General features: G+C 37.6%; 3 protein-coding genes and 1 pseudogene across 5 annotated transcripts; 2 read left to right on the forward strand and 2 right to left on the reverse strand.

The window, feature by feature from the left end:
* The first annotated feature begins 452 nt into the window (after nt 1-452).
* LOC121737169 (phospholipid phosphatase 1-like) lies at nt 453-7267 on the forward strand. Its single transcript, XM_042128762.1, has 6 exons — nt 453-764; nt 980-1134; nt 3012-3202; nt 3563-3677; nt 5995-6162; nt 6415-7267. The coding sequence occupies exons 1-6, from the start codon at nt 716-718 to the stop codon at nt 6517-6519; spliced, it is 783 nt and encodes a 260-aa protein (XP_041984696.1). The 5' UTR covers nt 453-715; the 3' UTR covers nt 6520-7267.
* Nucleotides 7268-8843: 1576 nt separating this feature from the next.
* LOC121737166 (threonine--tRNA ligase 1, cytoplasmic) lies at nt 8844-17663 on the reverse strand. Of its 3 annotated transcripts, XM_042128755.1 has the most exons (15): nt 17463-17645; nt 16887-17131; nt 15704-15875; nt 15289-15366; nt 14797-15054; nt 14532-14678; nt 13878-13987; nt 13193-13348; nt 12425-12554; nt 12261-12308; nt 11572-11694; nt 10375-10553; nt 9797-9971; nt 9326-9440; nt 8844-9202 (listed from the first exon to the last, which is right to left on the reverse strand). In XM_042128755.1, exons 1-15 carry the CDS (start codon nt 17526-17528, stop codon nt 9048-9050), a joined length of 2157 nt encoding a protein of 718 aa, XP_041984689.1. In that variant the 5' UTR covers nt 17529-17645; the 3' UTR covers nt 8844-9047. The 3 variants fall into 3 exon arrangements, with proteins under 3 accessions (XP_041984689.1, XP_041984690.1, XP_041984688.1); XM_042128756.1 differs by lacking the exon at nt 12261-12308 and having other exon boundaries at nt 12377-12554; nt 17587-17663; XM_042128754.1 differs by lacking the exon at nt 12261-12308 and having other exon boundaries at nt 12377-12554.
* A 2705-nt stretch (nt 17664-20368) lies between these two features.
* LOC121737455 (glutamate receptor U1-like) lies at nt 20369-28515 on the forward strand. Its single transcript, XM_042129133.1, has 12 exons — nt 20369-20381; nt 21427-21569; nt 22119-22266; nt 23009-23201; nt 24186-24355; nt 25873-26096; nt 26296-26395; nt 26584-26762; nt 26840-26929; nt 27074-27240; nt 27598-27795; nt 28452-28515. The coding sequence occupies exons 1-12, from the start codon at nt 20369-20371 to the stop codon at nt 28492-28494; spliced, it is 1668 nt and encodes a 555-aa protein (XP_041985067.1). The 3' UTR covers nt 28495-28515.
* A 534-nt stretch (nt 28516-29049) lies between these two features.
* LOC121737456 lies at nt 29050-47727 on the reverse strand (annotated as a pseudogene).
* Between the last annotated feature and the right edge of the window lie 13386 nt (nt 47728-61113).

The raw sequence follows: 61113 nt of genomic DNA on the forward strand, positions 1-61113 counted from the left end.
CGTTATTTAAGTTATAACGTATCGCGCCGTCACTGACCTCATTCGTTTTAAGTTATAACGTAGCGTCAAAAAATAAAAATAACGTGCTTGAAAAATGTAGCGTATTCCTTACAGCGCGCTATGAAAATATAGCCGTTACTCGTTAGGTTAGGTTAGTTAAACACCACTGCTAGTACAAACCTATATTATGATCTTATGTTTTTCGAATATACATTGGAAGTCTATGCATAGGTCATCACGATGGCCTAAAAAAAATATTTGTCAACTGTCATTTATGACATATTTGACAGTTGACATTTATTTGACCAATGACAGATTTGTCAAATGCACCATTTGTCAAATAAGTCAATTTGTCATCACATCACTCAGATCTACCTACTATAAACTAGTAATCTGTGTCTATCATTAATTTATGAAATCTCGAATAGTATTTTATAAAAATCTGTGTAAATTGATTTACCTTAATTATATTTTATTTGAAATAATATTTTTTTACAAGCTATGCACAATTAAACCTGTCACGCTATAGTAGCAAAGTTATAGAGCTATGTATGACGCAATGTAAATACTTAGATATTTTATTAGCGTATCGCGAATTATACTCTTGATTCGTGAATTTTTAGTTACGGTAAGCGAGTTAAATAATAACCACAATCCACATCGAGCGGCAGTGCTATAACTAAGTTTTGTTCTTGGAAATTCGTGCTGTTTAACTATGGACAGGATAAAAACAATTTGGGCGAAAACTAACCGGTGGCATCGAAGTAAGTATTATTTTATTTTAAGCGGCGAAAAAGGATACGAAATTATAATATAAATATTTATTTAAAAACTAACAGTAGTTGCCTCAATCATTTATATTTAAAACTAAAGCTAGGTTCACTTTTATTTTTAACACCTCTATTATTCTGTTAAAAATAATTTAAATTGTTATGTAATTGCGATATTTTTAAGTAAGTATTTATTACATCAATTTCAGCTTTACTGCTGTTTTTTATTGTGGAGTCGCGACTTCTTCCTGGAGGTCAGGTCGGCTTTGAATGCAATGATCCTGCTCTGTCATACCCGTTCACTGGTGATACCATTAATTTCAAATGGCTGTTTGTTGTCACCATCTTTCTACCACTTATAATGGTAAGTATGTTGTTAACTCTATTATAGTGTAGTGTTCTGAATCTAAACTTTTTGCTCATATAAATTGAAGAGTCCACTGCAATATTGATGAATGTCCTAAAATGTTAGTTTTGGGATAATTGGGTTTTTTAAATTTAGAACGGTATATGGAAACTTAAAATTAAAAATCTATTGTGTCTGTGATTCCCACAATCGAGGTATTAAAAAGAGTTGTAACATTTGATGCTATAACCAAATAAATTACTAATTCAAAATTAAGATGGAAAATATGACAAAGTTTCCAGTGTACATTTTCTCAGTTGATGTAAAAACCCATGTACTTTGCTGTGTGACTCAATATCACATCAGCCTGGGGATTTCATTGCTATGACAAATTAATGTAAATATATAGTTGAATGTAAAAACTTAAGGAAACATTACACAGATAAATATTATGTCCTATTATTTACCTTATAGTCTGTTTTTAATTCATTTGTCATAAAAATTATTTGAAATTGAGTAAAGTGTCGAATTAAAAAATAGGAATCTGTAGGCTTAACATGAGCTTTAACAGTGGCGGATTTACCAATAGGCTTAGTATGCTGGAGCCTAGGGCGGCAGATTTAGAGGGCCGGCAAATTTTGCTCCATTTTTTGAAAAAAAAAACCCACCAAAACATTTCTTGTAAAATGTTGCCGAGACGACCACTTATAGTTTACGGTTTACCTTGTGAAAAAGATATGAGGTCTCATGTAGAGCCAAGCTTCTGAATCTACACGGCCTAATTATTCTACCCTAACTTAAACAAATTCTACATACCAGGAAATATGGCTTTGGTGGGATATGATTGTGAACTAAACTAACATATTGAATTTCAAAGGTCAGTTATAGGGGCGGCAAAAAATTGAAAAGCCTACAGGCGGCAAATTTGTAAATCCGCCACTGAGCTTTAATCATTATCACATCATGACTACAAATCAAAGACATCATGATGACTGAAAGCTAATATTAGGATTTAGGCCAGAAATCTGTTCGATAGTCACCATGACAAATCATTTTTGATCTCAACAATCTATTAAGTATGATAGATAAACAAATTTAATACTTCTCTGTTCAAAAGTAAACCTTGTAATATAGCAATAGGCTTTAAAATTTGATGACGTAACTGACAAATTTCTGGTCTCTTTTACATAACTCAGGGCTATAATAATGTACTAAGCATACATTTTTATGATCCTAATATCCATAATATTCAATGAATTTTATGTATGATCATAACTGTGTAATGAGTGTATAAATAGAATCCTTTAAATTACAGATTCAATGTGAATTTTATAATTACTGACTTTAATGGCTAAATTCTCAAGTAGTACTTAAGTCGCAAAATTAACATATTCATTTTATTTCTTTATTAAGTACAATTTTTTTATGTCTCAAAATTGTGCTGTTTGCTAGCTCTAAAATGAGGGACCATTGCTTACAATTTATGAAAAAAATAATAGCAATTTAGTTGTAATAAGTCATAAATAACTATGGAACATGTGCACATCACAGACGGAAAAAAATACTGACGTAGCATTACACTATAAAGAGGTGAAGCATGCAAGGTACGACAATTTCGTTTATTGTACACGTGACCGACACTCACACATGCAACTAGGTACTACAACCCGCTGTCATTGTACATTGAGTGACGGCACCAATGACACGCACACATCCTACACGGGGACCATAACTATGCTTCACTCGTGATTAGACTAGGTTACGTCCGTATTTTTTTTACGTCCGTGGTGCACATCTTAATTTTAATATTTTATGTAAACCAAAAAGTTTTAAATAATAAATAAGAAAAAACTATCATTGTTTATAATTTTTAACATTTGCCTTTTACTTTTCAGATTCTTCTAGTGGAAAGACAGAAGGACAGATCGGAGTCGAACAGGGAGCAAGCTTTACAGTGGTACCGAGAGTACCTGTTCGGCTTACTCATAAACGTCACTGTGGTGCAGATGTTGAAGCTTATAGTGGGGTCCCCGAGACCGCACTTCTTTGAAACCTGCCAACCACAAGAAGCTCTGACTTGTAAAGAGTATGTTTCATTCGACTTTTATTTGATTTTATTTGATTATAATTTTATTAGTATTCATTATGTTGGATATACAGGATATAACGAGAACTAAGATCTTGAACATCCGACTAGATTTTGGGCCTAACCTATGTTTAGATTTAGACTTAAGCCTAAACGTTTCGAGGCCCAAAATAAACTTCCAAAAAAGGGATTGATGTAAAAAGCTCTTGTTTAGATATCCAGTTATCTCTGTCGTTTCATATTTATTATTTATCTAAAGAAGTAAAATCATTTATCTCAATGTTAGCTTTACTTATATCGATCTGTACAGGACTTTAATATTTTAAACAAACTTCCAAAAAGATGATAAAATATTTTCAGTTCGGAGTATGTGCCCTCATACACATGTACTCAAGCTCACTGGCTGAAACAGTCCGACAAGAGTTTTCCCTCCGGACACACCTCACTGGCTGTGCACTGCGCTCTCTTCGTCGCTGTACGTATTACAAATTACAATATATATATTTACGACTAAAGGCCATATGAAGAATCAAGGCACAATTAAAAGGTCCACTATAGTCTCTGCCAAATTTTATCAAAAACCGTCCCAGTACTTTTGGAACATATTCGATGCAAACAAACTTTAATCTTTTATGAGGCAATCTGACCAGAAGCGTAGTGCTCCTTATTGTTAAAAAATTGTTTGGGTCCCTTTTTTTTTTGTTAGCCTATAGTGTCCCACTTCTGGGCAAAGGCCTCCCCCAGGATCTTCCACTGTTCTCGCTCCTGCGCCACCGATGGGTCCCCTAGGAAGGGTAAATTACGCACGTTGGGTGCCCATGTAAACCGTGGACCCCGTCAAATACGGCAGTAGCTACGCCCCTGAATCTGACCATATTATATTATTATCTTTTCAATTAGCATTTACTTAAAGTTATTAACTGTTACATCACTGAGTAATCTCGGTATAAAAGATAATAAATACAGTATGATTCAAGTATCCCCATTTCTAATAAAGATATACAAGGTGTAACAAAACTAAGTGATAATACTTTAGGGTGTGTATAGTGTAATAGTGTATTAGGGTTGTTGAGGAAGTGATTATGAGGAAGAAGAGGAGGAAGAGGAATTTTCACGCGCAAATTTAGAGGATGCGGATGAGGAAGAGGATATTTTTTGAGGAAGAGGATGCGGATGAGGAAGAGGATGATAGGAAATTATAAATACTAGCGGACCCAACCCAAAAGTCTTTGTCCTGTCTGTACATAACTAGCTACATACTACATAGGTACATTACACAAAAATTAATTAAAAGGGCATTTTCCAGTGGACCAAACTATGAATCTAAACCATTCTCAAAACATACACAATAAAGAATCATCAAAATCGGTCCAGCAATTAAGGAGGAGTTCAGTAACTAGTCTTAAGAAAATTAGTTTCAAAATCGACGATCAGACCGAATAATCCGTGTACTTTTGAAAGTTGGTACAGTTGTTCCTAATGGTGTCAAGATGAATATATACTAAAACTCCCCGAGGGTGGGACAAGAGCCGGCGGTGGGGGAGGGGGGGACAGGTATCTTTTTCAAGGTTTTTGCTTGTGACTCGAAAACTTCTACATTAATTATCTACATTAAATTTACTATAAATTACGTCCAAACATTTTTACTGTACGATCATTACTTTAGTAAATACAGAGTATCAAAAGGGTACGCTTGCACTGTTTTTCCATACAAACGTATTCCCCAATTAATTCCCTGGACAATGCGTTTAGACAAATGATTTTTATACAATACTATGATCTGTTAAAGCTACGTTAGATTTTTTCTAAATTTACTAATAAATAAAAAATAATATGACCCTTAAAAATTGCAAAAAAAAAAATGAATGCCCCGTACCCCGCCAATCGACCGACCAAAAATAAATTTGAAAGATGTTTACGATAAAATAAAAACTAGACTCATTCTTCCTGAAGATATTAAAAAGAATAAATTTAGATAGGATCAACTTTGAAGGAGGAATCACGGGAATACGTTACCTCGATTAACTGTACCTAGAGACAGATACAGTAAATCGGCGTAACGTAGTCCCCTGATTCCTCCTTCAAAATAGAGTCTATTATATATATTTATATATATCTAATTTTATTTATTTATTATTATTTTCAGAAAGAGCTTTCCCCCCCTCCCCCACTGCCGGCTCTTGTCCCACCCTCGGAGACTTTTATTATATATTCATCTGGACACCTTAGGAACAACTGTACCAACATTCAAAACTACACGAATTATTCGGTCTGAGTTTCTTAATTTTCCCAGGCTAAACATACACAACAACGCACACAAAAAAAAAATGAGTGAATGATATAATTCTCTGGCTCTGGCGTGTGCGTTGCCATGATTGGATACGCGACGCGCATGCGCAGTGAAATTCCTCATAAATTTTGAGGAAGCGATAGCGGAAGAGGATTTTTTTATTTTTATTTATGAGGATGCGGTAACGGTTGAGGAACCCAAAATATTGCAGAACTTCCTCATTATGAGGAAGCGGAAGAGGAATCCTCAGCAACCCTATAGTGTATAGAGTTCGCTGTGAAAGTAGCAGCGCTGAAAGAGCAATTTTTTCACTTTTGTATGGGAAAACCCGTGACGCTGGGGCACTTGCCCATACAAATCACAGAAAAATTTGGTCTTTCAGTGCTGCTACTTTCACAGTGAACTCTCTACAAGGAACACATACACACCCTAAAGTACTATCACTTAGTTTTGTTACAACCTGTTTATTATTTTTTATTTAATAAACAATTCAATATTACAGTACTACCTCCACCATCGAGCCACAGCTGCCCGCTGGGTGACATACACGCAGGTGTCCAGCGTGCTGGCGGCCGCGGTGTGTGGCGTCTCCCGGATGACAGACCACAGACACCACTGGTGGGACGTGCTGGCTGGGGTAGTGTTATCGCTACCGATACTGGGGTATACGGTGAGTGTAGCACTTTGAGTTGATTGGGTGTAGGACCTATGTAATTTGGTCGGGTTATGTAAAGATAGATCACCACTTATATAACAATTCGATCAAATAACGTATCAGCCATCTACATTATTCTGTCGGGTTATGTCAAGCCGACAGTGGTCTGTTGGCTTGACATAACCCGACAGAATAATGTAGAATCTAATATACTGACCCTAAGTTTTTTTCTTGATGTAAAAATGATGCTACAATGTTTATTTACAGATGTTCTATGGATGCAGTAACTTCAAATGCCAAATACGGAAAGAAGAAAAATGCGAAGACAAACCTCAGAAAACAGAGGAATTGAAAAAAGAAGTTGCTTCATAACGTCATACACTCTTTTCACCAGTCACCACAAGATTATTTAGGGCTTATATTTAAAGTTGAGGACTACTTGAATCTCGAAATTAGTACAATGTCAATTTAAGTAGCCTCTCACTTTAAGCAGTGTTTGAGATTTTGGGATTAGGTTACGATAGCCAGGTCATCGAACATGCATAAATTCGTTTATCGTTATGTCTGTACGCACGCAAATATCACATAACTGAAAACGCTATGGCTAGTACATATATGCGAGAGAGAGAGAGAGTGAGAGGCGAAGAGCGAAATAGGTAAATGGCCGAATTTCTGCATGTTCAGTGCCTGGATATATAGCAAAAAACAATTTCTGTGACACCTACTTCACCGCTAGTCTATAAGGAAATGTGATATTATTTATTTTCCGTGTGCTCCTAGAGTTTGACCAAAAAGCGTCTATGTAAGAAATGTCAGTATTCAAATGCAATTATTTAATAGATTTTCTATTTTTATATTTTCTATATATTTTCTATACCTATTTAATTTACTTTCACCTGTTTTGGATTTTGTTGCTTGTGTCTTAGACGAAATTTACCTTCATGATCAAAACTCGATACCATAGAATATGATTCATAAATAAGCGAAATAAAATCAAATATTTTTAATACTACCATATTAAACTCATGAAAGTCAATGAAAGTATGTAAGGAAATCAACTTATTATTATGTTAGTCAAATATACAATTTTATTTTATGATGCAATAAATATAAATTTCGCTATTTCGTGTTTTATTTAATGGTAAATTCTTCCTTCAAAAACCTTCAAAAACCCCTGCTAGCAAAAATAGCGAATAACTAGAATATCTGCTTGTATACCGTAACCTCACCGTAACCATTCAAGATCCGTTGGTTTTGTGACATGTGACGTTTATAATGTGCTATCGTCTAGCACATAGAGTTAATATTACCTATCGGTAGGTAATATTAACTCTATGGTCTAGCATATAAACTTATTTACTTATTTATTCAAGTTGTCAAGTAACAGTTGTGGAAATATTTTTTTTTAAAACACTCATACAAAAAGAAAGGGTTTAATGAAACAAATACAGGTATTTTGTGGTATTTTATTCCACTCATCTTATCAAGTTATCACCGAATGAAAACATAAATTAATATTTTAAATGCGCACGGAATAAGAATGATGAATGATGTAAAAAACGCAAAATAAATAAAAAATATTATGTCAAACTGATGAATTGTTATCGTGATAAGTACCAAAACGTGGATTTTGAACGAAAAATAATGAACCAAAATAAATACTACAGCGAATTTAATAAATTTTATATTCACCAGTTTGCACATAAAAAACTTAATTTTATAACATGAAAACAAAATATATGCAGTTACACTGTTAAGTAAGCACTGGAAACAAGACTTCATACCTTTTTATACAGCTGAAGATCATTTTAAATTCAGTAAGGTCCAGACTGGTGTGACCTATAGTCCGGTTGCAGGAAAGACAAATTCGTACAATGAACTATCGCTATTTGTCTTTTTCAATCGCACACAAAAATATCAGTATTTTGTTTCCACGCGCACTTTATGTAAGCTGTAGAAAGTGCGTTTAAGCACATGTGACTATAGTTCAATGGACGCTTGTCTTGGTAACCGGATTGGCATGAATGTGTATAAAATTCGTATTCAAGTTTAGGATTCACTGAGTAAATATCTCTTTACTAACGCACGATGCAGCAGTCGAGATGTGCACACACAACATTAAAAAGAAACCAATGTTATGTATTATAAGCCTAAACTGTCCCACTGCTGGGCAAAGGCCTCCCCCAAAGGCTTATAATAATAATATATGTATTAAACTAATAATTGCTTGATAGGAAGCAGACAATTCTAAGAAATAAGACAATTAGCAGCGCAATGACCCAGTATTCACTATTCAATGTGTTGTTAACGCGACCATAATATCAGCTACATCGAATGTAACATCAAAATCATCATCGTCATCATTACTAATTTATAAATCTGATCGCACATTTGTCAGCGCCGTACGCGCCGAACGCAGCGCATGGTACACGAAATGGGGCGCGTACGGTGCGACGAATGTGCGAGGTTTCACATTCATACAACGAATTATAAAATGCGGCGTGTTCGGCGCGTGCGTGCTGATAAGATAAGAAAAGAATATGTTTATTTTGAGAATCACACAACACAACATTTAATATATATGATAAATGTGGGTCCGTACTCCGTTCAGAACACAACGCGACGCGTAGATGCGTTTTTAAATTTGTATTGAATTGACAGATTTCAATTGCGTGAGACGTCTTGCAAATCTGTCAAATCCATAACCCATAGGCAAGTATTACACGCATCAATATTATCATGACTCTAGTATCACGCGAGTCACAAGTACTACTGCGATACTGCGATTCGGCTTATTACACCATCAATATTATCATGGAATCATGATAATATTGATGAGTGTAATATGCCCCATAGTGTGCACGTCTCGTATACTCCCGTCTACTTCATCTTCTCTTCTTCTACTTCATGAGCTCGCTGTCTTCGGACAGGGTCTTCTCGTCTACCAGCTTCTGGAGATGCTGTATGAGGCCGTCTATCGTCATCTCGCCGTGCACCTTGTTGTCTCGCGTGCGCACGTTCACTGTGCCTGAGGTCTTCTCGCGGTCACCCACAACTGGAAATAAGGTATTATTTGTCATTTTATGTAAAGCCATCTATGTCCCTATTTTAAACTCTCGTGTCCCGTAGATGTCCCGCTCTCACAAAAAAAAGGTCACGTTAGGTATGATGTGCTCACCGAGGATGTAGTTGAACTGCGCGAGTTGGGCGTTGCGCACCTTCTTGTTGAGCGTGTCGCCGGCGTCCGTGTCCACCTCCGACATGAAGCCCGCCGCGAATAGCTTCTCGTTCACCTGACCACAGATGATATTTTTATTAACTTTTGGCTACAAGCAGCAAAAACTTAAGTCATTTCACCAAAGTTAATTAATACCATAAAAAGGGACAAAACTATGTTTTAGGATTATCCACACACCTAAGCACAAGCTTCGGTGCGAATACACTTAGTTTGCGGATATTATCAATTTTCATACATGTCGGTTACTAGTTGATCTACGCAACTAGTAACTGACTGACTGTAGTTACGGCGTACGTTTGTCTGTCCGCGTGTGCGTGAGAACGTGCGTGTATGCGTACATACCCATATTTTATGAGCGTCTGTGCGTGCATGAATGCGTACGTACACGCGTCTGCGTGCGTGCTTGCTCACCTGCGTGGCGTAATCGTCGAAGGCGGGGCCGACGGGCACGACGCGTACTTGCCGCGGGCTCAGCCAGAACGGCCATTTGCCGGCGTAAGACTCAGTCAATATGGCGATCATTCGCTCAACCGAGCCGAGCACCGCGCGGTGGATGATCACCGGTTGCTTCTTGTCGCCTGTCTCGCTGGAAAGTGACATGCTTAGTTAGATAACAACATTTTAATAAAGATTAAAGATATTTGATAATATTGATTATTTGATGGCAGGGCTCTAAAACTATTGGACCGCTTTTGGAGACCACTAGGAGGGATACAAGCTACTTTTTACTATGGAAAAATAGTTTCTAATACACTTCCTTGTTACCAAGAAAAGTTTCTAGAGTAGATTATTGATATTAGATTCTTGAAATATTTAAAACGTGCAACAAGATGTTTGTCCGTAGTAACTTAACTAGTTGTAGTTAAGTAAATTGCTTGTGATACAAAGTTCACCGGGTCATGTAGTAATGAATATCAACGTCAGATAACCAAATTCATTCGAAAAATCTTTCTAAGTTTTTTAAACATCTGACTAAACAGTAAACGTACCTCACGTAGGACAAATTGAACCGCTGCGGCAGCTGGAAGTCGAGCTGTATGGTGGCGCACTGGTGCGAGCGACGCAGCGCGTCCTGTATCGTGATGTCGATCTTGGGGCCGTAAAACGCGCCGTCGCCGGGGTTGAGCTGCCAGGGACGACCGAACTTGTTGAGGGAGTCTTCTAGAGCCTGAAAGTATATTGTTAATGGTCAAAAAGATGAGTTTACTCGGCCGTGAAAGTGTGTATCAGTGTTGCCAGATATATTGCTATCTTGGTCGAAAACCCCCTAAATCTAGTGGGAAATCCCCTGATCTGGCAACACTGGTGTGTACAAAATGGTCATTAAGGGTAGTTTAAGCCTCAGTTTCCAAAGAGTGCGATGGGCGAGGAAAAATAGTAAAGAGGCGCTGTGTTAAGCAAGGGGAATTGCTAGTCGCTAACGTACGTTAAAATTTGTGACCATTATTTTAGTTTTTTTGTCTTTTTTGTACTCGTAGAAATATTATTGCATTAAAATTAAACATGATTACATTTGCAAAGTAGGTAATAATTCGCACATTCACCAAATCACGCTGCTTCTCAATTCTCATTCACACTATCTTATTACGCACACACAGGTACAGCGTGTGTTGCCTTATTACCTACAATGCAACTTAGGTAATAATGCAACTCTGCATCTTTGATTAATTATTACTTTCGAATAATGTAATAAAGTTCAGTTCACGACGCGACATCTCACCGAGCGCGTGACTCGATCTCATATCCCATTTTAGTAATAGTCTGATCTATGCAATACAGGAATATTCTTGATCTCTTGATTATCTATACCAACCCTGAACAGGCACGGAACATCAATATTTTCGTACGCGAGTAAGCGAGTAAGATATACAGTGTGTAACAAAAATAAGTGATAATACTTTAGGGTGTGTACGTGTTCCTTGTAGAGAGTTCACTGTGAAAGTAGCAGCTCTGAAAGACGAAAAAAAATTTTCACTTTTGTATGGGCAAGGGTCCGAGCGTCACGAGTTTCCCCATACAAAAGTAAAAAAATTTTTTCGTCTTTCAGCGCTGCTACTTTCACAGTGAACTCTCTACAAGGAACACGTACACACCCTAAAGTATTATCACTTATTTTTGTTACACCCTGTATAAGATGGGACGAATAGTGCCTATCTTATATATCTTTAAATATTCTAAGTTTTTACCTTTTCAGCGTGATTCCAAGCTTCAAGATCACCGAGATACTTCTCCGGCCTCGTGGACAGTTTCAGCTGGAACGTGAACCCGAAGGTGCCGTACACTTTGTCCAGGAAATCTAGGCAGCCCATCTGAAAACATACAAAATGAAAATTAAAAACCTCATATTTTTTATGTAAAACTGGCACCTTATAATAAAGCTTTATAATATTATGTTACGCTTAGTCTTAACGCGTGATCTGTTATCACACTATGAGCTATCTCTTTTTTTCATGGAACCATTACTCGAGTCCCCCAGCTCCACCCATATGGTGCCGTCTCGCTCTGCCGCGTCTCACACCAATACGCCTTTAGTCTGAAAAATCTGCGCAACAGGAACAGAGCGAGATGCAATATAAGCCATTGTCGTGTGGCGGGTGAGACAGTAAATCGATTCGGCGCTGTTTCGCGATTCGCAGTGTCAATATACTAGAGGCGTTAAATACACGAAACATTTATTTCATGGAATGCGCGTGAGGCGCGCTATCTCTTTCTGTCTCGGCTCCACCTGTATAGTGCCGTCTCGCTCTCTCCACTCACACCATCTCACTCTGTATGTGCTGCGGCGCGCAGAAGATGTGGGCGTCGTCCTGCTGGAAGCGGCGCACGCGGGTGAGGCTCCACCTGTATAGTGCCGTCTCGCTCTCTCCACTCTCACCATCTCGCTCTGTATGTGCTGCGGCGCGCAGAAGATGTGGGCGTCGTCCTGCTGGAAGCGGCGCACGCGGGTGAGGCTCCACCTGTATAGTGCCGTCTCGCTCTCTTCACTCTCACCATCTCGCTCTGTATGTGCTGCGGCGCGCAGAAGATGTGGGCGTCGTCCTGCTGGAAGCGGCGCACGCGGGTGAGGCCGGTGAGGGCGCCGCTGAGCTCGTTGCGGTGCAGCACGCCGAAGTCCGCCAGCCGCAGCGGCAGCTCGCGCCACGAGCGGGTGCGCATGTCGAACATTAGACTGGAGAGGAGAAATTAACAATGCGTTAAATTTGGAACAGAAATTACAGTCCTACGACAATCATACAGCTAAAATAACTCGATCACTGCTGTTATATGTCTACCAGAATCTGATGGCAATTTTTGACAGCAGATTTTCAAAAAGTATCCTTGATCATTAGATAAATTTTTACATATGCATGTTTAACATAAAGAATCAGCCGCTATAAGAAAAAAAAGGATCAAAATGTTTTATTCCAATTACCCCGGTATTGCCAGTCAATTTATTTTCTCACTTTTTGCCATCACATTCTGGTAGACCTATACACTCTATCTTATTGTTTGCTGAATAAACTTCATATCGAGTGCATGTATGTGTACATAAATAGCGAACCAAATATCATGTTGTTTGAGTCAAAATAAAATTGAGTGAGTGAGATGATTGTATTGAAACATAGACTGCACTCAGATACATTTAATGATAATAAATAATAATCAAACTTCAATTGAATGAAGAAATGAAAAGAAAAAATATTTTATTTCTAAATCATTTAATTTACACTTTTAGAAGAGTATGACAGATAACATATGGGGCCTAGTAAATAATATTCGTGTCTGAATGCGGCAGTTAGCTGCATTCTGATAGGGATTTAAACTCACCAGTGTCCTGGGCAGTTCATGGGTTTGAGCGCAAAGGTCTCTTTTTCTACGTCGAAGCTGAACATGTTGTCGGCGTAGTGCGCCCAGTGGCCGGACGTCTGCCACAGCTTCGCGTTGTACATGTTCGGTGTCACTACTTCTTGGAATCCGCGTTCCCTGGAATTTAATTGCTGATTTTCATGGATACAATAATAGCTGTGTCAGATACTTCCAATTGATATTCAGTAGCGGTTTTTAAAAAGCTCGCTTAAACAAGAAATGGATCCACAGATACATCAGTATATTTTTTCGAGAAAAAGTTATCAATTTATCATTGATAACTCTTTCTAATTAAATATTAAAACAAAAATGTATTCATCAGAGTGTATTGACATGCTCAGGTTATCCTCATAAACTAAGCATCTCATAAGCATGGCCTTTTATAAGAATTTGACTAAAGACACTATTTGCTTCTTTGCCTTGTCGAATTATATGAGCGAGAAAATGGCGTTAGACCTTTTACAAAATTTATTTCTTTGTAATGAGCAATCGGACTTACATCATTGGCGCATGACGTGGTCTATTAAACAATTATTTCAATAGGACCACTTGCACCAATCAAAATTTTGTATTAGCCCATTAAAATATCATACCTTCTCTTTCACACACACAAACAAAGAGCGAGATAGCATGCTGTACAACGAACCTGTACTGTTCTCTAATGAAGTTGACGAGTGTGTTGTATATGTGTGCGCCGCGCGGCTGGAAGAAACACGACCCCGGCGACAGCTCGTGGAAGAAGAATAGCTCTTGTTCCTACAGGATATAACAAACTATTGAAATAATATCATACATACCTTTATTTAAATATAATAGGTCAAAGACCAAAAACGGTCAATGAGCGGAAAAATAGCTCACAACGGGTACGACAACAAAATATTTTGTAGTCCGCGAGGTAATTTAAATATAATCTTTGCTCTATATATTTTTGGTATATATATATATATATATACCAAAAATTATAATAGTAGTTTACTTAGGAAGAAAAGAGAGGCAGTTATAGGTTCGACTATAGTGCTAGAAAACACTACTATAAGTGCTTGTTCAGACACAGCGGGAACCGCGCGTTTCCCGTGTAGAAACCGAGCAGTGTGAACGCTGTAATACAACTCCTTGATAATAAGCTGCGAGCGGTTTAAACGCGCGAGTCCAAACCGTATAAACTGTGTGTGAACAAGTACTAATAGAAAAGATGTATCATTAAGGTAACTATACATAAGGAATAGTAAAGATTTCTCCAAAAATGTAAGTTTTAATTATTTTTATAAGTGTTGCTTTTATGACTCCAACTATAACTCACCCGCCCAATCTTCCTATGGTCCCGTTTGGCTGCCTCCTCCTGTATGTACTCCCACTCCTTCATCTGTTTGGGCTCGGGGAAACTCACACCGTACACTCGCTGCAGGCTCTCCGCTTCCGCCTTACCCTCCCAGTATGTGGCCGAATTCTGAAAAATTGTGATAAATGTTAGATATCTGGAATATCTAGGTGGATAATTTAAAAAAAAAATATATTTTTAAATTATATCTACCATATTCTCATCTTCACATATTTGCTAAACATACCTTAGTAACTTTGAAAGCTTTAACCTTCCCCGTATGCCTCACATGTGGTCCTCTACATAGGTCTATCAGCGGCCCACATCTATACACTGTGGTGGTCGGTGTATCTACTTTCTCCTTGAGAATTCTCACTTTGAACGGATTGTAGTCAAACATTTCTAACAACTGCTCCTTGGTCAACTCCAGCCGTTCAAATGCCTGTTTCTCCTTTGCTATTTTCTTCACAAGACCTTCGAGAACATTGAAGTCTGATGATGAGATCTGAAATTTTTGTGCTATGTTAAAAATGCACACATTTATACTCTTCTTAAATCACAGTATGGGCACTGGAGACTATTTATTAAGGCTGAAAATTTAAATATCACATAAGAATTGTTAACCATGCAACAAACATAAGTCAAGTTTCATGCTTAATTATTAACATTTGGATCAAAATATGTTATAAGAGTTAGTAACAAATCACAATATTCTGTTAATATTGCAAGGGCAACTTACCCCCTTTTCTGGATAGTACATGTCGTAATAGAACCCTTCGTCTATAGGTGGACCATAACATAAGCATCCTCCATACACCTGAAATTAATGAAAAAAAAAAAAACACCAAGGTAAAATAAATAGTCAACAGTGCTCTTGGTTGAATTTATGGGGAATATTTGCAATATTTGCTACCATATGTGCAATGTGTGCAATGCACACGGGCACCATCCTCTAGGGGCGCCAAATCGCCATCTTTAGGGTCGCCAAAACCAAGGACCCAAAAAAGTTTCCTAAAGGGGCGCCAAAATCCTTTTTTTGCACACAGGCGCCACTAGCCCTTACTGGCCCTGAATATTTGTCGCATTTATGTAGGAAGGTCAGAAGCAAAAACTTCTTTGTTTACCTTTTATCTTATTATTTAGGACATTCTTACCCTCTCCATAGCTTCACCCAGCATATGCGCAGAGGAGTGCCAGAAGACGGCCTGGGCGTCGGTGTTGTCCCACCGCAGCAGTTCCAGCTTGCAGTCACCTTCCAGCGGTCTGTCCAGGTCCCAGAGTACATTGTTTACTCGGGCGATGATGGTGGAGTCTGCTAAGCCTTGGCTGAAATAAAAAAAATGAAATTTATTTATAGTGAATATTATTACACCTAGCTTGAAGTTTTTTGCGACTCCATACATGCAAAATTAAATCCTTTTACAATGATATATTTTTGGGAAAGAAAGGTTCCCTATGTCATTGTACTGTACTGTATATCTAAAGCGCCATTTATAATCAGCCCTGTTGGGCAGCAAAGTGAGCAGAGAAGAAGATCAGAGCAGTGCGAGAATGTAAATAGTCACTTGTAGTTTGGATTTTAGAGTTGCAATAATATTATAGACTAGATTTTTAGATATTTACATTATTATAAGTTTTGAGACTGCAAATGATGTAAGATGAAAACTGCTCAGCCCTACTAGACAAGTGGCAAGCGAATATCGTAAACGCCAACAAAATGTATGCGATTTGACTTAAGTCATCGCTTCGCTAGCAAATACTAATGTCAAATCCCATACATTTTGTTGGACTTTACGATAATCGCTTGCCACTTGTCTAGACCCTCAGATATTATCTATTGATACTTACTATTCATTCCAAAACTCGCTTGTCAGCAAATAAATAGGGTGTTAAATTTAATGAGTTGCCAACAAAAATATTATTGTGTTACAGCTATACAGCATGGCATAATATAAATAAAGCAAACAAGCCAATGAACACACATTGATATTATACATTGTGATTAAAAATGCTTTTAAAAATGTAAGAACTATCATTCAGTTTTATTTATATATCATAGTTTTTTATTGATGGTTATTACAAAACTGGGACTAAGAAATCAAAATTAAATACAACCAGGTAAACCCAAATAGAAATAATATCAGGACTACTTATAAATCATAGTTGTAGGTTAAGAAATAGGACAGAATAATGAAAAATAATTGTTTCTTAGAAATGAACAGAGTACAAAATGTAATTCTAACCAAAAATAATAAGTATGACACATTTTTATAGATGTATAAATTCTGATGTGCAACAAATAGCTTTATCGTGTTTAATTTATTGTATTACACTTACCTAATACCCTTTGCAACATCATATGGGGTAGTCTTCCAAGCTTTAGCTTCAACTGTTTTGCCGTCAGGTAAGGTGACAACTATGCTCAAATCTGGTTTTGCTGCTAACTCTTCAGCATATTTAGCTTTATATTTGTCCCATAGATCCAGCCGTTTCTGGATGTATTCCGGCCATGGGTTCAGCTCTGATACGCCACCAGAATTCTCTTCTTTCTTTTTCTTTTCCTTCATAGCTTTAGTTTTGGACTGAAAGTTCAAATAACCAATTAAAAATGGATCTTTAAACCAACAAAACCACTGTGCTATTTGCACAGTTGGTATAATATACAGTAGCGAATGTCGCAATTACGCTATTTTGTGTACCTAACGATCTAGTGAAGTTGCGCTGACTTGCGGAACTCTAAAACAATGCATTCTCAAATCGTGACGTGTCGTGTAAGGTTAATATTATAGAAATAATTAAGACATAGAAAGTATGTATAAAAGATGTCACAAGAATACAGAGAAGAATATAATGGACAAGATTCAATGACTAGGATTAAAATAAATTATTTCATTTCTTAGAAATCCTACAAACCCATGTGGCATAGGTTTCTTTGCAGCGGACCAAGTAAACTCTACGAAAGTTGAATAACTTAAGCATCACTCAGAGAACGTATAGTTTTGATATTAAAACTGTAAGATATTGTTTAAAATCCTGCCTTTTCGTTTATATTTAAGTTTTGAATTCCTTCTGGAGCCGTATCACCCATGTTGTCCAAAATACAATTGACGTCGACTGTCAAAGTCATTAGTCAATGTGACGGTACGAAAATAATGACAGTAAGTTCTTTTACGTTTTACTTATTAATTAAAGCTTTAGCCATTTAAACGAGTAGACAAAGTAATTATTATTTTTAACAAAAAATTAAAACCGACTTCCAACATCCTTATACTTAATATGAACTAAAAAGTATTAAATATTTTTTCTTATCTAATAGTGCCTTTTTCCGAATTCGGCTAAACCTCAACTATTTCTGTACTGAATCTTCATAATTTTGAAGTCGGTGCCAGTTCCAAAAGTTTCAAATATTCTGTCAGAGAACTGAAGATTCAGCTATCTGGTACCGACTTCAAAATGATGAAGATTGAGTACAGAAATAGTTGAGGTTTAGCCGAATTCGGAAAAAGGCACTATTAGATAAGAAAAAATATTTAATACTTTTTAGTTCATATTATATGGATGTTATTATTGTTTTTACCTTGAGTCGGTTTTAATTTTTTGTTAAAAATAATAATTTCACTCTTTCTAGTTACCTAGTTAACCATCGTGTCATATCGCGTACTATACCACAGAACTCTACGGCCGCCCGTGGCCGCTCGTGGCCGCTGGCGGCCGCAATTTCTCAAGCGATACTATGTATTACAATAGTGAAGATAAAGTTTAAAATCATAATATGACACTGAAAGTGCTCGTCTCGCCGCTGCCATTCCGGTGTGGCGCGGCTCTTAATCTATGTGTCTAAACACACTAGGCCGAATTACGCCGACGTAAATTCCGCCGGGTTTCAAACGCATACAAAATACGGACGGAACGCGATGGCCGAAATTCCGTCGCGAGCGGAACTTCCGTCGAGCCGAGTCGATCGTAAAGTTCGGCAGCGATTCGGCGGAAGCGAAGTATCAAAACCGCACATAGCAAATCCAACCTTAACTCTAAATTGTTAACGCACACATTACATCTGAGAATTTTAAAATTACGCGGCGGAATTTCTCAGATTCAGTAAATTGACCCGTAATCCTAGAACAAAAAAAAAACGAACATAATACCTCCCCCCATTTCGAAAGTCGGTTAAAATTGTAGCCTATGTGTTATTCTGATGTTCAAGCTATAATCTATATTATTGTATTATTTTATTAAAATCCGTTCAGCAGTTTTTGCGTGAAAGATCCATTCATACATACATCCAAACTTTAACAAACATTACTGCCGAATCGCTGCCGAACTTTACGTCAACTCGGCTCGACGGAAGTTTGGCTCGCGACGAAATTTCGGCATAGTGTGTCGTCCATCGCGTTCCGTCCGTATTTTGTATGCGTTTGAAACGCGGCGTAAATCAGCCTAGGCCCTAGTGTGTTTAGACACTAACAGATTAAAATTGTATAAACATTAAACTTACATAGGAATTCAATCTGTATATGTATGGCAATAAAGTGCAAAATCGTGTAATTATAAATAAAAATACAATTACGAAGTATTTTTATTTTACTCATAAATGCGATTGTGTTTCTTATTCCTATTACGATGTAGATTGTTTTTCAGTTTCCTTTCAACTAAATACTAGTGCAATTAGGTATTATCGAAGCAACTTACTTCTCAGAAGAAATGTCAAATGTGTTATGTGTGCCTTACGCTCTAGAGTTAAGGTTGAATTTCTTATGTTAAATTTTGGTGACATTGGTGATGGTGATTGGTGACCCTGACGTGGTAGTGATGATGATGAATGTAATTTGCATAGTAGCATATGCTTTCAGTTCTTAAAACAACGCCGAAACCACCAAACTTGTATCTATTAGGAATCTGGAGTTCTCTTAGTATCTTAGGAACCATAGTATATACTTTGGTGCCAAATCTTGCGTTTTGGTAGCATATGCTTAGGATACTTCTCAAAAAACCAAAATTACCATAATATGTTTCTTTAATCTTTATATATTTTGAGGACTTCCCTCGATTACTCCTGGATCCCAAAAAAAAAATCTCCACAGCCGAACATATAACCTCCTCCTTTTTGGAAGTCGGTTAAAAAGTGACATCTAGTAGGCCGTGAACAAATTTTATTTTGTAATATACTTAAAGGGATTAGGGACATCTAGCGGGTGATACATTGAGGTATTAATTTATTACTTGCAATGACATAAGAAACAGATTACTTGTGAGTTGTGATAGATATTTTTTTTAAATAAGGGGGCAAACGAGCAAATGGGTCACTTGATGGGAAGCAACTACCGTCGCCCATGGACAATCGCAAGATCAAAAGAGCTGCAGGTGCGTTGCCGGCCTTTTAAGAGGGAATACGCTCCCTTCTGGAAGATTTGCAGGTCGTATCGGTCCGGAAATACTGCTGTGACAGTTCGTTCCAGAGTTTTACAGTGCGCGGCAGAAAGTTACGCGAGAAACGCACGGTGGAAGACTGCCACTCATCAAGGTGATGAGGATGGTATATATTTCGCGTGGGACGATGGTGAAAAGGTGCAGGTGGTATGATTCCGAACAATTCCTCAGAGCACTCCCCGTGATACAACCGATAGAGGATGCAGAGTGAAGCTACATCTCGGCGTAATTCCAAGGGGTCCAAGCTGTTTGAAACACTATGGCAGTCAACAGTTCGAGCAGCCCTTCGTTGGATACGATCCAGAGGTAACAGTTGGTATTTTAGCGCTCCTGCCCAGAGATGAGAACAACATTCCACATGAGGCCGAACCTGCGCCTATGTTGTAGGCAAAATGAATGCCGTTGGTCTGTGACATGTCATTGATATTATGCAGTATGAATAGGGTAGGCGATAGCAGTGCTATCGCCTACCCTGTCCCTCAGGGCTGAGGGACACCAGCATCAACAGACTGAGTTTCCGAGCATTCGCCGTCAACTACGACCTTTATGTTTCTATCTGCTAAGAAACTTGTGACCCACTTGCTTAATTTCTCGGGCAGCCCGTATAATGAAAGCTTTCAAAGCAGCGCTTTATGTCAAACTCGATCAAAGGCCTTCGCAATGTCCAAACTAACAGCCAATGCCAATTGAGGTGAAGGGAGAACCCTTTGACTCAATTGCCTGAGCCCAACGATGAGTTAGGTACGCCAAGACTCAAGGGATCACCAGCCGAGCCTTACGGAACCCGTAAGGGTCGCTCGGCTGGTGATCTCGTATAGCGTATGTGCGCCATTTAATAATGAATAGTGAAAATATACAACTTATTAGTTGTATGCTTATTAATAAGCAACACTAGTACTTCTTGTAAAGCAATAAAGGTTGAAAGTACTCCCTAATTTTTAATATAGGTACCTATTAAGTTTCTTCTTTAAATTCTGTAAATGTGCATTGTGCACGCAATGCGCCTTTGAACCTATTGATTAACAAGCATTTAATTTGTGTGCTGTGCCTAGGGTAACTAATAATTAGTAGGTAGTAGGGTGAATCGTTAAAGTAACAATTACATTTTAAATAGAGGCAAATTAGCTCTTTACGAAATACAGACTGGAATTTGCTGCTGCACAAGCTGACCGAATGCTCGGAAATATGAAATTTGAATTTTTTATTGCTTTTGTAGTGTTAATTAAATACACACAATCAAAAGATTTATTTACAATCAATTTTATTACAAATTATATCGAAAATGAAAATAAGCCTACCGACCTAATCTGTGATAATCTAAAATGGGACAAGAGTAAGTTTAACGTTATTTTGAAGTAACATACTTAATTAAAAACTTATTATACATCTATTACATTTAAATGTAAGTAAGTATATATAATATTTTTTAATATTTCTATTCCATTTCCAGATGTGTATAAAAAGCTGGCAAAAGAACTATCGCGTATGTCAGTCAAAACTGCAACGTTATACAATAGCTCTACATCCTCTGCCGATGTAAGAACTTTATTCTTAGTAGATTTAGAATCTTCTAACCTGGATATTCTACAAAATGTGAGTGTAGTTAAAGCTTCAATAAGGTAAATAAGTTACTGCAAAGAATAAAAAACTGACACCGCCCGTACTCAGAGATATTTAATTATGATTAACCTCCAATTTAATGAAGAGTCTGACAGATAATGTATGGAGCTTATGTCAATATTTTTAATTAATTACATTTAAGTAGCATTTAAGTTATTATAAATGTTCCACTCTGAGTGTGGCAGTTAGTCTTTCACTTTTTTATAATTTTTATGCAATTTTAGTAGAGATCATAATAGAGCTAACTGTTCATGCTAGCAATAGTTTTGTTATATACAGGGTACCGGCAAGTAATGGTTGTTTCGTTAATTTAATTTACACGTGTATGGTAATGGTGTAAATTAAATGGTGTAAAAAAAAACTGCAAAGTAAACTCTCAATTTGATAATATCGTACTTGTCGTACGAGTAGTGGGTAAGTATTTGGTAATCTGTGCTTGTAGTTTCTATTAGGATTTAGTTACTTATATATAGTTTGATATGCCCAAACATAAGCTTTTTAATATTATAATATTTTGTGTAGACGCGATATTTACGAGCTCCATTTCGCTGGTTGGTACTAAGTGATACAGACGACGATAGAAGCAAATTCCTGTGGGATTTGCCTTTGCTGCTGGATGCAGATTTCGTTCTAGCAGAGAGAAATGGAAACAGCTTTAATATGATCGAATGTGAGTACTATAATCATTTTCATAGGTAATTAAGGCCAGACGTTTATACGTGAGACATGCTTCGGCACGAATGGGCCGGCTCGACCGGAGAAATACCACGCTCTCACAGAAAACCGGTGTGAAACAGCGCGGTGTTTCGCCGAGTGAGTGAGTTTACCGGAGGCCCAATTCCCTACCCTATTCCCTTCCCTACCCTCCCCTATTCCCTTCCTTTCCCTACCCTCCCCTCCCCTTTTACCCTATTCCCTCTTAAAAGGCCGGCAACACACTTGCAGCTCTTCTGATGCTGCGAGTGTCCATGGGCGACGGAAGTTGCTTTTCATCAGGTGACCCGTTTGCTCGTTTGCCCCCTTATTTCATAAAAAAAGAGACTGAATTGGGGAAACTACACTGCATCCGAGCGACGCGACATTTCATGTGTTGCGTCGTTTTGCTGCAGACTGCAGTGCAGTGTGATGACTTTTTAAATCGTCACACTGCATTGCAGTCATCAATCACTATCCCCAAGTGGCAGCCGGCTGCCGCATAATAATAATTGAAAATCTATTATGTCTGCAATACCCACGATGGAGGTGTTAATTGGCCATTCTTGGAACAGGCAGTTCGATACCGCAAGCGGCCACTCCGTCAATTCATTGTGTATCTTGTAGTGAATAAAGTTCAATTTTAAATCTTTCTTGCATAGCAAACAAAGTTCAATTCTAAGTCGCCGTAATGTTTTCTTCTCATTATGGTATTTTAGTGTACAAGCCATCCCCAAACGGGCCGACCTACTCCCAACCAAGAGGCCACTACAATGGAACCTTGCTGGACACCCGCCCAAGTAGAGAGCTGTATAGACGGCGTGGCGACGTGATGGGTCACCACATGGTGATGTCCCACGTGATCCAGGAGAGCAACGCCACCATGTACCATCTGCCGAGGCAGGATCGACTGTACGGGTTTTAGGCACTACCAACGTTGTTTGGTCGAGTTATGGCAATAATATTAATTATGTAAATTGTGATCTGTCGATAGGGTTGGTTTGACCCGACTAACGGCCATTCCCAATATTTGATCTATCTCTGGTTTTGCCCTACTGGAGATAGGAATAGCTCACAATTGACATAAAATATATGTCTCTTATGTCTAATGTGAGCTATTCCTATCTTTAGTAGGGCAAAACCAGAGATAGATCAAATATTGGGAACGGCCGTACTAGAACCGACAGTACCACAGACATAGATCAAGATAGATACCGCATGTCCTTGCATTTGTATGAAAAGGAGCGTGCCACTTTTCGCTACAGGCTACTGTGACGTACCGATGATAAGAAACGTGTCCATTATCTAGGCCAACGTTTCTATTCGAATTTCTACAGCTCAATACGGCACAATTAGGCATTTAGGCATTTTTTAAATTCCGATTGACGTCCGATTCCGATAGCAGACTAAAGAACAGACTTTCGAAAGACGAGCATTGCTCGTCGTTTGGGAACGCGATATGGCACGCGAAGTACATACACATGCGGTATCTATCTTGATCTACGTCTGTGGATAGTACCATCGAAGAAATTGATTCATAGTCAGTTGACGGACCTTCGTCATTTGGTCCGATTATGCCAATTGAATGTTAGCTGTGATTTATCGGCTGGGTTTGACATAACGCGACCAAATTCTCTGATAGTAGGTACACTACAATTTTTTTCTATTTCCTGTCTCCCGAAGCTATGGATGATAATGATGATGATAATGAAGGGGGTGATAAAGGTTAAGAGGGTGATGACGTTAAAATTGGTGTAGCTTCTAAGTGCCTATTAGATAATTTGTGGATAGCCTATCAGTAAGTGGTGAAACAGGCTCAAAGACTAGTTAAATAAAGACAACAAAAACATTACCAACTAAAACAGTGTCACACAATATAAAACATGACCATTCCAGGAACCTGCAATACGACAGCGTGGCTAAGATGGCGTGGGTGGTGGTGAGGTTGGCTTTTGAAATGGTCAACGCCACACCAGGGTACATCTTCAGCACCAGATACGGGTACAAGCGGAACGGGTCCTGGTCGGGCATGATCAACGATTTGATCACAGGGCAAGCTGTGATCGGTAAACGGAAACATAAATATTGAAAAGCCATAATATACAGTGTGTAACAAAAATAAGTGATAATACTTTAGGGTGTGTAACTGTGTACGTGTTCCCTGTAGTTCACTGTGAAAGTAGCAGCGCTGAAAGATGATTTTTTTTTCACTTTTGTATGGGCAAGGGCCCGAGCGTCACGAGTTTTCCCATACAAAAGTGAAAAAAAATTTTGGCCTTTCAGCGCTGCTACTTTCACAGTAAACTCTCTACAAGGAACACGTACACACCCTAAAGTATTATCACTTATTTTTGTTACACACTGTATATAAGTAGGTATTGATCAGAATTGAAAGATTTTTTCTGGTGATACGCGCAATTTAGAGGTCCGTTTCTACGCATTGAATACCTACGTCACGGTATCTGTGGTTCCTTACTAATATAATAATCTAAATTAGACTGGACATGAAAACTCGGTATGGATGATGACGGAAAAATTTAACCACCAAAGTGCAATTAAGGCACACATGACAGCTATAATGTACCATTGAAGAAATTGATTCATAGGCAGTTGAAGTCCTACAGCTACGTCATTTGGTCGAATTATGTCAATTCAAAGTTAGTCGTGACCATAAAGGTAATATACCTAGCGGAATAGAGCAACAATCTCGAGCTGTCAAACGAAACCAAAATTGGTTTTCATCTGTGTGAGAAATATGTGTACGTATACACTTACACAAGCATGATTGAACATGAATTCTATGAGATTAAATTGTCAACGGTGCGGCACGTGCCGACTGGACATCAAAAAAAGAGTGCTGCTGTCATGTGTCACACGTCTCTTTTTACCACGCATGATAGTAACATCTCTCTAGCTCAGGTCTTTGTTTCTCTATTCCGCTAGGTATATTAACTTTATGGTCGTGACTCGTGACTCGTGATCTGTCAGCTGGGTTTGATAGGATTGATATAACACAAACTATAGTTTGTGCGTTTTATGATGATATGCGTGACACATTATAATTGACAATAGTAGGTAAGTTACCTAACAAAAATTAATCGATAATTTAAAAATATCGAATCACTTCGTAAAGGAATTGCAATCGAAATTATCGATTTCGTACTGACATTTCAGTGGTGCCGGCGATTTGAGATGGCCGTCCTTTTTTATCGATTTGATTTCGATTCAACAGAGTCAATCTCTATTGACATAAGTTCCGTTTCGTGCATCTGAAATTTTTCAAATGTTTTCGTAACAATAATTTTTCACAGTTAATATTTATAATTTTATATTAATAAGTTAGCATTTAGCTACTTTTCGTTTTTATTCATTTACAATTATAGGAAACATTTGTTTTTGTAGATGGAATATAATTTATTACATTTAGATTTTTTTTGTTTTCTTGTAAAAAAACCCGTAGCAAGGAATATGAAAACTGTCACCCATATCATCTTAAAACGCACAAAATTTACTTAGGTCCGCCATCTGCCTTTGATCCCTCCTGAAGTAAACATATTTTATTTTATTTTTATTAATTTTACAGGCACAAACTTGCTTATGAACTTGGAACGTCTGGAGGTCATAACTTATACCGACACCATCTCTCCCTTTCAACTGCGGTTCATCTTCCGTCAGCTTCCCCTGACTGACGTCTCCAATATCTTCACATTGCCCTTTTCCGTCAACGTCTGGATCGCTATTATCGTATGTGCCATCATTTCCAGCGCAGCTTTTTATTTGAATAGCAGATTGGAGGTTTCTTCGAAGGTTTGTGCGGGTTTGTAACTAAAGAGCAAAAAAAGAATATGGGCGTAGAGCCCATAGACGGCCCCAAATTAAATAAAGAAAAAAAAATAACTAAAGAGCTGTAGCAAAAAAAATTCATTGGAGTCAGATGCATTGTGTTTTAGCAGCCGAAGTATTTTATTATAATTAGTATATTAAGAGTTATTATAATAAATTACAGGAAGCAACACCTCTAGATGGAAATATCACTGACGCCATGTTAGTAACTCTGAGTGCTTTAAGCAATCAAGGCAGTTCTATAGCACCGAGGTCTTATTCAGGTACCTATTAAGAAATAATCAGTACCTATTGAAATTCAGAAAATGATCTCGGAAGCTGTATTCAATTTGAGTATAGTTCAATTAAGATTTAAGAACATCTTAATGAAAACGCTTTATCCATAGAAATGCTATGGCCCTATTTTTACAGGAGTACTGCAAGGGTCACTTTTCATTCCTCTATATTTCAGGTCGTATGATTCTGTGGTTGGTGTTTCTGTCAATGATGTTAATTTACTTTGCATACAGCGCCAATATTGTCTCATTGCTTCAAGCACCTTCAAACGCCATCAGAACATTTGATCAACTCACTAATTCTAAACTCATTTTGGGAGCTGAAAATTTGGATTATCATTATTTCTTATTTAGGGTAAAAATATTTTGGAATTTAGAACAGAATTGTTCTTTTATTGACACATTTGGGCTATAATTTCTTTGCATTTACAGAACAATAAAAAATTACACGAAAGAATAATACCTCAGCACGGCAAGAAACAATTATTTAGCGTTGAAGAATGTGCAAGAAAAATAAAAAAAGTGAGTGTTCTTTGATCTTTTTGGATGAAGTCTAAAATCATTAGTAATATTCAAATGGTCCTGAAACAGCCCAAATGTCTTACATATTTAATTTCTTAGAATTCCAAATAGGTTCATGATATAAAAATTTAATCCTGTTTTCAGGAATCATACGCAATACACTGTGTGTTAAACCCTATGTATCGTCGCATCGAGCAGACATTTTTGGAGACGGATAAATGTGACTTGACCATAATAGATTATTTGAATGCCTTCACACCGGGCACACCTGTAACCAAAGAGTCTCCATACTTAGAGCTATTGAGAGTCAGGTATTTCCTTGCGTTTTCTTTACTCACTTGTCAAAGTTTAATTGCTGATAGAATCTTAGCTTATTGATTTGAAACAGCCAATGGTCCACCAACAGAAGTGGTATGCAAACCACAAAACCCTAGATGATCTCAAGCTTAATGACAACAAAATTATTCCTATAAAGCTTATAAAATAAATAATACAACTTCGCTTACCAAATCACATAATATTTGCTTAAAGGGGCAGTTACATTTAAGGTTAGCTTAGTAGCTAGCTGATCATAGCCCTAAGCTCCACTTATTCTCAGCCTAATTCCTTAATTAGAGAAGGGGCATATAAAAAACCTATTTAGTATTCAAGAGTCATTCTTCTTCAAGCATCAAACGCATCAAGGAAGCTGGCATCTACTCGGCGCTGGACAGACGCTACAACATCCCGAAGCCGAGATGCGACGGGAAGGTCGCAGCGTTCAGCTCCATAAGCCTGCAGAATGTAAAACCAGTGCTGATGCTACATCTGCTGGGAGTGGTAGCTTCGGTGGTGATATTGGTGATGGAGGTGGTGGTACATCGAGTGTGAGTCTTGATAATACTTTTTTTTTAAAATGAAATAAGGGGGCAAACGAACAAACGGGTCACCTGATGGAAAGCAACTTCCGTCGCTCATGGACACTCGCAGCATCAGAAGAGCTGCAGGTGCGCTGCCGGCCTTTTTAGAGGGAATAGGGTAATAAGGAAGGGTAGAGATGGGAAGGGAAGGGAATAGGGGAGGCTAGAAGAGGGAACAGGGTAGGGGATTGGGCCTCCGGTAAACTCACTCACTCGGCGAAACGCAGCGCAAGCGCTGTTTCACGCCGGTTTTCTGTGAGAACGTGGTATTTCTCCGGTCGAGCCGGCCCATTCGTGCCGAAGCATGGCTCTCCCACGTATTTCTCTATAGTATGTAGTAATCAAACTACTACATACTATAGAGAATATGAGATTTAATTGTAGAGGATATAGATTCTATAGGATTTGTTTTTTGAGAAGGCAAAAGGTAAGCTGCCAGAAATATTAGGTGGCTAAACGATTACTATCAACTATTTGTAGAAACAGAGATACAATAATTTAAATGGTGGTTTAAGGTGTTAATTATTTTGGATAATTACCCTATATTAATAAAATACTTAATGGCAGTAGATAAAGATAATATTAGGACAGTCGAAGTAAAAAATAATAATCGTTTGTTTCAGTTCGCTGAGAATAAATCACAGCAGAAGGTATAGAATGGAATAAACTTGTGAAATTAATAACCGGAAAATACAATTGTGGCGGTACCTACAATTCGCCTAACATTCCTGCATCGCACTATCGAAGTTTTCTGAGCGCGTCAGTATATATACGACATCTGAAATGTATCACGTGGGCTTCGGCCTGACCGAGCATAACACCTCGCCCGGTCGGAAGATCTTCCTTTGGCCTCCACGCACATATTCCCACATTGGTGACCCCGACGTGATTACAAATTATAATATCATTAACTTTAATAGTTTTTAGACTATGTAATTCTGCTTATTTCAATGTGTTGTAAACAATAAGTTATCTCAAAATACATTGTTATATTAAACTATTTGTACTTAATTAATTGAATAAAAAATATAAGTACCATTTTACTTCTCATTTATTATTATTAAATAAAAATAGCATATTTCTAGAATTTGTAACTACTTAGCATAATAAATTATTATGATAATATGTACTACAATTATTAAATAAGCACGTGAGACTTTTAGCTAGTTACTGCGTTCAACTTTTATTTTCTTTGAAATATCAACGAACTTGTTAGATCCTTCATGTATTAGCGGAGCTCTGGAACACAGTAAATATTGTGATTATAAATAATGAGGTTTCTAATTTTTAGCACTATTACAAAATATATTTTGATGTCATCAGTATTTCAGAATTCAGACGCCTAAACTCAAAATTTATATTGACGACTTCTTGGACATTATTGTAAAAAAATATTGACACCTAATATATAAAAATTGTATTACAAGGCTTAAACACTTACGGATTTTGTCGCGGAACACTTTTATTAATCCCAATTCCCAACGTTTCGGCTACTTTACAGCGGCTGTGATCACGGGGTGTAAAGTAGCCGAAACGCCGAAAGTGCTCCGCGACAAAATCCGTAAGTGTTTAAACCTTGTAATTTATTGAGTGATACTCGCGTAAACTTAAGAAATCAATACATAAAAATTGGCTCAGTACTTGAAGAACTACGAAAACCAATAAGTAATAGAGACAAATTATATTTGTTTCTGGCATCCCCATAAAAGAGCACTTACAACTTATAAACCATAATCTCCAAGCCCAATATCACCAAAGCGGTCCCGACTCCAAGCCCCATCAGCGCCAGCACTGGTCTGACATTGTCGACACCAATGCTGCTGAAAGCCGAACCCTGGTCGGTGCAGACTGGCCTCTGGGTGAGGAAGCGCTTGTTGAGAGCAGACGTGATGCCAGCCTCGCGGATCCTTTTGTAGCTGTGGAATTATAGTTGGTTTAGGTGGAGATATATGAAAAAAAGTCAAATGGAGATGTTCCATCCAAGGTAAAATTGAGGCAATCGCTATCCAGATTCCAAAGATGGTCTGAAGTCTCAACAATGTACCAAGATACATAACATAATACCAATTTTGGCATGCAATAATAATAAATATGTGGCTTGCCTCATGCTTTAGAGCTTGATGTGATATAATTCGTTTTGTGTTAAAATATATAAATGCTTTGGAGAAAAAACCTCAACGACTCCTACCTCACTCTAAATAGTTCCAGATACGGCGAATGCTTGTAAGTCGGGATGTGCTGATCGAAGCCGTTGACATAGTCCACCTCCATCAGATCACATTTCTCCGATTCTAGAAACGTCTGCTCTATCCGACGGTACACTGGTTCTAGAACTCCGTGGAATGCGAATAAATTCTGTAATATTTGAGGAACTTTATTTTACCTTTTATGTTTGTACACGTTTTCCTAAACCTTGAGTCTAGATTATGGTGATCTAGAGTCTAGACTCAAGGTTTAAGAAAACTTTGACATGAGAATTATCAGAAGGACCTGTATGCTGGGCAAGTCACAGTCATTACAATATTCAAGGAGTATGGTTAATGCATGGTAAAAATATCTAAGTTATAGCTTCTCTCACTTAAACATGAATATTTAAGTTATTTTTTTAATACGTTTTTAATTCAAGAAGCTAATTCTTCTGTACTTCTATATAATATAATTATATTTTACTTAACCTGTCTCATATTCTTCACGCATGCATCCAAATCGTAAAAATTCTCGTTTCCTTTTTCCGGTACAATCTTCTCGTAAATTTTCATTCTGTTGCGATCGGTAGCGTGCTAAAATCAAAATTAAACTTCTCAGTTATATTTAAATTTATCCCTTTCTTCTATTGTCATTGTAACTTTTGTATGATGTTGCTCTGTAACGGCCGTTCCCAATATTTGATCTATCTCTGGTTTTGCTCTACTAGAGATAGGAATAGCTCACAATTGACATAAAATATATGTATCTAATGTCTAATGTGAGCTATTCCTATCTCTAGTAGGGCAAAACCAGAGATAGATCAAATATTGGGAACGGCCGTAAGTTGGTGGGTTTTTCGTTGAATTATTTCACCTAGTTACATAGGAGTTTTATTTAAGCTGTTGCCATTAAGATCCTACCAGAGATGTAATATCTCATGCCATTTCGAGTTTCTAACGCAGGTCTTTCTCGTCGGGTTAGTTCCTGAATCAGTGGTAGGTACCAAGTAGAACATTTGGAAAGTGTTAGTTGCTAACCAATCTACATAAATTAAAATGAATTTTTATTTATTAGCCTTGTTCAGTCTAGAGAACGACTGAACTGATTTGGCTACTTTTAGTCTAGAAATATCCGGGAAGTCTAGGGAAGGGAAGTGATACGAAGTTTATCGTGTCATCTGATTTAGAAATAAAAAGATTTTCATTTCCAGTACCTTTAGCATATTCCTATTGTTCTCTGTATCGACAGCGGCCAACGCCATCTTTGAGTGAGCGAGCTGTTCCAGTGATGTCACAGCAGTGGACGGTGCCTGCAGCAGCACGAATATGTTGGCGCTGTACGCCACGTATGTCGCCATCATCGACGTGAATGTCACGAAGGCTATTATTCTACCTGAAAAGTAGAGTAACAGTAAAGTTTTATGCCTATAGTGAGAAGACCTTATTTACTTCAATTCCTTATGCAAAAATATAAAGGTAAGGCAGAATTACTAAGTATGGCATAACTAAACAGACACAGGTTTGTATGGTAGCTGGCTTCATAAAGGTAAAAATATTAAGGGGACTGAGTATTAGAATAAACTATTAAATTATTATCATTTTATCAGGCTAATTGCGAAAGAGGATTATCGAATTGCCAGAAACTATAGCAGAAATCACCGGACAGCCTCCTCGGTTCCATGTAACAGCCCTGCTGACTCAACGCGCTCATTGTGAGAAACAAAGCGTCACTGGCACTTCCGTCTAGTTGAGAGGCATCCTAAAAATGTTAAGACATTTTAACATAAAGCTTGAGAAGGCTGTAAAATTGCAATAAATAGTAGCAGAAACTATCGTTTACAATATAGTATACTTCTTTTGAGTGCGACAAATATATTATGACAAAATATGCAGTCTTTCTAAACCACAAAAGAGTAGGTATTTCATATAAGCATGCGGCTTTAAATGACGATACTAAATTTACCTTTCCAACTTTCGGTTCCAATTTACTCTCCAAATAAATAGAAATAGTCGCAAGCGCAGCACAAACAGTAACAGCAATCCAGACTTTAGTAGAGAATACGAGTATGTAGATGTTGGTGATGTATGAAAGAGGTGGTTGACGGAAGATGAATTTTTTGTCCACGGGTACGACGGAATCGGTGAACGTTATCACATCCATTCTTTCTACATCCATGTCACAGCTTGTACCTAAGTACAGTAAAATTCATTGGTGTACCCCAAGGTTATATTCTCAATCCGATACTTTTTTACAATTGACTTAAAATAAACTGAGCTTTGATGTCAAATACATAATGGAAATATATTTGTATGTTCAACATCACTATTGTTATTAAGCATCATTATTTATAGCCATATTTTAAATCATAATTCATAAGTTAATAAACTTAAGAGTTAAGTCCAAAGTTGCTCACCCAAATCAGCTCTTTCAGTAGCCAAATCGTTAGTCATTCCTGTCCAACCTTCACCATTTCTTTTACCATAGGAGTAACTGAATATATGTACTGGAGTAGCGTTCAACATCTCAAACACAAGTTGTGATACATACCAACTTACTTTTGATACTAAATCATGTGGATCTCTAGAATAATATTTTTAGTTTTGAATGTTACAGACTAAAGTGCATCATTAAAAGTAATTTATAATCAAAGGCTTTTAAGTTTTATAATAAAACGTAGATAGCTTACAGTCTGTCCTCTTTTACGAAATGCTTCTTCGAAGCGTTGGTTTCTTCTATAATATTTGACATAACTATTGGGTAGCCCATTAGGTTGCCCCGATTAGCGAATACCACTCTCCTTGGTCGAACATCATAATATAGAATACCATCATAACATCCGCGTGTCTTTGAGATTGTGGTGGCTCTTATTGATGGTTTGTATACTGTTAGACAGATTTTATAAAAATAAGTTTTATTTAAAACATCAACGCTAGAAATTGAGTATTATGTTTAAATAGAAATTCATAAACAAAAGAAATCTAGGGTACTAATTGTTATCGAAAAATCATTAAGTATTTTTTGCAACGAATGACAAGAATTAATATACATACATTCAGTGAGTCTAAACTTGAGTTTAGTTGGTACTGCTACAACAAAGTCACTATCCAGCGTAATTGGTAAGTCCTGAAGACCTCTGTCATTGGTTCCATCATCAAGCACAAGCCAGCGGTATGGGGATCGAAGATACTCTGTTGCCTGTGCAAGAAATCAGGACGTAAGTTGTGATCGAAACCCAGTGTTTGTAATGTTTAGATCTTAATAAAATGAATATAATTAAAAGATGATCACATTGAGTTTTTGCATACGTCAAAATTAGTGGAATTGGAATATAATTGTTGATCTTATAAATAAAACATTGCTCAGTCAAGCATTATATAAATGAATACTTACATTATCAAATACTACCATGCCGGTTGCTCTTAAATCAACAACAAACAAAGTGCCAGAATCGTATGAAGCTTCATTAGTGAAAATAGATCTTACAGATGCGTTTGATAAAGCCTTTACTAAATTTAGTATTTCTCCTAAAATTAAAAGTATAAGCTTAGTAAAACACATCCATACTAAACATTAAAATTCGCAAGTGTGCCTGTCTGTCTGTCTGTTACCTCTTCACGCCTAAACCGCTGAACCAATTTTGCTGAAATTTAGTATGGAGATACGCTAAGTCCTGCGAAAGTACATAGAATACGTTTATCTCGGCAAAGTTCTTGAGCTAATTTTGGCGCAAGGGAGTTGCGGTCGTCGTCCAGTGCTAAACTACTTGCTTTAGAGCCTTATTGTTTCTAAAGTAAATTCAATTTTCAATTTCGATGATAATCTCTTGTTTTATTACCAATATAATAATAATAGCTCCCACACCGGTTTCGGTGACGGTGGCCGGTTTCATTGAAACCAGGCCAGCTACGCAGGAGTAATTTTATAGTGCCCAAGTGTGTGCGCAGTACACAAGAGCACTCTCTATTCCTTTACTCTCATAACCCAGTGGGACGGACGACCGACACGACTGGCGAGAGATCAGGCGCAGGACCGACTTTTTACATGCCGATCCGACGCATGGATCATCTTACTTGTCAGACAATCAGGTGATCAGCCTGCATTGTCCTAACCAAACTTGGAATTAACATGTTTCCAACGCGGGAATCGAACCCACGACCTCCGAGTCAAGAGCCGCTCTCTATACCACTAGACCACGGAGGCGTTACCAATATAATAATAATTCATTATCAAAAATAATCATATTTGCTTACCTTTTGGCCATCCTAATTTGCTGAAATTAACTTTAGGGATCCTCTCGTATTCGATGTAGCTTTTGATAAAGTTAATCGTAGAAACATCTCTAGCTTGTATATTGTGAAATATCATTAGCGTTATGATAAACGACCTCATGTTTATTACTCGTCTATTTTATTTATTAGATTGTTTGATTTAGGACTAGAAAGTCCTAAATCAAACAATCTAAAGAATTTATCTAAAAAGTCTATTTTACCTCCTATAATCTGAGAACTAAATCAGTCATCAGTGAAATCAATATATCATCACGTGCCACTAACAAGCCATGAAAAAGGAATTGACAAATTAATTGGCATACAGAGTCAATAATTTAGAAACGTGTAATTAAGTAGAAATAGGTAGTAGTGGTAGTACTTACCTCTTAAAGTTCTGATCGGTATTAATATTTACCGATACATTTTAAAATATACTTAATTTGATGATTTACTTAATATTTCTATGTTATTTAAAAACTAAAACAATTCTAGAGCAAGTATAGAAACTATCGAAAAAAGTGCGAAATATGTATAATAATATTATAACAACAATTTCAAATGCTGTAATTTTCTTTATCCCTTAGAGTAAAATCGCACAATATTAAATGCATTCAGAATAAATTTTGATACACGCTATATTTTCTGATTCAAAGCTTTGCTACAAAAACAGCAAACGGAACTAATATTCAAAGCAAAACTAGGCTTTTTGCTTGTTAAGCCATTAATAATAAAGTAACAAATTATAAACCGAACCGTTCAGTAAACAGCCATTAAAATAATTCGATAATTGATATGTCGTGAACCATTCTTTAGTTCTAATTGTTTACTAAATTTTACCGTGACTCTTCTTACTTTTAGAACTACTGTTAAATTACTATGTTATGTGCTTTTGACTTTACGGTTCATTCCTCTGTTGCATTATTTTCCTCTTTTCTCTCAGGACAGCTCTGAAAGAACGTTTTAATATTTGAATTCCAGTAAAATTCTAATATAATTCATGACTAATTCATATAATTTTTTTTTATGAAATAAGGGGGCAAACGAGCAAACGGGTCACCTGATGGAAAGCAACTTCCGTCGCCCATGGACACTCGCAGCATCAGAAGAGCTGCAGGTGCGTTGCCGGCCTTTTAAGAGGGAATAGGGTAATAGGGGAGGGTAGGGATGGGAAGGGAAGGGAATAGGGAAGGGTAGGGAAGGGAATAGGGTAAGGGATTGGGCCTCCGGTAAACTCACTCACTCGGCGAAACACAGCGCAAGCGCTGTTTCACGCCGGTTTTCTGTGAGAACGTGGTATTTCTCCGGTCGAGCCGGCCCATTCGTGCTGAAGCATGGCTCTCCCACGTATAAAATATAAAATTTTAGATTATAAGTTTTTTTTCTAAATTTCCATTTTCTGGGAAACAACAATCAGACCTTCTAAGCCTTTTGTACTACAAAAATCTATTAAACCATTAACTTACTTTTTTTAAACGCTAAAAATATAATATCTATTAACAATTTCAAAAATTTCGATAATCGTGCTTTCAAAAAGTGACCAACTCAAGACGTCTTGATTTCTGTCTTGATTTCTTTACTCACATTCTCTTAAACATAATCTCCAATAACAGCACTGCTGGGGCCAGCAACATCCCATACAACGTTGCTATGATGGCAGGATACATGTCGGTGAAACCCACACTGCTGAAGGTGGAAATGCTGCCGGAGCACTTCGGCTTGCCGACATGCAGACGGTGGTGGATGCACGACTGTATGCCGGATTCGCGGATTTTGATGAAACTGCGAAGGTGTTGTTGATTTGGAATTTGGATATTGTATGTTTTACAAAATTTCTAGATATTGCTCGTGAAATTTAATAGATTTTCATTGCAAAAATCCGTCGAACCTACAGTTTGATGATGAACAAATAAGAGAGACTGGTGCGGATTTGGTCGGGTTGTGTAAAGTCAAAGCTATTCGTGATCTGTTGGCTAGACTTGAGATAACTCGACCAGATAATTTAGGTCCACCATTTGCATATGAATCAGTTTCTCCGATAATGCAAGGGTATGTAAAATGACTGCCTCGCTCTCACTTGATATTGAACATGTTGTTATACTGCCAGGTGACACTTCTCGTCTTATGTCCTTTCCCGGGACTGAAAGTATCTTCAAACCCAGCAAAATCGGTTCAGCGGTTTGGGCGTGAAGAGATAACAGATAGGTAGACAAACACACTTTCGCATTTATGATTTATATTGCTGTGATGATAAATAGGAATATCATGGCTTTGCTTACTTGATTTTAAACATGTCGTTATAGGGCGACCGCTTCTGTCCCGGCACCCAGGGGTCTATCTCGTTGATGTAGTCGATCTCCACCAGGTCGCACTTCTCGTCCTCGCGGTATGTCTCCTGGATCAGCCGGTACCCTGGGTTCAGCTCCATATGGAACGCGAATAGACCCTAGGAAGTGGACGTTATTACGTTGAGCATCTCAAGTCACGGTGTACGCGATCCTGAATTAATTTTTGTTGAATTGTTAATAAATTGTTTGATAATTTTGGATTCAAATAAATATATGGATTACTAGATGTCCCGCGCGGCTTCGCCCGCGTAAATTAGGAATTTTACAGAAACCGTACATTTTCCCATAAAAAATATTTCCCCCGTTTTTCCCACATTTTCCTGAGTTTCTTCGGTCGTATTAGTCTTAGCGTGATAATATAATATAGCCTATATTCTTACTCGATAAATGATCTATCTAACACTGAGATAAGTTTTTAAATCGGACCTGTAGTTCCTGAGATTGACGCGTTCAAACAAACATACTCTTCAGGTTTATAATATTAGGTAGGTATAGATTTTTTTAAATTATCGCTTGACAAACTCGAGTCTCGATCTAAAAGACTATGAAATGGTATAATATGGTAGTGATGATGATGATGAATGTAATTTGCATAGTAGCATATGCTTTCTGTTCTTAAAACAGAAAGCATATGCTACTATGCAGGAGTTTGCGAATCATGAGTTCTCTCAGCACCTTCCGAACCACGGTATACCAGGTATACCTCGGTGCAAAATCTTACTTGTTGGTAGCATATGCTAGAATACTTCTCACGAAACCGAAGTCACCACATGTTTCCCTATAAGTTTTGAGGAGTTCCCTCGATTACTTATGCATCCTTCATCAGATCACCACTTTTGTGAATATAATACCAAATTGGGATGATACCCTATATACCAAACGAAAAATTTTGAAAATCGGTTAACAAACGGCGGAGTAATCGTTGAATATAAGAAAACGAACATAACACCTCCCCCATTTTGAAAGTCGGTCAAAATTGTAGCCTATGTGTTATTCTGATGTATAAGCTATATTATTGTAAGGTTTCATTAAAATTCGTTCAGTAGTTTTTGCGTGAAAGGGTAACAAACATCCATACATCCACACATCCATACATCCATACATCCAAACAAACCTTCGCCTTTATAATATTAGTAGGATTTAGACGTAGTCATAATTGTTATTACCTTTCTAATTCTCTCGACTCCTTCCTTCATGCTGTAGAAGTTCGGTTTCTTGCCTTTCGGAGCAATTTTCTTATCGTAGATGGTCTTTCGAATTGGGTCGTTTAATTTCTGAAATTTTATTTATGTTAATTTTCATACAGTTTTATATTTTGTACTAAAAGACTTTTAGAGAGGAGGTTACTTATACTGACCTTAAAGAAATATCGGTTGTACTCGAAGTCACTGGCACCTAGTTTCAGTGGGGAGGTGAGGAGGTCTGGCACCGAGCGCACTGAGGAGCTTGGGGCCCGTAGCAGCACCACGATGTTGGCGCAGTACGCCGAGTACAGGATGGTCAGTGCCACGAATAGCAGCAACGTCACGCAACGCCCTATCGATCAGAGAGGCAGTCAGAAAATGAAAAAGAGAGAAAGAAAGACCAAGGTATGTAATGAGTTCCAGATAAGAGGCATTTAAATAGGAAACACTCGCGTTGGAAGGAGATGGAAAATTAATAATGGAACACACGAACTATCCGAAAAATCAGGAGATATTTGGCATATACCCTAAGAATAAAAAAAATATCTAAGCATTTAGAAACAATAACTTAGACAAATAATGGGTGTTTCATAGACATATAGGGAAACTTACCTGCAGCATACCGGGGCTCCAGGTTACAGCCCTGCTGCAGAACAGCTCCGATGATCAGAATCAGTACGTCTGCCCATGACCCGTCCAATTGCAATGGGTGCTACAAAAATATTGTGAGATACTTTTTGGTAAAACTGAAATGCACGAAGAAGAATCATCTTTGCATAACCTGCTGATAAACAATAAACAAACAATAAACAAGTCTTTATTTTCACTTGATATTTTCTACACACTAATCTTACACAATCACTGATCTCTACACTAGGACTCCCTGTGTCGTGGAGACCAATCTCATCCATCATGCACATAAACACTAGAAACAATAATATACAGATAATATGAGAGTCGTTTAAAGTTATTTTACTTAATTTATTTTATAGATTTTATATTATAAGATCGCTTAAGATGGTTGCTCGTAGACCTATAATATTATGTTTTTCATACTCTCACTAGAACACGATAACAATGTGTTTTCTCAACATATTTTTTTCTCAATATGCCAACATTCATTTTCTTTTTTTACCATGCCAACGGAAGCCTCCCACTTGGATGTGATGTAGAGGAACAGGGCGCAGGCGAGCACGCATACGAAAATCGCCAGCCATACCCCCGCTGTGAACGGCAGCGCAAATATGTTGGACAGTAGTGCCAGGGGAGGCTCACGGAATACAAACCTGATGATGGAGAAAGAAGCTTACAAAATTATAATATTGTTTTGCTTACGCTTTGCTTAAGACCGCTTTAGGATGTTGGAGGATTTACTATGGGCTGCACACAATTTTAGCATTATTCGGTGTAACCGAAGGAGGCAATAATTGTTTCATTTGTACCATCAAGGCAATTTATTCCTAAGCAGTTGACAGACAAACGTCATTTGGTCGGATCATGCTGGGTTTGACGTAACGCGACCAAACTACGTAGGTCCCCCATCTGCCCAGGAATCAACTTCTCTGATAGTACAATAACTACTAATAATACGTCACAGTTTGTTCGCTGAAACACCACCATCAGGCGCGTAAAAACGCTCTCTCCATAAATTATGACCGTCTCGCTCATCAAACTTTTTACTTTGGAGTAGACCATAATCAAACAAAGCACATTTTTGACAATGTTGTGCACGGCCTAGACATAATACTGCCTATAGATTCACGAACCTGACAGCAGTAGAGCCAACCATGGCTATGTAGTCAATCACCTTCAGCCGCTCCTGGGTAAAGATTGTCAGGGTACCTGCAAGGAAATCATCCATTATTAGATATTATGTATTCTCGAATACATTGATGAATATGTCAGTCATACTCATCACCTACCCAAATCCGCCTCTTTCTTCACCAGATGATTCACAATGCCGTTCCAGTTCCCCTGCTTATCCTTGTACCCCCAGGTGTTTGTGAACAGCGGCTGTTCCGTCGCGTTCATCATCTCGAAGCAGATCTTCACCATCATGTACGTCATCTTGGTGATTGAGTCCTGGTGGAGGTTGCTGCAAGTAGTTTTATTGGATTGGATCCACTTTCACTGGATTATTATACTTGCTCTTTCTGCTTAACAAAAGAGACAGCTTGATATTTAGCCCAGGGTTGACTTTAACCCAGATTTGAAATCCGGAGGCAAAAATTTATAAGTTAAATCACACATAAACTTTACATATTTGCAAAACCTTTAATAGCTATTCAGTAATTACTATAATAAGTTTAGTGTATAAAATTAACCGTGCATTTTAAGTACACAGTTTTGTTGAAGCTTACATGTAATTAACTACGTATATCAGAATGTCTACAAGATAATGCTGTCTGCTTAAACTGTCAGCTTTATAGCCCGATGATAACGCTGCCGATATTAATACTATCTTTGTGCTGCAGAAGCGAGCTATACGTTCGATTTACAAAATGTCTACATTTGAATCTTTGAGAGAAAAGTTTAAAGAAATTGGTATTCTGACAGTAGCTTCTCAATACATTTTGGATAATGTAATACATGTTAGAAAAAATATATGTAAATTTAAAGCCAAAGGTGACATTCATTGTAGAAACACCAGAAATAAGTACAAGCTAGATTTGCCAGTGATCAGACTTAGTAAAGTCAGTAAATCTTTTAAAGGTCAATGTATACGCCTTTTCAATAAAATCCCAGAAAACCTGTAAAATCTTTCCATTAATAAATTTAAGAAAGTAGTCAAAGAGCGTTTGTGTGCCAAAGCCTATTATAAGGTCAATGATTTCATAAATGATGGCACATCTTGGGAGTAGGATGGCTGCTTACAAGGCTACTTCTACATTATTGTACATGACTTACTATGTATGTACATTGTATAATTTGAAGTTACAGCATTGTAAATTTTATTTTAAAAGATTAATTTTTTTACCTCACTTTTTTTTGGTAAAAAAAGTGGGCCCCGTGCGAGTTTCTTACGCCGGTTCTTCTCGCCGGGATAGTTCCCGAACCGGTGGTAGGCACCGTAGCTATTATTAATATTCTGAAAGTATTTTCTTAAAATCTACTCAGAAATAAAACTTTTTTTTTTAATTTTATAACTGGGCTTTTAACCACACCTTTTCGCACCTTAGTGTGAAGTATTACGATGGCGGTAAAGTTACATAATACAGGAATGCGATCTTTTATTATTCGCTTGTATTTTAAGAGGTTTAGGTTCAATTTTATCAACGTCTGTTGTTAATGCTCGAATTAGTATCACATTACCTCTTTCGTTTTTCGTAATAATGAAAGAGATTACTAGTAATGAATAATAGGACAACAAATTGCAAGAAGGGTGTCAAAGCCGGTTGTTTGTCGGTCTTATTGAACCTGATATCCACGTCTCGTTTTAGGACATCCATCATTCATCCTATCCTATAACGGCCATTCCCAATATTTGATCAATTTTTTACCAACCAATTGACATAAAATATATGTTTCTAATGTCTGTGAGCTACTCCTATCTCTAGTAGGGCAAAACCAGAGATAGATCAAATATTGGGAACGGCCGTAAGAGTAAAGCTACAGTCATCACAAATCTGCTATTATTCTAATACCATTGGCTTCTCTTACCTCGCAGAAGTCAATAAAATATTTAACTGTTCTACCTCTACAGTCTATGGCTTCCGCTGAGGAAGATCCATACTGCACCATTAATGTCCCAGCTATACTCACAGTCTGTCGTCCAGGTGTCGCCTGGTGTCGTTGCTGTCGACGATCACGTTGACTACGGTGAGCGGATGTTTCCGGATGTTCCTTCTCCGTACTGACAATACCCTGCTTTCCCTGTAGTCCACCATGCGGCTTCGTTGCTGTATTTTAGATAATACAGAATAAGTAACCTTTTAGATTAGACCAAGATATGCGAAGGAAGTTTTATAATGCTCGAGTCTGTGGTCTGTGCATTAGAGCTTTCTTTCTTTCTTTATTCTTGTAACCTCATAATTGACACGACCAGCAAGAGGCCAGGCTCCCGTGATCTTATCCATCAGGTGATCAGCCTGCTGTTCAAGCTAAAATTGGAAAGAACACATCTCAACGGGGGGAAGGAACAAAACGAATCCCGCATCCTCCAACTCCAGACTCACGCTCTAAGCCACCAGACCATAGAGGCGTTCTTACACCATTATTACAGCTAATGTTGTATAATATTGTCATTATACCTTATTGATATTTTGGCTGTCACTACCATTGATGATAATGATTTCGCTTCCCTGACTGTCTTCCCCCTGACCGTCCAGCCACACAGCTCGCGTAGAAAATACGACGTCCGAGCCCGGAGCGATCTTGTATACTGGAAAATAGAAAAAAAACCTCTACAAAGACAAATGTTAGGTACTGTCAGATAAATTGATTCTTAAGCAGATAGCGAGCATTCGTAATTTCATCGGGTTATGTTATGCGAAAACAAGTCGACAGCTTACGAACATTGACACAACACTAATGTAATAACAAAGCTGAAAAGACGAGCGAAGCGAAGCACAGGGGCAAATATGTATGGCTTGACTGATTCGTTACTTCCTTCAGATTAAAAAACTAAATATTCTCATCACCTCCACGACGGTTGCGAAACGGCGTGCCATACATTTATTGATTATGTAGAATTTGTTGAAGTTAGGTTCGGTAGAGTTAGCCCGTGTAGATTCAGAAGTTTAGCTCTACATGAGATCTGATGTCAGCTTTTTCACAGGGCAAACCTTATGTGGTCTTAGCAACATTTTACATTTTTGGTGGGATTTGCCTCTTTTCTACATTTTTCACTGATTCTTTGCTCCTTTAGTCACTGCGTGATGTTAAATATCCCTAAGTACGATAAATACGAGTATAAATTTGGACTATCCAGCAGAAAAACAATCGAACAAGTAGTTCCGGAATCCAGATAATTACAATGAGTCCGTTTACGGTTTAAACTTTAAACAAACAAAATAAACAAACTCTTCAGCTTTATATTTTAATCCATATCCATACTAATATTATAAATACGAAAGTGTGTCTGTCTGTCTGTCTGTTACCTCTTCACGCTCTAACCGCTGAACCGATTTTGCTGAAATTTGGCATGGAGATAGTTTGAGTCCCGGGAAAGGACATAGGATAGTTTTGAACCCGGAAAAATGTACGGTTCCCGCGCAATAAACTAATTTTGGAGAAACGGAGTTGCGGGCGTCATCTAGTTATATATAAGTATAAATCAGTATAAGTAAGTGTATTGTTAGTAAGTACCTATTAGTTATTTAGTATAGATTAATAAAATAGGAAGTTAATTAGCTTAGCACGCCTACAATGAAGTGCCTATTGTTAATTAAAAATTGTTACTTACTAAAAAATAAGTACCATGACTAAGATATCAATTTCTGATTGCCTTACAAAAGGTGACCTTCGATGTCAATGGGTTAAGAAACAAAACAACTCAAGGAAAAAAATCACATCTAAAACTGATTGTGCTATTTTAGCCCGGCCGCACACTATCCGAATTTTTGATCAGAAAAATTCGGACGTCCCGCCCCGCTCATACATTTTGACACGTCAGATTTTTGATAGTATGAGGGGAATATCAATGCTATGCGATGTAATGTCAATGCTATAGAACCAAGAAACTTAGAACTATATATCAACAATATGCAACTGTATGTCATGCATCCCACTCAATTTCGTAAGCAAATAACTTCAGCAAAACAAATTTGCACCGAACACTCCGCGCGAAGCGTAGCAAAATGGTGAAAAGTAATATAAAATAGATGTAGTAAGGAGCTTTAAATAAATTATGTAATAGATGTGTCAAGTCCCTTCGGAAGGGGGAACAAGAGGTTCCGTATAAGGGGCCGAAAAAAAAAGATAGTATGCGGGGTCCACAACAAAATGTATGAACAGGGCGCGTTCCGGTGGGCGTCCGCGGTCCGAATTTTTCTGATCAGAAATAACATCGAAGTTACAGAACTCTGCGTATCATCTCTCGTCAACTGAAGTTAAAGTGGGATCGTGACGTGATCGTGAGTGACGAAGTAAATAATGCTCTCTTAAAGATTGTACATTGGTTTAGCGTTAATAATCTTTTACTTAATTGTAAAAAAACAAAATGTATTAAATTCAAATTGCCCAATGTAAGGCAATGGAAACCAATGTGCTTTTAAATGGTGTTGATATGGAGCTAGTGGATACAGCTGTATTTTTAGATATTACACTAGACTCCAAGCTTCAGTGGGGCCCTCATATTGCTGGGTTGGCCGACAGACTCAGTTCAGCAGCATATGCAGTAAGTAAGATTAGACAATTTTCAGATGAAACAACAGCACGTCTAGTGTATTTTAGTTACTTTCATAGTATTATGTCCTACGGCATTTTGCTGTGGGGCAATGCTGCAGATATAAATACAATTTTTGTGCTGCAGAAGCGAGCTGTGCGGGCAATCTACAAGTTGGCCCGTAATACTTCACTTAGAGAAAAATTTAAGGAAACTGGAATCTTAACTGTTGCTTCTCAATATGTCCTATCAAATGTATTATATTATGTTAAAAAGAATATATATCAATTCACGAAAAAATGTGATACCCATGGGAGAAATACTCGTAATATAAACATAAGCTTGAAATTCCGGTGACTACTCGTAGACTTACTAAAGTCAAAAATTCTTTTAAAGGTCAATGTATACACCTTTATAATAAGATTCCAGAAATCGTTCAAAATCTCTCAATTAATAGATTTAAAAAAGTTGTTTGTGTACCAAAGCGTACTATAAAGTTACTGATTTCATGAATGATAGTACACCATGGGAATAAGGCCCCCCTCTGCAGAGCTGTTTCATTATAATATGTATAATAATTGTACACTCGTTGTATTTTATTTAGTCATAATGACACTGTTATTTTATAAAATATTTTTTGTAATTTTACAATTTTTAAAAAAAAGATGGCCCCGTGCGAGTTTCTTACGCCGGTTCTTCTCGCCGGGTTAGTTCCCGAACCGGTGGTAGGCATCTGTGTAGCCCCGACGTTCAGAGAATATTTGAAAAAAATTATTCTGAATAAAAAATTTTGAGTTTGAGTTTGAGATCTACCCTAATAAATGAAGCGAAAGTCTGTCTGTATGTCATTACCTCTTCACATTGAAACAAATTGGATGCTTGGTATGAAGATAGCGACGCCCGGGAAAAACTCTTATATGTAATTTACATAGGAGTTTTCATAGCGGAAAAATGTACTAATCTTAACTCTTAAGAATTCCTTTGTATTGTCTCGACAAAAATTGATATTCTACTAAGACATTACTTCCAGGATTAAGCTAATTGAGCCAAAGCACAGATTTAATATATCCGTCGTTAACTTACGGCCGTTCCCAATATTTGATCTATCTCTGGTTTTGCCCTACTAGAGATAGGAATAGCTCACATTAGACATTAAAGACATATATTTTATGTCAATTGTGAGCTATTCCTATCTCTAGTAGGGCAAAACCAGAGATAGATCAAATATTGGGAATGGCAGTAAATCATAGACAAAATTCTTTAAAATCCATACTAATATTATAAATGCGTAAAGTGTGTCTGTCTCTCTATATGTCTGTCCGTCTGTTAGCTTTTTACATCTGAACCACTTATCCGATTTTGCTGATATTTGGTATGCCAGAGATATAGTTCGAGTCCCGGAGGAGAACAGAGGATACTTTTCGTCCCGGAAAATGCTGCGGTTCTCGTGCGATAAACGAATTTTAACACAACGGAGGGCGTCATTTAGCAAAATATTAGTGTCTAAACACACTAGGCCGAAAAAACGCGGCCGAAGTTCGGCATGATTACGCCTGCAATGCGCTACGCATACAATATAACGTAATTTCGGCATGGTGTGTCATCAGTAATTTAAAATACATTGCAGGCGTAATCATACCGAACTTCGGCCGCTTTTTTCGGCCTAGTGTGTTTAGACCATAAAGTTAATACACCTAGCGGAATAGAGCAACAATCTCGAGCTGTCAAATAAAACCGAAATTGGTTTTCATCTGTGTGAAAAATATGTGTAGGTACGTACCTATACACTTACACAAGCATGATTGAGCATGAATTCTATGAGATTGAATTGTCAACGTGCGGCACGTGCCGACTGGACGTCAAAAAAGAGTGCTGCTGTCATGTATCTCACGTCTCTTTTTACCTCGCAGTGTTAGTGATAGTGACATCTCTCTTGCTCAGGCCTTTGTTTCTCTATTCCGCTAGTATATTAACTTTATTTTAGACACTAACGGTCTTATCACAAAAGATTAGGTAAACATCTGTTGAACAGTTGTTTTGAGACCAAAAATTTGTACTGAATTTTTCTCTAATCAACTGTTCAACGGGTGTTAAAATCTTTTGTAGTAAGACAGTAAATATTCAGGTTGTTTAGAATGCCTTACCTTCGACAAGCTGGTATTCCGTATTGCTCCTCCGTTTGGCGACGACCACATCACTGTTTATAGGCATATCCAGTTTGCTGAGCAGCTCATACTTGTGGCCACCTTCCAAATCCAGAAGCAGCCATCTTAGCGGCGACCGAAAAAAACCATCGCCACTCACCTAGGATGGTCAAGCGCGAAATGTAATTGGGTGGTTCCGCAGAAAAAAATTATACTGATACTGTAAATGTATTCTGTCTGTATATTACTTTTCACGCCCGAACCAGTGATTTTGCTGAAATTTGAAATACTTTGAGTCCCAGGAAAGGACATAGGATACTTTTTATCCCGGAAAAATTTACGGTTACAGCGTGACAAACGAATTTTTGTGCAACAAAGTTGCGGGCATCAACTAGTTTTCCTATTATTTGTAATGAAATTATTACAAAAATACGTATCATTTTCTAAGACGATGTGTGAGTTATGCCAGAGCTGACTGAGCTGAGAAATAGACTGGTAGATGAGCAGACGTATCGGTTGATCGTAAGTGGTTACAACTACGATCTTTTGTCTCAAATCCTCTATTTTTATCCGACTACAGAAAATCTAAATCCTAAATCAATAATATCACACATTACTAAATAGTGACAAATGGCAGTATTCTTCTGTTAAACGCCTCTTGTATTGCTGATTCAAATATTTCACCCCATGACATAGGCTTATTAGACTCCCCAGTCTTGGTATTTACCTTGATCAAGAGGTCATCTACTCCCGGGCAGCTCAGATCTGCCAGGAACAGCACATGGTGCAGCTGGTGCTCGCTGGTGTTGGCTGCTGAGGAGATCTCCACTCCTTGGGAGAAGAGGGACTTCGCCAGACTGGTTTGTTCGTCTGTAGTTATTTAATAGGTTCAAAAAAAAGTTATGGCAGGATAAAATTATTACATCTAAAATAAATCTCTAGTTAGAAAGTAGCTTTCTCAAAGTCGAAAAAACTACCAAACAACCGGTAAAAAAATAAAATACTATGACCTTACAAACAATTTTTTTTATAAAATATTTATTTAGCTTATTACAGTTCTTCTGTTGTTACCTACTATTTACTAAAATATTAATTACGGATGATTATTGCACAAATTATTAAGTGCGAATTTTAAATTACTACCTACCTAAGTCCTAAATAAGAAACAGAAGAGAAGAAAATTAGAATTTAAATTAGGAACGAAATCCCAACCAATCAGAGCTTTGCGCGGGTGTCCTTATTTTTTTTTATTCAGACGCGCGAATGGCACAGACTATTTTGCATATACAGCCAGACGAAGGAACCCAACTTACGTTGACTCCAGCAAAGGTGAGGTGTCAATAAAGATGTAGGTCTGTCATCAGATGCTATAAACGATTTGATCAAATTCCTCGCCGGATTCGAACCCCGCACCGCCGCTACACATATAAGGAGGTAGAGCAGCATCGTCTACGAGTTTTATGGTAGAAAATCATGTTTAACTGGTATATATATTACGGTTTACCAACGGTTACGGTTTACGGTAATAAGCTTAAAAATGACCTAAGCTTTTTATTTTGGTACAGTCGCCAGGAAAATGGTTTAATGAATAATTGACATTTATTTTCTGTAAATTGAAAATTCCGATTTTTTGTTTCACTGAAATTTTCATTCTATTTAACTAGGACTTTTTTTAGGAAACCACTTATAAATTTTTTTATTGTACGCTGTATTAAACATTATCGGTGTTAAGTATAAATTATTGTTAATTGTTTTACAGCGAAGAAGAAGAATTTCAATAATTTGGGAAAACCTAGAAATCGTATGATATAGTGTGTCAAGAAAGTCGTGACAGGCGGGAAAATTTTTAAATGAATTAAAAAATATGAGAACTTTATTAATTTGAGATAAAAATGTGCAAGGTGACAATATTTAAAATGTAATAAGCGTCCTCTGTGAAAATACAAAGAAAAAAATACACCTTTTAAGCGTGATTACGTTTAGAAAATTTTCCCGCCGGTCATGACTTTCTTGACAGGCTAGGTATAATTAATATTGTCAATACTATATAATATTTACAGAATTATTCAGTTAAAAGGTCGTTGAGTTATCTCATTGATAAAAATATTGTGAACGACTCAGTAATCTCAGGTCAGATAATAATTAATAATGGTTACTTTTATCGGCAATCGGCATAGATACGTGGGAGAGCCATGCTTCGGCACGAATGGGCCGGCTCGACCGGATAAATACCACGTTCTCACAGAAAACCGGCGTGAAACAGCGCTTGCGCTGTGTTTCGCCGAGTGAGTGAGTTTACCGGAGGCCCAATCCCCTACCCTATTCCCTTTCCTACCCTCCCCTATTCCCTTCCCTTCCCTACCCTCCCCTATTACCCTATTCCCTCTTAAAAGGCCGGCAACGCACATGCAGCTCTTCTGATGCTGCGAGTGTCCATGGGCGACGGAAGTTGCTTTCCATCAGGTGACCCGTTTGCTCGTTTGCCCCCTTATTTCATAAAAAAAAAGATAGAAATCGGCATTTCTTATTTACGTACAGTTAAATCAATTACCAAGAGATTTAAAGTTACAAAATATCTCAAATTCTTACTTAAATTATATTACCTGTGAGCACTGATTTCAAGAATTAAAAAAAACATAAACAACTGAAAACTGTGCAGATTTCAAAGAAAATACCTACCTAACTAGATCGGTTTTTACTCCAAAATCAATACTAAATTTCATACAAACATTAGCCAATCCATACTTTTATAAATGCGAAAGTGTGTGTGTTTGTCTGTCTGTCTGTTGCCTCTTCAGACCCAAACCACTAAACCGATTTTGCTGTTTGGTATGGAGATACTTTGAGTCCCGGAAAAGGACATAAGTAAAACAATTTTTATAGCGGAAAAATCTACGGTTAACGCGTGATAAATTAATATTGGCGCAACGAAGTTGCTGGAGTCATCTAGTAGTTACTAAATTTCATAGAAATTCTTACCTACAACAGAAGTTGTTCCTTAAAGTCCGACTGTTATAGGTATACAATATAATATGTAGATATATATCAAAGTATCTCGTTAAAAAAATATTAAGATTTTTACAGAAATGCCTGTATTAATCATATTACAGCACTTTTGATCTCGCCTGTACCCTAATATATTCTGTTTAGTGAAGTAATGACATACGTTTGAAACGCACTTACGTGACATGAGGCTGGTAAATATTTAAATTGATATGGAATATTAAATTGCCTGTCCCCTAAGTTAAATGTGGATAATGTACTTTACATGAGTCGTTCCGACTTCCAAAAAGGAGAGAAGAGAGGTTCTATGATCAGCTGTATTATAATATGTTTTTATTTTTATTACTTCGAAAATCGATAAACTTCGAAGTGAGCAATGGAATGCGTACTCTACTTACTTAGAATCTTGGGTCTGGGCCCAAGATTCTAGAGCAAGATTTTTCGGGAAATGTTTATTGCTAGCCTGTAACGAAAAATATTATACAGGCTGTTCGGGTGAACACCGTTATCCTTAAAACCAGAAAAAGTTGTTCATTTTGACGGGCTCATTTGATGGTTTTAAGCTGGTTTTTAGGATAACGGTGTTCTATGTTCACCCGAACAACCTGTATAATCAAGGGCGTCGCCAAGGGGGGGCAGGGAGGGACAGCTGCCCCCCCCCCCCTAGACATTCTAAAAAAGTTGCCAAAATAATGCAAACAACAACCACTTTTCTTTTTCTTTTATCTCTACTTTTCATCTAAATCGGTATAGCCGTTTGAGCCAAATGTAGACTCATCACTCAAGATTATAGTCTTAAGTCTATATTATGAAGTAGACACGCCAGAAAGTAAATATTATGTGGTATTTATTGAAAATAATATACGTGGGAGAGCCATGCTTCGGCACGAATGGGCCGGCTTGACCGGAGAAATACCACGTTCTCATAGAAAACCGGCGTGAAACAGCGCTTGCGCTGTGTTTCGCCGAGTGATTGAGTTTACCGGAGGCCCAATCCCCTACCCTATTCCCTTCCCTATCCTCCCCTATTCCCTTCCCTTCCCATCCCTATCCTATTCCTCCTTAAAAGGCCGGCAACGCACCTGCAGCTCTTCTGATGCTGCGAATGTCCATGGGCGTGGGAAGTTGCTTTCCATCAGGTGACCCATTTGCTCGTTTGCCCCTTATTTCATAAAAAAAAGCAGTATAATAATATTAATTGCATTAAATTATTTTCTACCTCTTGACCTAAAGCCTACCTCCTCAACATGAGCCTACCTCCTCAACATGAGCCTACCTCAACTATTAATACCAGAATATGCGTCATTCGAGTCGGAGAAACTCAAGTAAAAAGAGTCTGAGATAAGTAGCCGCAGGCTCGCCTTGACCGACTAACCGACAGGCAGACAGCTTTCTTGGAATATTATAATGGGAATATGGGAGCATTTCAACATAAGTGAGTCAGGTTCGTGAATTTTAAGGGGGAAAATTTGACTCTGGCCATGGATATTCAAGTTACTATACAGAAAAGTACTCCGTTGCGCCAAAATTCGTTTATCGCGCGGGAACCGTACATTTTTCCGGGACAAAAAGTATCCTATGTCCTTTCCCGGGTAACCCCTACCAAATTTCAGCAAAATCGGTTCGGCAGTTTGAGCGTGAAAAGGTGATGAATTTAAGCAAGGTTAGTATTTTACTAAAGTAATGGTTCCCAACCTGGAGGTAATTACATCCGCAGGCGTAAAAATAGCTATTCTAAAGGGGTAACAGAGGTGGTACCTAAAATAGATGAATTGGCAGAAAAAAATTATAAACTCTGTACATTTTGGAGAAAAACAGCTACAGAATACCCTATCATTGCAAAAAGAGATCTGAAAATGTTGGTACCGTTAGCTACCACTTGTAAATGCGAGAGCGACCTCTCAACTCTGGTAACATAAAAAAAAGGCAAGATACCGTCTGAACGTGGAGCATGATATGAGATGCGCGTTAAGGGAGATCGCAGACGACAGACTTTTTGTGCGATCGAGTCTACGGCGCCCATACAGTCGGCATGGAGCGGCCATAACCCTAAGTGTAACTGAAGTCTGAACTCTGAACCTAATTATATTAAAAAACTTGCGAATGAGAACCACTGCACTAAAGCATTCGACACTATTCCTTTACTCTAGTAACCCAGTGGGACGGACAACCCGTTTTTTTATACGTGGGAGAGCCATGCTTCGGCACGAATGGGCCGGCTCGACCGGAGAAATACCACTTTCTCACAGAAAACCGGCGTGAAACAGCACTTGCGCTGTGTTTCGTCGACTGAGTGAGTTTACCGGAGGCCCAATCCCCTACCCTATTCCCCTCTCTTCCCTCCCCTATTCCCTTCCCTTCCTTACTATATTAACCTATTCCCTCTTAAAAGGCCGGCAACGCAGTTGCAGCTCTTCTGATGCTGCGAGTGTCCATGGGCGACGGAAGTTGCTTTCCATCAGGTGACCCGTTTGCTCGTTTGCCCCCTTATTTCATAAAAAAAAAAAAAAAAAAACCGACATGACTGGCGAGAGATCAGCGCCATTGTGCCTATCCGACTTATGCATCATCAGTCTTGTCATCAATGTTAGTTAGAAAACTTTTTTGTTGCTCTAACTCGGTAATTGATCTCACGACCTTCGAGTCCAAAGCCAACCTCTAAACCAGGGGTTCTCAAACTCCTTTGTTTCGTGGCCCACTTTTAAGGTGTTGGCGTATACTGCGGACCCCCTGAAGCAGCTTTAAGGCCTAAGGGTAAAGCCAAACGAGAGTAATTTGTGAGTCGTGAGTCGCAGAATTTCGGCTGGCAGAAATTCTGCTGCATTCAGTTTCATACAAAAGTCCTGTTTGATTCACATGAGCGTAATTTTGTGAGTCTTGATTTATATGAAAATATATTTCGCGACCGAAATTATGCGATTCACGACTCACAAATTTACGCTCGTTTGGCTTCACCCTGACTGTTTATGGAACCTGCGCAAAGAAGGTGCTGCAAATTAGAGTCAAAAACAATATGTAAGTACTGTATTATTTCCTTGCCATGTGCTGCCTATTGTACCTGCACGTTCCCGATGATAGTCATGATTTAAAGTAATTTACCTCATGATAACGCTCTATTCATATTCCCACAGTGCGTGATTTCTGTTGACAGGATATTTGGATTATTTGACCCCATTCTTAACATTTTCCTTATGAGAATTGACCATACATCAAAACTTGTGTTATCTGTTAGTAGGGTGACCAAATAACAGGTCTTTATGGGATTATCAAGAAAAAAACGTTTGAGGATGAAAGAAGTGGCAATAGGCTACTTGACCTATATTCAATTTCATTGAACAAATGCATATTTCTAGTAGAACTTGGCCTAGGAAACCGTATTTCACCCTTATCATCAAATAAAAGCTTATGATTGATAAATAAAGTCGATTTGAAAATATGATTTTATGAAAATAGGATTTGTACTGACGAAAACGCTTTTGCGGTACTTCCGATTTGGATGTGACGTCATCAGACTCCTAATTTAATATCTTTTATGTATCGCGCTCGTTATAAGTAAGTTTATTTGATCATAAATAATAAGAATAAGCCTAGAAAGATTTCTAAAATATATTTTCTTGAATAATTCAAATAAAACATCATTTTTATATATTATTATCTCCATTCATTGTAGACGGGAAATGAAATGGCCAACACTTTTCTCCAAAAGTTTTCAACATTACAAATTATTTCTAATTTCTTATTTAATTAATTTATAATTTTTGGGCACATAAAATGTACGGTTACTACTTTGCTACTTTGTGGACAAAGTAATAACTACTTCTACAGGTTCTACTATTTACATGGTCACCCTAACACCCAAAGGCTAGAGAATAGTAAATACATAATTATATACACGTTACCCGCAGTAAATAAATTGTGATTTACTACATAATGATAAGTGAAGCCGGTATGGCGTTATGGCTGAGTTGTAACAAATGTGGTTTAATTCTGTACAGCTTTAGCAATTGTACATAAACGATTTTTAATGGATTTGAGTCCTTATATTATAGTCTTTAGTCTTTTCTGGTATTAAAAGTCATCATTTGTCCTTTCCCGGGACTCAAAGCATCTTCCTACCAAATTTCAGCAAAATCGGTTTAGCGGTTTGGGCATGAAGAGGTAACAGACAGACACACTTTCACATTTATCATATTAGTATAGACTAGCCATTTGACCGAGCTTTGCTCGGTACTCGGAACGGTACTCGATAAAACACGAATTAAATGACATTTTCTAAAAATTATTCCTAGCTAGATCGATTTATCGCCCCCGAAACCCCCTATACTCGATCGGCTCCAACGATTGTCATGAAATTTAGTATTTCATGAGCAATTCTTGTATATACAGGGTGTAGTATTTTTTGTATGGGGAAACTCGTGACGCTCGGGCCCTTGCCCATACAAAAGTGAAAAAAAAATTCGTCTTTCAGAGCTGCTACTTTTACAGTGAACTCTCTACAAGGAACACGTACACACCCTAAAGTATTATCACTTATTTTTGTTACACACTGTATATATACAAGAATTGCTCGTTTAAAGATATAATATTTTGTATTCTTTTGTTACAAATTTCAATGACTTTGATTTTTTAAAGAAATGCAAGACAAGTTCTGTCCAGTTTGCATAATAATAAGATGATGATCATTTTCAGACGACTTGATAACAATCTAACTCATCTTGCATACTATAAAGAGTTTATTTATAGTATGCTAGGAATACCGAGAATTATTTATTACTTAAGCCCACGATAAGTTTAATTTACGTGACATTCTGATAGGCATGTTAGGTGTTAGCTAAGTTAAATTATTATATTATGATTTGCAGGTTGAAGTAAAATAAATTACTTATATTCATATTTATTCAAAAACTTTTCTGATACCGCTGGATCTATTTTGATGAAATCTTGTGTGCTTATTGGGTACGTCATGTTCGGATAACATTTTTTAAACTAAGGATCGAAATAGTATAAATGGCTCGACTTTTGCCAAGCTAACCTGGTGAACGTACGTTTTGTTTTATGAAATAAGGGGGCAAACGAGCAAACGGGTCACCTGGATGGAAAGCAACTTCCGTCGCCCATGGCCACTCGCAGGATCAGAAGAGCTGCAGGTGCATTGCCGGCCTTTTAAGAGGGAACAGGTTAATAGGGGAGGGTAGGGAAGGGTAGGGGATTGGGCCCCCGTAAACTCACTTACTCGGCGAAACACAGCGCAAGCGCTGTTTCACGCCGGTTTTCTGTGAGAACGTGGTATTTCTCCGGTCGAGCCGGCGCATTCGTGCCGAATCATGGCTCTCCCACGTGTATTACCAAGTTACCACTAAGTGGTAAGTACGGCAGAACTAAGTAAAGCCTAATAGCTAAGTCTTAGCTATTAGGCTTTACTTAGTTATTCTATAAGTACATACAACTACATAATATTATCTATCAGTAACGTCTTTTAGATAAGATGTATTACAAATTACAATCAATTACTAGCTGAGTGATGACTGATGACTATATTGACTTCAACACCTGTCGATCACAGAGCGGAATAATAAGTGGTTTGTCGGACGTTAACACTAACTGCCAGAGCCCAGCAAAGTATTTAAGAGGGTACGCTAGCTCTGTTTTTTCATACAAAAGTATTCCCCAATTTACTCCCTGGACAATGCGTCTAGACAAATTATTTTTTATACAATATTGGGATCTGTTAAAGGCATCACACGTAGAGGCATAGGCACTTTATTTCTGAGCGCATAGGCCTCTACGTTTCAGAGGCATAGACTCACTCTTCCTGAAGATATTACAAAAATAGGCTCTATTTTAAAAGCTGAATCAGAGGACTACTTTACCTCGATTTACTGTATCTGTCTCTATCACGTGCCGGCGCGGGGTGAAGAGTACCCCCGCGTTCCCTCGTATGATCAGAAAATCTTACGGTGCGCCTGTCAACTTTTAGCCCGCGTTAAATGATACTAGGTATTTCTAATTATCTCAATCCTTGTAGGGCTTACAAAAATCTAGGGGTTTGTCCTGTGCTATCTCTACCAATAAGCTTTTCCTTAAGAAAAAGTAACTATCGGGGTTTTTGAGGTACAGCCTAGTGACATACAGACGAACGGATGGACGGATAGATAGCGTGGACTTAGAAATAGGGTCCCGTTTTTTTAACCCATATTTTGCCGGTTTAGAAGTAGGCGTACAACCAGTCGACTCATTCGTCCCGAGGCATTCTCCCACGGCGGCTGAGTGTGCGCATTGCAGTATTAGTAATAATTCGTTACTCATCCCCGCGCTCTCGTGACATCCGTATACATGCTGTCATTGCACGATTAATCATACAATCATTTATTACGCACAGAGAAATTCCCGAAACACTTATTCGGTATTGCTTAGTCCCCGAATCCTTTCTGATATCTATAGCACCTATGATATTATATTATAAAAAAACTAGCTGTCCCGACAAACGTTTCTTTGCCATATAAAGTAGGTACTTACATATTTCGCCCGTATTATTTTATTGAAGTGACTAAATAAGTATGGCAACCATACCATGGCAACGTCCATCGCTATCCCGTCGCACAAACAATGGTCGCCGTCAGTCTCGAGTTGTAATAATTTATCATTATTTATTCAACAAATGCACTTATCAATATAATAAGTACCCAGTAGCCGATTCTCAGACCCACTGAATATGCAAATATGTTAAAATCAATAAAGCCGTTTCGGAGGAGTACGCGGCCTAACATTGTGACACGAGAATTTTATTGTATACTAGCTGTCCCGGTGAATTTCGTGTCACTTTAAAACCTTCCCTGGACTTCTACGAACATTTTAAGACTAAAATCAGCCTAATCCGTTCAGCCGTTTACGAGTCTTAGCGCGACTAACACATTTGAAAATCCATTTTTATATATAAGATAAGAAGATAAGAAAAAGATATAGCTGACTATTACCAGAATTCCAGTGTTGTTGAAAGATTCGCAGTCAGTGAAGTTTAAGCTATAGACTCTAGAGCAGTGTTTTTCAATCTTGGTATAAAAATATTTTGCGAAACCCTTTGCTTTTTTTAACATGTAGGTACAACTCCGTTGCTCCAGAATTCATTTATCGCGTGGTTACGGTTCCCATACATAACAGACAGACATGCACAATGCAGTATGGGCAATGGGCTTAGCAATATTGAATACCCTTATTTGACTTTTATCTTTGACCTTACGTAAGTAACGTAAGTTTTAAAGGAGAGGCCACAGAAAATGGATCTAGTCCATTTCTGTGGGAGAGGCCTTCTCCTTTAAAACTTACGTTTACACTAGTAAAAAACATGCTCCCTTAGATGAATGATTGGTCTCGAGCGCACGCGCAAGACCAATCATTCATCTAAGCACGCTACACAATACTTGTCAAAAAAGTGTACCTTAGGTACACATTTCAATACATTTTCAATATTTAGGTGACCTTGAGCGGTACTAGGCTGACTTTACATGACAGATCAAAAGGAACCAAATTTAAAACTATGGGAGTTACGGTTCCTTTTTTATTATTCGTAGATTACGTAACTTTTATCTTAAAACATAATCTGATTAATTTATTCCATTAAGTATTTAATATCTTGATTGCAGTCATACAAGTCAGTCAGATCAGAAACAAGTTTCCGAGACGCTCGATTAAGATCCGCTATTTTTGGTAATAGCGGCTAAGTGGTGCCAATATTTCCATTTTAGTACTAGGTAATCATGCAGACATTCTAAAAGTCTGGTCACGAATCACGTAGAAAAGAGAATGAGCAATTTGGGACCATCTCTAATGGCAAAATACAATTTGGTAGTAAGATAAATGATTGGTAGAGTATAGTCAATGTCCGTTACGCCAAAATTCGCTTATCGTGTAACCCGTGGGGTGTAACCCGTGGGGTGTAACCCGCCAGTTTCGGCACGAATGGGCCGGCTCGACCGGAGAAATACCACGTTCTTACAGAAAACCGGCGTGAAACAGCGCTTGCGCTGTGTTTCGCCGAGTGGTGAGTTTACCGGAGGCCCAATCCCCTACCCTATTACCTTTCCTTCCCTACCCTATTACCCTATTCCCTCTATAAAGGCCGGCAACGCACCTGCAGCTCTTCTGATGCTGCGAGTGTCCATGGGCGACGGAAGTTGCTTTCCATCAGGTGAACCGTTAGCTCGTTTGCCCCCTTATTTCATAATTATGTATTCTATGACCTTTCCTGGGACTTAAAGTATCTTCATAACAAAATTCAGCTAAATCGGTTTAGAGGTTTGTGTGTGAAGAGGTAATAGACAGACGCACTTTCGCATTGTTAATAATATTAATATGGATAATATTATGTCTCTTACATGAAAGGAGCGGCACTAAAAGAGTTACTTTTTTATTGTGTGGGTCACTTTTTGACTTTGGGGTATTAGTTATTACTCGTAGAAAAAGAAGAGTCTAAAGCAACTCTTTTCTCTACGTGTCTCTACGAAAGCCCACATCCGATTAGTCGTTAATATAAAAGCTGTTTAAGAATGTAATCTCTAACTAAACGTACCTACGCTTTATTCACAACATAAGTAAACATTATTATAACAGTTAAACTCTACACAGTTGTTATAAATCTAGAAATAATCATCATAAAGATTATGACTCGTCGATTAATAGAACATGTGATCACACAGTTATGATTATTATTTTTGTATGAAGTGACTTGTCGATTTCCTTAATGATTATCTAGAATTCATATTATGATGTTATTAACACAAATGCTACCACAAATGTTATTAAAAGCTGGAAAAGAAGGTTATCAAAATATACTTAATAGCATAATAAAATGCGAAAGTATGTCGAATTTCTTTCCCCACGATAAGCTATGTTGCGGGAAATATATATTCCCAACAGGCAAAAACATTTTGGCAAATCGACAGAGAAATTAACTATTTTCCATACAATATAATACATATATTTAGCCTAAAAGGTAGGACTCCTCGCTAGCCTTCAGTAGATTTTAACTAAACACAAAAGCTGTATGAATTTTATAGAAAATATTTTCTGGACGTGGTTAATATTTTCTGCAACCGGTGGTAGGCATGGCTCTGCCTTGCAAATACTAAAAAATATTGGGAGGTAGCATAAAATAAAGATGTTTCTGATATTGAGAACAGTCGATACGATTAAACTCTTTATTGCACCAGGGTGGCCACATTGCATATTTATGTAGGAAATCGTAAAATATTTTCGTACGCCATTTGAACGTATGCCAAAATATTTGCAAACAATGTCTGATAACGATTTCACTGTTACATTACTGTTGTATTATTATTTTGGGAGTGAATTTTGAATTGTGGATTGCGTAATAAAGTAACCTACGTTTATTTTAAAATACTGTAGTAACGTTTCAAATGAAAATTTATAGTTACTTACCGCAAATTGGTTAATAAATATAGGCAATTAAGGACGCTATTACATTTTTTCACAAATATAAGCGATTTTCCGGTACCATTTTAAAGAATTAGGACTCACACTGAGAGGATATTTTGGTTTCAAATGAAAGATAATATATTCATCCCCACGTCTTTACTATAAAAATGTTATAGCCGCATACAAAATTTTCACATAAATACGTCCATCACAATAATCGCAAAAGATTAAAAAAAATGGGGTTTGATTAGGTACTATTATAGCTAAATACACTAAACTAAGGAAAATAAATATACAAAAAAATTGTTGCTTAATTAGTCCCCTGTACGAATAGCTAAATATTTTATATAAAAATAAATAACATTTCCATTTAAAAGAAAAATAAGAAACGCTCTCAAATTTCTTCATACATTTTCGCCGCATTTCGCGTAACCGCCACTGTACAAGGCGCGCTGATATTGAATGTTATTTTAATGTCCTTAACGTCGATATTCGTACTGACCTGCTAATTTTTGTGATAGCGTCCTTAAATACATAAAAAATATTTCGTGTAAAAGGAAGATAGATACGCTTCCAATGTCCTTTGCAAAAAAAATACTATACGTATTTTTCCAAAATCTTAACCTCGACCTGTCAACAAGCAGCTAAGGGAGCATACCCATACTACGTGACCTACTTTTTAAGATTTTATGACCCCTGGTGACCGCATAGTATAAGCCAAGACACCCCCCCCCCCCCCCTCAATTGTTCACGTAGTATTTGACAAGAATATTTTCACGTAGTCACGTAGTATGGGTATGTTCCCTAACAGCCGCACTCGGAGACAATTTAATAATAACTTATCTCTCACTTGAGGTGATGCCGCGTTAAAGTAGAAAATCTTAAATTAGATATTATGTTTTAGATCGCTTGTTGGCCGGGCCGGCCTCTCATAGAAAACAAGAATTGGAACAGCAAGAAATGAAAAGAGACAAAATGGTTTTTGTCGCGTAATTTAAAACCCATAAATATATTTTATATAAGCTATGGGCAAATTATAGTGTATGCTTGAACTAATCTATGTACAAATTTTGGAAGCTTATATCACTCTCCTCTGTTGGCGAAATTAAAATCCCTTTTTTTACAGAGATCTTTTTGATTGATTATTCTGTGTTATAAAAGTTGACCAATCGTGTTATGCTATGGGTAATTCAAAGACAAAGACATGATGAATACTGACAATGAACTTTAATTTCTTAGCTTTAGTCATTCTTGAGAAAAATCGATATCGCTACAGCCAAATTATCAAGGCGTCACCTTAACGAAGAGTTTAACAGATGACATTAATTATTAAGGAGTTTATGTCCAAATCTTCATTAATTTATGATGAATAATCATTAAATGTCTCCCAGTACGGCTGTTAAATTCTTATAGGATTGCTTACAACTCATTAACCGGGTAATGACATTATCATACATGGCCTGCCACTTGCCAGTTAAAATTGAGATGACGGCGAACAGCGCTTCGTACATAATTACTTTCAATAATTAAATACTTATTGACCGGCTGCTTATGTATTGAGGTCATTATGTAATAGTAAACAAGACCCAAAAGCACATAAGGTGTTGTTAAGGAAAAATTGAACTTTTTCTTTTTAAACTTCTTTAGCGGCGTTGTGCCTACTTTTTGGATAAATAATGTTAACCTTAAAGCTGATTGAAAATTCGTAAGACGGTGGGACCGACGTGACGGCGCAACATAATATTATATTATTATGATGCGGCGAGTATTTAATAGCCCACTCTCTGTATACTTTTTAGGGTTCCGTACCCAAAGGGTAAAAACGGCACCCTATTACTGAGACTTCGATGTCTGTCCGTCTGTCCGTCTGTCTGTCTCCAGGCTGTATCTCAAGAACCGCTATAACTAGACTTCTGAAATTTTCACAGATTTTTGTCATTCAATCAATATTTTTTAAATATGCGGTAATAGGCGATTAACATAAATCTTAATATGTTAATACGTTTTTTGGGCACAAAAAAAAACTACTTATAACATAAAACTTATTTTTATACGAGAGTAAATTATTATTAATAATAATTAATGTTTTAGTAACATAGGCTATTTATGAGTTATGTTGTTCTACGAAGTAGCCTACGTGACGATGACGTAGTGACCTTAGGGAAACCACTTGTTACGTTATAGTGGACATATTTACTATGAATTTGGCGCCACACGCTGACGCGGTCGGCCTCGGACACGGTGACCATGATTATGGTGGGACAAGTGTATAAATAAAACATTTAAAAACTTTGGCTACTGCTTGTAGCCAAAGCTATAAGGTTTAAGATAGAATCAAACTTATAACACCCCTCTTTTTTTGGCGGGGGTTAAAAAATAGGTAAGCGTTGAGTGCAA

The sequence above is a fragment of the Aricia agestis genome, chromosome 20, assembly GCF_905147365.1.
Source record: "Aricia agestis chromosome 20, ilAriAges1.1, whole genome shotgun sequence".
In the NCBI taxonomy this organism is placed as follows: Eukaryota; Metazoa; Arthropoda; class Insecta; order Lepidoptera; family Lycaenidae; genus Aricia; species Aricia agestis.

Excerpts from the sequence above, each read along its gene's own strand:
- LOC121737169 (XM_042128762.1), top strand. The coding sequence starts at position 716 with ATGGACAGGATAAAAACAATTTGGGCGAAAACTAACCGGTGGCATCGA. Across the intron at positions 765-979 it reads AACTAACCGGTGGCATCGAA|CTTTACTGCTGTTTTTTATT; the intron begins GTAAGTATTATT and ends CATCAATTTCAG. Across the intron at positions 3,678-5,994 it reads ACTGCGCTCTCTTCGTCGCT|TACTACCTCCACCATCGAGC; the intron begins GTACGTATTACA and ends TCAATATTACAG.
- LOC121737166 (XM_042128755.1), bottom strand. The coding sequence starts at position 17,528 with ATGCTTAAGTTATTCAACTTTCGTAGAGTTTACTTGGTCCGCTGCAAA. Across the intron at positions 13,988-14,531 it reads ACCATAGGAAGATTGGGCGG|GAACAAGAGCTATTCTTCTT; the intron begins GTGAGTTATAGT and ends TATATCCTGTAG. Across the intron at positions 12,309-12,424 it reads GCGTGCGCCGCTTCCAGCAG|GACGACGCCCACATCTTCTG; the intron begins GACGACGCCCAC and ends CGCTTCCAGCAG.
- LOC121737455 (XM_042129133.1), top strand. Across the intron at positions 26,396-26,583 it reads AGCACCGAGGTCTTATTCAG|GTCGTATGATTCTGTGGTTG; the intron begins GTACCTATTAAG and ends TCTATATTTCAG. Across the intron at positions 26,930-27,073 it reads GTGCAAGAAAAATAAAAAAA|GAATCATACGCAATACACTG; the intron begins GTGAGTGTTCTT and ends TCCTGTTTTCAG.